The sequence below is a fragment of the Lygodium microphyllum genome, chromosome 22, assembly GCF_053477565.2.
Source record: "Lygodium microphyllum isolate KBCC chromosome 22, Lygodium_microphyllum_v1.1.10, whole genome shotgun sequence".
Taxonomy (NCBI): Eukaryota; Viridiplantae; Streptophyta; class Polypodiopsida; order Schizaeales; family Lygodiaceae; genus Lygodium; species Lygodium microphyllum.
This window is the reverse complement of record NC_141156.1, coordinates 46,783,648-46,855,736: the sequence shown is the minus strand read 5'-3', so window position 1 is coordinate 46,855,736 and position 72,089 is coordinate 46,783,648.

The window sequence follows — 72,089 nt, the reverse complement described above, 5'->3', positions numbered from 1 at the left end:
CAGAGTGGACAAAGGCAATAAAAGATATCTCATATGAAGAAGATACATGATACCAAAGGTCCACCTTTGCTCGATGGAAGTCATAAGAATGAGGCCATCTAGTTATAACAATAAGCCCGCATTGAGTCCATTAGACCAATGTGGCAAATCAAGAATGTATAAGCATATAAATAGAAATGTAAGATGGGTTTGGAGGTCAAAACCCCTAAAAATACTATTGATGTGTTAGTTGGAAGGCCAAGCATTCCATGTGGTTATGCTTTGATGAATTTCGAGGAGGAGACCAAAGGCCATATTGATACATCTGACAATATGCACCGGCCTAAGATGCATCTATGTGATGGGCCTAGGATTGAAGCTCTACCTAGTTTGGGGGTTGTACCATTGATGCATGTAATGATCTAAATAAGGAATGGTTGAATGATCATTAATCTATGATTCTCCTTGTAGGCAGAGTTTCTGGAAAGTTGGGATGATTGATCCATTTGAATAATAACCAAGGAGATGAGATAGATAAGCCCAAGGAGGTCACCCATTCAGCTCATAGTACCCAACAAGGGATGGCCCTTATTGGTGAGATATTAGTAGAAAGGCTTGGGCTAGTGGATCTACAAAAGCCCAAGATCAAGCCTTGAGCTATGTAGCATAAGTATCATGGGGCTAGCCCTTACATCTCATGACATATTTGGTTCATCTTGGCTAGCCAGATAAGATGCAATGTATATGCCAAGAAAACCATGTATTTGGTTGATTAAAATGTTATATTTCTTTGGGCCAAGAGGGCCATGTGTCTATTTAGTGTAATTGCAATTAATAGTTTTCCTTTTTAGTCTTGTGCTAGATAGATTTAGTAGAACTTGGGGGGAGCCTTTGCTACGTCGAAGCTTCTTGTGGCCCAATCTAGGTGATCTCTTTCCTTTTACAAGTACCTTGTTTTTATGTGTCCATGTACATGTGGGAAATTTTTTCTTGTTGGGGACTGGCAATCAAGGCATGAAGTCCTAGGTTTAGGTTAGGTCTGTGCAAGGGAGGTCTGAGTAGTCATTGCCTCTTGTCAAAGGCATTGTCATGCATTAAAAGACCTGTTTTAGAGGGTAGTTCTAGTGACCCTATTCTACTAGCTTGCTCGGCAGCCATTCTAGGAGTTTCTATTAGTTGTGAGCAGTTAGAAAAGCCTATCAGAAAAAAATATACATAGAAGGAAAAACCTTGCATATCTAAAAGATAAAAAAAGATACAGAGGTTTGTAAAAAGGGGTTCTAACCCCTATAAAAATAAAATTAAATAAAGGAAAAATGTTATGAGTTGTTGCTCATTGCCTTGCGAAGGCCTAGTAGGTTCCTAGGGATGAGTCAGACCTAGTGCCGTTGCCTTGTCTTCCTAAGGATGGAATTTAGTCAGAAAATAAGGAAAATAAGGAAGGTTGGATCAAAAATAAAAGTGAGCGTTAGAAAAGGATTAAGTGTCGCATTGCAAGGGCTTGGTAGACTCTTGGGTACTGAGACAATACCTGAGGCCGATGCATTGTTCTTCTTAGGTCACTATGTTCAGCTCCCTCCTTTTTACACACTCAAGTATGGAAACAATAAAATCCTGAAAGAAAAATCTATTAAACAAAAATGTTCAGCTTGAGGGATTCGATGGGCTGAGTTGCCCTATCCCATGGTTGTCAATGAGAGGTGAATGTTGAGACCCGTTTTTGAAGCATTGGATCCCATTTTTGGAGCAGAAAAGTGACCGAGGGGCGTCAAAGACCAAATTTTCATGCAAAATTGAATGGTAACGAATGGTTGAGAGCTGGAGTTTTCCTAAGTGGGCTTCGATGCTAGGAATCCAATGCAAGTCTTCATTCGTCAATCGGAGTCCGTTTGACCCCCCATTTAATCCCTACAAGGTTTAGCGCTCTAAAGCAGCTATGTGATTCGGGAGCCGAAAAGTGTGCAATGGGGCCCAGCTTTATAGATTTTGATGTCAAGAGCCATTCGTCTAGTTGGATCACAATTCTGAGTCCGTTTGCCCCTCCAAACGGGTTGAAACCACTTGGTTTGTGCAGTGTGAACATGGAGGTTTTGAGCTAGATAATTTATAAATGAAATGAAACTCAAATGAAACTTTGAAAAAACATGCAAAATTCATGTCGAGAAGGTGGGGGGGGCATTTTTTATTTGTGCCCCAAAATTTGGGGATTTTTGTGCCTTTTCATGCCTCAACAATCATGAAAGATGATGATGGATCTCTAATCTATGAAAGAGGACTAGGATTTTGGCTGTAATCTTATGAAATATGATGAAGGGAATGAAATTCTGAAAACCTATAGCATGCTAAGATTAGCTTACCCCTTGCAAGCTCGGATGGATCTCTCAAAAAGTTGTGATGCTAGTTGAGGGTGGATTTGGTGGTTTATTTTGGCCTTCGAGCAGAGTCTAGATACAGACAATAATAGTTATTAGGATAAAGATAATACAAATTTAAATAAATGTTTTTTGAAAATATTATTTTCTTTGTATTGGTGTTTATGTCCAAATTACATGAATGAATATTTTTAAAAAGGAGTAATTAATGAAGCTGATTTATATATGTCTAGCTAGGTTGTGCTAGAATAATTTAAAAACTAAAGAAACTCTTGAGGGAAGTGGGTAGTCCTATGGTAGGGTAGTCTTGATTAGTTGAGAGGCTTCCATCATAACTCAAATGCTAGATCAGGCAAAGCTAAGAAGAGTTGAATGATGACTTCCCTAGTGTGTTGCTCACAAGGGGTCACTTATAGAAGTCCTCTATATAACATGCATTCAAAGGATAGTTTAAAAACCCCTTTTTAAAATTTTTGCACCATTTTATATACCCCTTTCGTGAATTTTGGAGGAAAAAGCTATATCCCTTTTGTAAACCTAAAATTCAAGGAGTGCATTTCATGGCCCCTTCTATACAATTCAAATTAAAACATGATGCTCCAAGATCCCCATGTCCAAAGCATGTTTTCAACCTCTTGTCTGTATCACTCGACCAAGATCTTTGCACTTTATACCCACTATTGTAGGTAATTTGAAAATAATCACTCGACTCAAGATGCGTATCCTAAGAGAGCCTTGCTAGGCTTAAGGCACTAAGGTCATGGAAATTCACAGCACCGAGCAATATCTCTATGATAGTTCTTGAAAATAATTGACCAAACCTTCAATCTTCAACTTGCCTCTATTTATAGGATGTTGGAATCATTCACTCTAATATGCCTCTATTTAGATAATGAGGGATTTTGCTTTTGCAAGCTTCAGTCTTTGAGCTTTAAAATCCAAAATTGTTTTTTAGAACACAGATTGGTTATAATGATTCATCTTTCTTAGGTTTTTGAAGTGGTTTTGCATGGATGGTCTTAATTGACACATCCCAACAAGAGCCAATAATCACAAGTTGAAGTCTCATTTTCATTTAATGATTTTGTTTCAAAGGCATAAGCCTTATCACTTATTCAATCATTGACCTAATCTTTGAGTTATCCACTTTTCCATTTTTTTAAAAATCCTTTCACACCTGAACCAATTTCATCCACTTTACTCTTAAGGTCAGTTCACATAGACAAAGGCACAAATACTTGAAATACCCCTTGTTCTCACTATCAAGGTTCCAAACACTTTGACCAATTTCTTTACGCCAACTTTGACATTGTGAGTAAGTATATGCATAGTTCTGCCATCCTCAGTAAAGTCCCAAGATACATATGAAAAACACAAACACATACTTTGACAAACTAAAGTACTGTCAAGCGATAGGTCTCCCAAGATTTATGCATGTGGATGTGCATTGCCATGACATCCATCCCCTCTAAACTTGCACACCTCCAGCATGTGCTAGGTATCATAGGCCACTTGGATAAAAAATCTTTATACGTATTTCCCAAGGTGTCATGTTCTCAATTATTCTTCCACCCAGATTGAAAAACCTAACAAGTGCAAGCTCAATTGTGATCACATACTCCTCTTCCTCTTCCTCACTATCAAACTTCTCATCTTCCACTAGATTCTCCTTTGCATCTATCTCTTCTATATCTCTTTTCTCACATATATAGATCCTTATCTCTACCTTGGGTATCCTCCAATCATCCTCAATCAACTTTGTCAAAGCATATGTCATATATAATAATTTACATCCATTGGACTCAGTCTCATCTTGCCCTCAACGATAATCACTTAACTCAAGATGGGCATCCCAAGAGAGCCTTGCTGGGCTTAAGGCACTAAGGTCACAATAATTCACAACATCAAGTAATATCTCTATGATACCCAGACCTTCAATCGTCAACTTGCCTCTATTTATAAGTTGCTAGAATCATCCACTCTAATCTGCATCTATTTAGATAATGAGGGCTTTTTCTTTTGCAATCTTCAACCTTTGAGCTTTAAAAGCCAAAAAAAAAAACATGGGCTGGTTATAATGATTCATCTTTCTCCTTGTTGATAAATATGACATATCCTAAGTCATATCCTATGGTTGTATGTATCTAAAGTACAAGCGTATGTAAAGTGTCCTTAAGTTTGGGGTATCTATCACTTTGAGGATACCACTTGTGTGTGTCTGTGAGAGGGGAAGAATGAAGAAGAAGAAGAAGATCAACATGAAGAGAGCTGAGCCTCCATATCCCATGACATCCACTCTCCGTTGTGGATCTCTCCCCCTCTCTTTTCAGTTGGTATCAGAGCACGAGTACGGGAGCTCAAGATTGGAGTGAGGAGCGCATCGAATCGAGGTCTACATTCCCCCCCCAAGCCCAATTCACGCACGGGCTCCCTTTTTGTGCCTTTGGGAGTATATCATCATCATCAGGATATGCTCAGGTGGCATTGGAGTGCTAGAGTTGTGCAATCCCTACACAAGAAGACGCATCCCATTAAAGCTCTCTACCGAAGTTTATGTATGAGATACACGGCTCCCAATAGGCGCTCCCCATTCGTACATTGTCTCTTGGCCAAGGTTCTTACGGACTTTCTCTCCACGAATCAGAGAGTCTCATAATTGAGGATGGCCCCGAAGCGGAGATCTTTCCAAGTGAATGGGAATCCCATAACCATGGACGGAGATTCGGGTCAAGATGCCACCACCCATGCAAACACACTGCCAAGGGTAAACACTAAAGTTTCTCCCCACAATCAGGTACTGCTTCGATGTCTTGCTTATCTCATGAGGATAGGGGATCATAATAAAATTCATATTGCATGGTTTGATAGGTAAAGAACCTAGGCATGAATCTAGTTACGACAGTTGTAATAATCATAGGATATTTCATGTTTATGGTCAATGAAATGATAGGTAAAATTGATTAAGGAAAACACATTATAAGATGCCGAAATGCCTGACATAAACACTTGCATGAAGAACATTCTACTGATTAATAATAGAAGATATTTTTGTATTATACACTGAATGGATTACCTTAGTTTGTATTTAGAAAGAGCTAGAATCTTGCATTATTTTCATGGAAAGGATTGGAGCCTCGCATTGAAAGGGATAAAAATACTCCCTTATCAAAAAAATGCAATAACATCCTAAGATTGCAAACCGGTTTTTCATGCGCAAGGATGATTAAGTACATTAAAGTAACAGTTAGATCATGCACATGTCAATATATGTTAACTTGCACACACAATGGGATTGCACGATAAACATTGTTAGAACGGTAGTTCTAAAAGAAATTCCGTTTAGAGATCCTTGTCCGAACTCTAGCCGATAGATGAAGATTGGATAACCTATGGCTAATCAGGTTGGAATCTCATTAATGTACTCTTGATAGGTTAGCACTTGGTGACCTGTGATATTAGATAACTACTCTAGGAATTGGATTGATCTTCTACCCTAAATAGGTATCCAGGATTAATAAAGGTCAAGATGAAATCACTTAGCTCATTTAAAGGATCTAGAAGGAACTTGTTAAATCGACCTTGCGAATCCCTAACTCAAGGGGGAGAGCAAACTTTAGGATAGTTGATTCATGCTAAGCATGTTGCTTGGAACTGTTGAAATGGTTTTAACAAAGGTTGATCTTGTTAAAGATGGATTGTTGACCCAAGTTACACTTGGTTGTTTGAAAGTAAAAGTGTTTTAATATATCCAAGTTAAATTATGGTTGTGCATGCAATGGGATTGCGATGCCTTGAAGCAAGAGGTTGTGCATTCAACTATTTGTTAATGTGGTTTTGGATGTTAACCCAAGTGGGGTGTGATTGATGATTGCATGGCCGGGTCTGAGATGACTGATTGCCATGGAAACAAAAGGCATGTTTTCCCTAGTAATTGTTTTTAAGCTGGTTGCTTCAGCTGTGGTTGATTTCCTAAAGGGATAATTAAGGAAGGATGGCACTAGCTACCCCCCGCAAACCACCAAACCCTAACCAAGGGGGTTATGAATCTGCGCCGAGAATGTGGACCAAACCCACCGCGAGAGGTCTCTTTGTGAAAATTACTTGGCGTAGGAGGACGCTTGGGTTGCTAGTGGGGGCTCTGGCTATAAATCCCAATGCCTCTGGACCCTACACAAGTATTCTACATTACTCGAGATGGGATCTCGAGGCCTTGATACTAGTTACAAGGCGGAATCTTGGTAGGATAAACCTTCAGGTTTTATTGCCAGAAGACGGAAGGATTTTTCTGGGGAGGCAGAAAGGAACACTTAATTCTCCTATATGGGCAGGAGACAAACATTAATCTAAAGATAAGTTAAGTGTTTGATCTTTTTTTATCTTGTCTTTGTTTCTGTGCCCTAAATTACGTAAAGGAACCTGTGATTAATGGGTTAATTAAGAAAGCTGCTTTTATGTGTCAAACATAATGTGGTAGGTAATTAGATAACTAAAACAACCCCCGAGGGAAGCATGGTGGATGTGACTGTCGGGTCCATCCTATGATAGGGTGGTCTCGATTAGCCGAGAGCTTTCCTCAATGGAAGTTATTTGATGCGAACATTAGATAGACAAGGACCTTAGAACTTGTAAGTTAAAAACCTGATTCATACCGTTTTAGGGGACCAGAATGGGACTATGCCCTATGGGCAGAGAGGTCGAGTGATGCATCCCTCTCGTTTCCCATTCTCTTTGAACCAAGTGCGGTATGAGTCTACTTTGGCCCAATTGTGTCTGCGCAAAGTGGAGCAGTTATAGACCGACGCTAGAAGGCTGTTAGGAAGACCCGACTACAAGGAACCCGGACTCGATCCTAGTGGGAACGGCCGGATAAGTTCCATTGCAGGGCAGACTCGAGAGACCCTAGTTGGCAAACCCATGTCATTCCTTGGGAGTGCCAGGTGACATCTTCTAGATATATCTCTCGATGGACTGCTAAGACGTGTCCCACGATTTGAGGAGCGGGCACATTACATGATGGCAAGAACAACTCAAGGTTTTTGTGAGAGTATTAAGAGTAATTGGAGTTTGCAAACGTCTAAATAATGAGATGTTTAGATATTTCAGCAAAAGTAGTGTCTTATGAGCTACAATCATGCATCTAGACTCTATACAGGAAACATGGTTTGACATGGGTTAGTTTCAAGAAGGCTTTAAAAGATTAGTTATTTCTTGAGGATGCGGATTGAGTAATCAAGTGCTCTTTCCTAGAATGGGTCATGAATCCTAGCAAGGGCTTTTCTATTACCAAGTTGCATAGGGAGTTTGAGCAAAGATATGAGCAATTGAGCAATGCTGAGTAGCTTTGTCTTCTTCTAGAGAAGGCTTTACTTTTTCTACCGACTGTGGATCCTCCACTATAAATATAGTTAGAAGAGCTTCTAGAAGATAATTCTATAGAGAATGGGTTGAAAGGAATTGGGAAGGTGTCTAGGATGTAGTATTTAAATTGATAAAGAGGCAAAGATGGCATGAGAAAATGATGGAATCATGGACTACAACAAATCCATCATTGCATGAGCCTCTGCTTAAGCCACAGAAGCCTTCAGATTCTATTCCAATATTAGGGGAGGAGGATGCCATAAAAGATTTGGTGAAGAACATGAGAGACTTGCTGACTAAAGTGGCTAAGATTGATGAACTTGGACGAGCTGGTCCTTCACAAGCTCCACCTAGTAAAGATTATGTGAAAAGATACATTTGGTGTGATAGCCCTAAGCTGAGTGCAAAGATTGTGAGTCATTCAAAGATATTAAAAGAAAGAATTTGGTTTTCTGGGGTCAAGATGGAAATATTTGTGCAAGGGAGACAAGTATGCCTATAGCTTTGAATTTTGGTAAGGGTGGAATGAAGAAGATACTTGAGGATATGCTTGCAGCATGATCAACTTTTGTTGTTAAGGACAATTCAACTTATGGTTTGAAAATAGAGAAAAAGTCAAAGGAAAAGAAGGTTATAGAGGAAAGGAAAAAGAGAGATAATGATAATACATGTACTTTGAAAATATTGGCTAGAGGGGGTGAGCAAATTTTTTCTCCTACTAGACCTAGCTTTGAGCAGATTATGAGAGATGTGTAGAAGAAAAGGGTGATCCAGGATTATGTAGGCATTACAAATTCAAAAATTCTTGCAAATATTGCAAACATGCTGAAAATTGAGATATAGGATGATACTAATTGGGAAAAGCGGTTGGATGCTGATTTATTTCAGCAAACAAAGTAGAGGGCTGACAATCTGAGTTACGATCCAAAAGATATGAGCAATTTTTTGCAAGGTGGACTTGTAGGAGAGTTGTTTGGGCAAGATGAGACTGAGTCCAATGGATGTAAATTATTATATATGACACATGATTCAAAAAAGTTCATTGAGGATGATTGGAGGACACCCAAGGTAGAGAGAAGGATCTATATATGTGAGAAAATAGATACATATAAAAGACAGACACAAAGGAGAATCTAGTGGAAGATGGGCAGTTTGATAGTGAGGAAGACAAAGAGGGGTATGTGTTCACAATTGAGCTTGCACTTGTTAGGTTTTTTGATTCGGGTGGAAGACTGATTGAGAACATGACACCTTGGGAAATACATATAAAGATTTTTTATCCCAGTGCCCTATGATATCTAGTGCATGTTGGAGGTGTGCAAGTTTAGAGGGGATGGATGTCGTGGCACTGCACATCCACATGCATAAATCTTGGGAGACCTATCATCTGACAGTACTTTAGTTTGTCAAAGTATGTGTTTGTGTTTTTCATATGTATGTTGGGACTTTAGTGAGGATGGCAGAACTATGCATAGACTTCTTATGATGTAAAAGTTGGGGTAAAGAAATTAGTCCAAGTGTTTGGAACTTTGATAGTGAGCACAAGGGGTATTTCGAGTGTTTGTGCCTTTGTCTATGTGAAGTGACCTTAAGAGTCAAGTGGATGAAACTGGTTTAGGTGTGAAAGGATTTTTTAAAAAATGGATAAGTGGATAACTCAAAGATTAGGTCAATGATTGAAGAAGTGATAAGGCTTATCCCTTTGAAATAAAAGCATGAAATGAAAGTTCTAGAACCTTCTCTCTCTCTCTCTCTCTCTCTCTCTCTCTCTCTCTCTCTCTCTCTCTCTCTCTCTCTCTCTCTCTCTCTCTCTCTCTCTCTCTCTCTCTCTCTCTCTCTCTCTCTCTCTCTCTCTCTCTCTCTCTCTCTCTCTCTTGTCGGCCTGTCAAAATCAAAAAGGGTTGGGGTTTTGATGGGGTCGCGGACTGCAGAGCCGGAGGGGGGGCGCTCATGCTTGGCAAGGTTGGAGGGGGGCGCTCATGCCTAGCAAGGCTGGAGGGGGGGAAGCGCCGTCTGTCCGCAAGGAGGGGGGAGCCTCCCCTTTTATAGGAGGGGGAGAGGAGGGTGGCATGGCCGCCACCCCTCCCACTTGGGGGGATGCATGCCCCCCATTTACTTCACTCCCTCTCTCTCTCTCTCTCTCTCTCTCTCTCTCTCTCTCTCTCTCTCTCTCTCTCTCTCTCTCTCTCTCTCTCTCTCTCCCCCTGTTAGAAATCAAGCTCATCGTCAGTGTGTCTTCATCTATGACCGACATCTATGACAGCTACTGTGTACAGCTGTCTACATGTGACTACATTAAATAAGTCGGGTTAGTAGTCAGTCAGTGACCTGACTAGAGTTAGTCAGTCTAGTCTACATTTACACTAGGTCACTTTATCTTGTGTGTGTGTGTGCTTTTCAGTTAAGTGTGTGGAAATGAAGGAATGAGCTTGAGAGCCTGAAGGCTCATGGATATGGAGTCTTTTCCTTTCTCTCTCTCTCTCTACTCTTTGAACATGGTATCAGAGCTTCATCCATGAGGCTGTGGGAGAATGGGCATGACAACTTGCAGTGCAAAGGAGATGGAAGTAAGGAATGAGGAAGAAGCTGGACACTTGCAAATGAAGCTATAGTCAAAGGAAGGAATCAGGATGGACTGCCTTCTGAAAATCGTGGACTGCCTCCTAAAAATCAGCAACTTGGGTCTGAAAATCGTGGACTGCCTCCTGAAAAACAGCAACCTGTATCTGAAAATCTGCGCCTACTGATCTGAATGGACAGCAACCTGTATCTGAAAATCTATGCTTGCTGATCTGAGTGGACAGCAACCTGTCAATCTTCAGTGGGGCACCTGGACAAGGTTCATAGAGCATGTATGCTCACTATTGAAGGTATTTGAAGTGTGCAAGGAGTAAATGCTTGTGTGGGAGCTCTATTATGAGCTGGAGTGACAGACATAGACCTGTAATCATTTCTGAACTACTGTAAACATGAATGGACAGCATGCATTCAATCATTACTGACACACAGGAGCCTTGTACTACACTTAGAAGGCATCTTTGGAGCACAAGAATGTGTCAAAGCATGTATACATTGGATCAAATGTCTTGGAGCTGAGATCTCTTGCTCAGAATACTCAGATCTAAAAATCAATGACAGGCTGACAACTGTCATACACAGTCAATGACAGAATACTCAGATCTGAAAATCAATGACAGGCTGAAAACTATCATACACAGTCAATGACAGAATACTCAGATCTGAAAATCAATGATAGGCTGAAAACTGTCATACACAGTCAATGACAGAATACTCAGATCCGAAAATCAATGACAGGCTGAAAACTGTCATACACAGTCAATGACAAGTACTGTGCATTACTGAAGCAATACAGGTCATCTTGGGGGTTCCATCATCTATATGAATTGGCCTATACATGTTGAATGCATGGAGAATTGAAGCAAGCAATGAGCATCATTGAAAACTGAATTTTGAAGCTGAAGTAAATGCAATTACACTGTCCTGGTTAATTACAAACAACTCATGAGGTTTATGCCATTGGTCAATGAAGACAGGTTGTCTATGCCTACTCAGATGCTCATGTATTGAACTTGCCACTACAAAGTAAATGTATGACATGGTCAAAAGACATTTTGGAGCTGCTTGGAGCTTGGTATGCTGAATTCTGGTTGACTGCAACTTGAAACTGAATTTGTTGACACACTCAGTTTTGGACTTGAAATTGCTGCTGGTTACTCACAGTTTACAGTTTTCAGACTGCATGTATGTACCCTGGCAGTGAGGTTACATAAGCTTAAGCTGAAGCAAACACATAGCTTATGTATTGACAGTTATATCTACAGTTGAGACCACTTGTTTATGGGTTGTTTTGGGGTGTCAATGGGCTGAAATACCCTGGTTTTTTTCTGCAATTTAGTGCAGAAAACTGTCATAAACTGTTACGAACTGAACTTAGTCAGTCATATTTATTGGACTGCAGGGAGTCAGGCACTTGATAGACAGTCTATTGCATCATGGCTAATGCACATGGGACTGACAATATCACTCAGATAGTTGGAGAGAAGTTGGATAATAAGAACTTTACATTATGGAAATTCAGAATGAAAAACTTTCTGGTTGGCAGAGGTTATTGGGATTTATGTACAGGAGATGAAGTTGCTCCTGACTTGCCTGCACACAATTCAACAAATGAACAGAAAAGATCCTACAGGCTATGGAATGAAAGAGCATGCAAGGTGCTGCATTGGTTTTCCTTATGTATATCTGATGCTATGGTAATTCAAATCACTGGATGTGAGACTCCGAAGGATGCTTGGGACATACTGATGAAAAATTATGGAACCATGACACATGCAAGAAAGATCCAGTTGAAACAACATTTCAACAACATGTCTAGGAATGGCAAGAGCATCCAGACGTATACTACGGAGATTAAGACCATAGCTGATCAACTTGCTACTATTGGCTCAAGTGTATCAGAAGATGATATGATTGTTGTTGCTTTGAATGGCTTAGGCAAAGAGTACAAAGCTTTTGACACTTCCATTTCTGTCAGAGAAGAGCCCCCTAGCTGGAAAGAGCTAGTTACTTTGTTGCTGCATGAGGAAGTCAAACTTGGTTTGAATATAGGTTCTAGTGCATCTCAGAGTAGAGACACTGTGTTGTACTCTAGCCAGCGTGGCAGAGGATCTAGAGGTCGTGGTTCATTTCGAGGTCGTGGTGACACTCGTAATACTTATGGACAGCAATAGTAGCAGAGTAATTGGCATGGTGCAAATACACAAGGCCAACGTGGATCTGGTGGGTTTAGAGGCAGGGGGAGATCACCCCGAGGTAGAGGTGGTGGTTCTGGTTCATGGCAGTCGTTTGATCAGTCCAATAGGGACAAGGACTGCCATTATTGTGGCCGGTATGGGCATATTGCAAAGGATTGTTACAAGAAGCAAGGAGATATGAAGGCAAAGGGCAGACAGCATGGGCACTATGCATCTTCTAGTGGTGCTCATGATGAGTCAGTAGATAGACTCTTTGCCATGCAGCATGTATCTAAAAATGCATCGAGACATGATAGAGATGACAGATGGTACATTGACTCTAGAGCATCAAACCACATGACCCCGCATGGAGAGTGGTTTGATGAGATGGTTGCAGGTACACATGGTCATGTATGTACTGGGGATGATACCCAACATGACATAAAGCATAAAGGGATTGTTCCATTGATGATGCCTGATGGCAATAAGAAAGGCTTGCATGATGTCTTACATGTACCGACCATAACAAAGAATTTGTTGTCTGTGGGTCAAATGGCAGAACAGAATCTGCAAGTGAGGTTTAACAAGGATGGATGTTTCATTGAGGAGTATGGAAATGGATGCAAGCTAATTGCCAAGGGCAGAAGGGATGGCAGGATGTTTACTTTGGAAGCGACCATTCCTGAACTTAAAGCAGCCATGTTTGCTCATGATGAGAGTGCCATCAGAGATGTAGAGATCTGGCACAAGAGAATCGGACATGTCAATGTACAAAAGCTGAAATCTATGCAGCAGAAAGAAGTAGTACTTGGATTACCTAAATTCAAGTATAATGATTTTGGTCATGTATGCCCTGCATGTCAGTTTGGGAAGCAAGCATGGTTTCCTTTCATGAGACATGTAAAAAACAGCACTAGGCCTTTACAATTGGTGCACTCTGATGTCTGGGGTCCTTCACATAATGCTTCTTTTGGCGGTGCACGATATTATGTCTCATTTATTGATGATTTCAATAGGTACACTTGGCTTTATATCTTGAAACATAAGGATGATGTGTTTGATGCATTCAAAGACTTCAAGAAACATGTTGAAAATGAATTGGGCTGTTACATATCATGTTTGAGATCAGATGGAGGAGGTGAATATGTCTCAAACTACTTTGACAGGTATCTTGCTAAACATGGGATCAGAAGACAGCTCACATGCAGTTATACACCGCAGCAAAACGGTGTTGCAGAGAGGAAAAACAAGGATTTGATGGAGTCAACTAGAGCTATGCTGAATGAAAAATGTCTGCCAAATAGTTATTGGGTTGAAGCAGTGGTGACTGCTGTATATGTGCTGAATCGAACCCCTACAACAGGGATTCATGATGTCACTCCGTATGAACGACTGTATGGTCATAAACCTGATATTTCACACTTGAAGGTATTTGGCAGCATTGCATATGTGCATATACCGGATGAGAAGAGGAAGAAACTGGATCCTAAGGCAGTGAAAAGTGTGTTTATTGGATATGCACAGGAACGGAAAGCTTATAAGTGTTATGTACCTTCTACGCATGAGACACTCATAAGCAGAGATGTGGTATTTGATGAGTTAGCATCTTGGTATGGGAATCCTGTTGCAGTGCCTATTGATGGCTCACCCAGTATGAGTCATGCTGAAAATACTCCTGCAGAGAGTACTTCCATGACTGGTCAGACAGGTGATGTATCATCTACAGTGAGTCCTTGGACAGGACGATTACGGAGTCGCACTATTGCATCCACTGACACGGATATGTCAGTGGAGGGGGAGAACAGATAAGGGAAAAGAAAAGGTTTTTGAAGATGTAACAGGTCCACTCACTGCAGGTTATGATTCATCTAGCAGTGACAGCTTAGATAGTGAATTGAGGATTCCATCTGTTATGATGCCAGGTGCTAGACAGAGCCGTTATGTGCTGCCTCATGAGAGGCAAGCTCACAGTGAGCCACAGCTCAGGAGATCAGAGAGGGTCAGACGACCTATTGACAGGTATACTTACACTGGATATTCAGCCCGTCATTATGCTTATATGACGAAAGTAACAGGTTTTAGAGAACCAAGTAAGTTTGATGAGGCAGTTTCAGATGAGAATTGGCGTGCTGCTATGGATGAGGAATATTCAGCTTTGGCTGAAAATTGTACATGGGATTTGGTACAGTTGCCTGAGGGCAAAACACCTATTGGATGCAAGTGGGTGTATAAGGTAAAATGTAAATCAGATGGATCATTGGAAAGATATAAGGCCAGGCTGGTTGCAAAAGGGTATGTGCAGCAGTATGGTCTTGATTATGAGGAGACTTTCAGCCCTGTAGCAAAGATGGCTACAGTTAGAACTGTGATTGCTTTGGAAGCAGCTAGAGGCTAGAAACTATGGAAGATGGATGTAAAGAATGCATTTCTCAATGGAGAATTACAGGAAGAGGTTTACATGGAACAGCCTGAAGGCTATGTACATCGAGAATTTCCAGCACATGTATGTCGGCTGAAAAAGGCATTATATGGGTTGAAACAAGCACCCAGAGCATGGAACGCTCGCATCAGCAGTTATTTACAGAAACATGGTTTCCAATTGGGAGATGCTGATCATAGTCTGTTTGCGAAGAAGACCGATAGTGGCTATGTTTTTCTAGTTGTCTATGTTGATGACTTAATCATTACACGAGATGATGAAAATGGGATTGCAGAAATAAAGACATGTTTACAGTCTGAGTTTAAGGTCAAGGACCTTGGAGAGTTGAAATACTTTTTGGGGATTGAGGTTGTCTCTACACCTCAAGGCATATGGCTGCTACAGAAGCAGTATGCTCATGACATGTTACAGAAATATGGTATGGCTGATTGCAAGCCTATGGATACGCCTTTGGAGCAGAATGTCAAGCTGCAAATTGATGTTGGGACAGAGATTGAGAATGTTACTATGTACAGACAGATGGTAGGCAGCTTGATCTATCTCACGATCACTAGACCTGACTTGAGTTATGCTGTGGGGCTGATCAGTCAGTTCATGCAGAAGCCTCGCAAACCACACTTGGAAGCAGTCAGAAGAATTCTAAGATATGTAAAGGGTACCACAGATCATGGGCTGTTTTATGCATATGGGAAAACCCTTGACTTGATGGGGTACACTGATGCTGACTGGGCTGGTTGCACATATGACAGGAGGTCACCAGTGGCTATGCATTTGGATTGGGTAGTAGCATGATCAATTGGCAGAGTAAGAAACAGCCTACAGTTGCATTGTCCAGTACGAAAGCAGAGTATCGTGGTGCGGCCTTAGCGGCCTGTGAAGTTAAGTGGTTACAGAAGTTACTGAATGACTTGGGAGTACACTTGAACAGCAAAGTCAAGCTGTAACTGTGACAATTTGAGCAGTGTTATGTTAGCAAGCAACCCTGTTTATTATGCAAGATCAAAACACATTGAGGTTCACTACCATTTCATCAGGGAAATGGTTTTAGCAGATCAGATTGACTTAGAGCATGTGAAGACTGAAGACCAGGTAGTACTTGAGGGGGAGTGTTAGAAATCAAGCTCACCGTCAGTGTGTCTTCATCTATGACCGACATCTATGATAGCTAGTGTGTACAGCTGTCTACATGTGACTACATTAAATAAGTCGGGTTAGTAGTCAGTCAGTGACCTGACTAGAGTTAGTCAGTCTAGTCTACATTTACACTAGGTCACTTTATCTTGTAGTGGGTGTGTGCTTTTCAGTAGAGTGTGTGGAAATAAAGGAATGAGCTTGAGAGCCTGAAGGCTCATGGATATGGAGTCTTTCCTTTTCTTTCTCTCTCTCTACTCTTTGAACACCCCCCGCCATGCACACGGCAGGGGGAGAGAGAGGGAGAGATAAAAAATTTTGCAGTAAACTTAATAAAAAAAATTTCCCATTAAGGGGGGGGGTTCCTATGGGGGGGCACGAGGGTCACGGGGGGGGATATTACACATCAAACCTCTTCATCTTGAAAACAATATCCTATAAGGCCCTAGACACAGCCTCCTCGTGCTTTATCAGCTCATATCTCCATGTGAAGTCATGGATCTCATGATTTTCTCCAATCCTTGTGCCATACACTCTGTTATAAAATAATCTCTATTTCATGGTCATTGTGGTCTCCCATCTTGCAATCTAGTTGTGTTGGTTCATGTTGGGTTCACCAAAGATGTTGGGGAGGTAGTGTTTAGCCACAATCCACAGGGGATCTGAGAAAAAGGCTGCAACATGAGAGGGAAAGTGTAGAGACCAAAGAGAACCCTTTTGTATTCAATGAAAACCATAGGAAAGTACAATATACACTCTCTAAGAAAGATCTTAGACCTCAATGAAGATATAAGAACCCTTCAATACAATGAAAGCACTCAAAGAAAATCTTGCTATCCTCTTGATACCATGAAGAAGAAGATTCAAACATCCTCTTTTTGATAAAAAAAATCCCACACACTAATATGTAGTATCCAAAATACATCCAAAAATCATGAAAACTCTATCAATAAGGAACTCCCCAAAGTCATCCAAGATCTCTACTTGTTACACCCATTGCTATAAATAATTCAAAGATAATCACTTGACTCAAGATACGCATCCCAAGAGAGCCTTGTTGGGCTTGAGGCACTACAGTCACAACAATTCACGACATCAAGTAATATCTCTATGATGAATCCTGAGAATAACTACCTAGACCTTCAATCTTCAATCTTGCCTCTATTTATAAGCTACTAGAATCATCCACTCTAATATGCATCTATTTAGATAATGAGGGCTCTTTTTTTTTGCAAGCTTCAACCTTTGAGCTTTAAAAGCCAAAAATGTTTTTTTAGAAAATAGCTTGGCTAAAATGATTCATCTTCCTTAGGTTTCCAAAGTGGTTTTGCGTCGACGGTCCCAGCTGAGACGTCCCCACAGGAACCAAGAATCACAAGTTGAAGTCTTTTTTTCATTTCACGCTTTTGTTTCAAAGGAATAAGCCTTATTACTTCTTCAATCATTGGGCTAATCTTTGAGTTATCCACTTTTCCATTTTTAAAAATCCCTTCATATATGTAAACCAATTACATCCACTTTAGTCTCAAGGTTAATTCATGTAGATAAAGGCATAAGCACTTGAAACACCCCTTCTTCCCATTTTCAAGGTTCCAAACACTTGGACTAGCTTCTTTACCCCAACTTTGACATCTCGATGTTAGAAAGATGAGAGAGAGAGAGATAGGAACAATAGAGATCAGACAACTCTCAATGTTCTTCTTCTTCATTATTCATCACACTTTTCTCTAACTGAGTAACACAAAGTACAATGTAATACAACCTAAGTTAAGTAGTATAAAGAGACTTAGTCCAATTGTAGCTGCTAAGTCTAATCGACTTTATTACACACACATGTCATCCAGCTAATCTATTGCTCGATAGAGTTAGTAGGTGTTACATAGGGTGAGTTTGCATGTCTCAACACTCCCCCTCAAGCTCAAGTCACTTCCTATATCACAAATAGCGATCTAAAATGAGTGAACTTATCTCTACTAATGGATTTGGTAAAGATATATGCCACTTGGTCTTCAATCTTCACATGGATGAGGTCTATCCAAGCACCATTTCTTTAATGAAATGGTAATGTATCTCTCTATGCTTTGACCTGGCATGATAAACTAGATTGCTTGCTAGAAGCACACTGCTCATGTTATCACAATATAGCTTGACTAGTTTATCCTCCACACGAATCCCCAAGTCATCCATCAACTTAACCAGTCATGCACCCTCACATGTAGCAAATGTTGCACCCTTGTATTCTGCTTCTATACTTGAGAGAGCTGTAGTAGGTTGTTTTTTACTACTCCAACTAACCATGCTACTTCCAAGACCAAATGCATATCCACTAGTCAATCTCTTGTCATACATACAACTAGCCCAATCTGTATCACAATAATGTGTAAGCTCAATAGGATTACCTTGCTCATAGAATATCCATAAGATAATGTACTTATCACATATTTCGAAATCCTTCTCATAGCATCTAAGTGAGATTTACTTGGCTATTGCATAAACTAGCTTATCAAACCAACTGCATAACTCAAGTTAATGATAGTGAGATAGATTAGACTACCAACCATCTATCTATATATAGTCACGTTCTCTATCACATTTCCTATTTCAATAGCAAACTTGACATTTTTCTCCAATGTTTTGTCCATGGGTTTTCATTTTAGCATGCCAAACTTCTCCAACATATTTTGTGCATACTATTTTTGTATCATACTTATCCCATGAGGTGTAGGCATAACTTCAATGCCTAAGAAAAATATAAGTTCTCCCAAGTCTGTAATCTAAAATTCTTTCTGCAACATAGCTTTTATGTCATCAATGCCCTATATGTCATCACCTGTGATCACCAAATCATCTACATAGAGCACCAAAATCACATATCATGTCTTTGTTTTCCTCATAAAAATGTTGCCTAGTTGATGTTGGAAGAGAGGGAGAGAGACAAAGTGGAGCAGAAGATGGGCCTCAACTCATTGTTGTTGTTATTCCATTATTCTTCCGGAGTCCCTTACACATTGCCTAATGGCACGAAGCACAGACATAGGGGGTCCTCCAACGGCTGAGTGCCGCCACCCCTCTGCGACTCTCCTACACCTTGGGGATTGGCCCCTCGATGCGTCGCTCAACATATAAACATGTCGCACAAAATCCACTCAAGGTACCATTTAATCGTATACAAGAATGTACCATTGTCCTTACTTCTCTTTCCCTTAGATCCCACGACTAGCCTATAGCTTAGGGTATCCTGTCTCTCACTCAACGTGGGTCAAGGTCCTAATGAAAACAATTGTTGTGCATCCAGGATTTCTGATACCTTTAAACATTTCCATGATTTATGCATATTGTGGATGCCAGGTGCTCAAACAATTGTAAAATCAATATTGTGCACATGTGGAAAACATCCTTTCAATGGTTTTCAACTGCCGTTCTTATGCGGCGTTGCACGAACCTAGCACCGAGGAAACCCTCGTGCTACTAGGCCCTTATTTTATAATTATTCACCGACCTATATGGCATGCAAACAAAAAACAACAATCTCTTCATCATTTGACTCCACATTTAGACACATTCTAACCACTCTACCCTCCCATCGACAAATGTTGTATTGTTGTATAGATTTATAAGGCATTTTGCCATCATTTTATGTATAAAGAGGGGAAAAAGACACACTAGAACAAGAAGGTGGGGTTGAACTGAGGCAAATCCTCATGCTTCAGTCCCCACAAACATTCACAAACATTGTTCTTAATTTTCATTAATTTTCCGCACCCAAAATACATTTTTTCCCTATTTTTAGTGATTTTTCTCTATTTTCCTTGTATTTTCCCTATTTTTTGCATTATTTAATTACTAAAAATTCAAAATAGGTTATGGGTTGTGGCCCTTAGTTCCTTCTTGCAACAAAAATGAAAATTTAGTTGGTGTTCCTATTCATTTTTCCATTTTTATGCCCAAAAATATCATTTTCCCTTGATTTTCCATATTTTACGTGTTTTAGTGTATTATTTTGAGTCACAAGATGCATATTTTTCTAATTTTCTGATTATGATCAGCAAGTACTCATGGAAAACAGCAACATAAACAATTTTTAGCCCACATGAACAACATTTTATCAATCAAAAGCCATGAAATCTCAAATTTTCTTTGAAAAAATTGAATTACCGCTTATTTGCGTGTTTCGGATTTCATGTCCATGGCTGCAAATCTGAAAATCAGCAGCACTTCATGCTCATGACGATCACAAATCACCATTTCCAGCCCATGGAGCAATCCGATCAATGCCGGACAAGCCTCCATCATTCTTTCTTCTTCCTTCCTCTTCCCACATGAACTTGCCTTTAGAAGAGAGAGAGGGAGGAGAGAGAAATAGTAGATTTCCATCTCAACATTCAGGCCATTAATTGAGGAGCGAAGGACGGCGATAGAGTCAGCATTTAGGAGGGAAGCAAGGGCCAATGTCTGATGGGGGGTTATGTGCAGGCAGCCATGATGATCATCCACCATGAAGGCGCATTTTTCGGTGTGATGCAAGCGTGGGCTTCTTCTCTCTCTCTCCACGATTTCTCATCTTCATCCTCCACCTTTCTTTCATGTGACATTTAAAATTGGGCTCCCAAAGGTCATGCCCACTTTGGCCACTCTAATGTCCACCTCTTCAAATCTTGCCCAACTTCTTGGCCATTTCCCCGTCCAGACTCGGAATTGAGCTCTGAAAAATCCTGGGCGTCTGGCTTAGCATCCTGCATTGGCCAGTAGCTCGTGTCAACCTGCACGACTGTCTGAAAAATTATGAAAAATCAACAAGTGTCGCTCGAGCATCTTTAAAGCACTTTGACGCTTAAAATCGTCCTAGGTCGAGCCGCCGCCTTTGATGTTGAATATTTTTCCCTTGATATTCATAATTTTTAGCTATTTTTAAGCAATTCCTAGCACCAAATTTCCGCTCTCATTGGCGACCACGGGATAGGGCGACTCAGCCCGTCGAATCCACGAACATATCTGCACATAAACAACCAAAGAAGCATCAAGCTGATACAAAACAAATATGTAATAAAACTCAGCACAATGCTCACCCTACCCCCTGGACAGAACCAAGGCATGACATCCACAAGGAGTAGGCCTAGCATCATCTAATAGAAGATCTGAAGCGAGTCACTAACCAGCTGCTCCAACACAGCCAAACTAAAAAACCTATCAAAGAGGTTGCCCTAAGTGGTAGTCTGAACTAGTTACCAACTAAGACAACACAACTAGGAGCTCCTACAAGGCGAGGACTCCTATAGCCTGATCAAGGAGTATTTTCTTTCAGTACAGTTCTTCTTTTAGGGTTTTTATTTTAGTAACATACTTGGGCATGTAAAAAGGAGGGAGCTGAGCGTAGTGACCCAAGGAGAACAGGGCATCGGTCTCAAGACCTGTCTCGGCACCCAAGAACCTACCAAGCCCTCACAAGGCGACACTTAATCCTTTTCTAGCGCTCACTTTTATTTTCGCTCCAACCTTCCTTGTTTTGATATTTTTTTTTTTCCAGCAAGAAGCCACCCCTAGGAAGACAAGGTATCGGCCCCAGGTCTGACTCATCCCCAGGAACCTACCAGGCCTTCGCAAGGCAATGATCAACTGCCTATACATTTTCATTTCTTTTCTTTTCTTTGATAGGGGTTAGAACCCCTTTTTACACACCTTCGTATTTATATTCATCTTTTGGGATGTTCAGGGTTTCTTGGCATCATTATTGTTATCTTCTGGCAGGCTTCTCTAACTGCCTCACTACTAATAAGAACTCCTAGAACGGCTGCCTAGCAGGCTAGCAGAACAGGGCCACTAGGACTTCCTTCTAAAACAGGTCTTTCGATGCCTGACAATGTCTTTACAGGAGGCAATGACTACTCCGACCTCCCTCAAACATACTTAGCCTAAACCTGGGACTTCATGCCTTAGTTGCCAGTCCCCAACAAAAATATATCCCCTTGACAAGTACAAATACACATATAACAGGAAGAAAGAAAGGTACTCGTAAAGGAGAGGTATCACCTGGATTGGCCACAAGAAGCTTCCATCGCAGCAAAGGCTCCTCCAGGCTCCACCAAATTCCACGAACCACAAAACCTGTCCAGCACAACACTTAAAACAAAAACCCAATTAAACGCACCCGCACTAGACAGGGAAATGGCCCTCTTGGCCTAATGAAATCAAACATGATTTCGCTACAAAACTGAATCCGCCCTCTTGGCCTAATGAAATAAAACATGACTTTGCATAACATCCTCCTGGAAACAACTATGATAGACCTCAAAGCATACCATTCCCAGGGGAACAGAGGCTCGTAGCCCTAAACTAGGTGCATTAAATTATGACCCATCCCTCCTGCGTATATCGCAAGAGGTGTTCGCATCACATGTCGTCTAATCAGTCTGTGGGTCCAAGATAATAAAGGCAGATGAGTCTCGCTTACCCTCTGCATCACCCAGATCAACCATCGTCTGCCAAAGAGGGCATGTTCAGAAAGCATACCCCACAAACGACCAGGGCCTGTCTCACCATCAATAGATATATCGGGACAAGGGCCACAATTAAAGAAGAGGTCTTCTTCATACGCAAAATTAGCCAATGAATCGGCAAACTGATTCCAGTTTCGTGGAATCAGCTGAAAAGACACTCTATCGAATTCGTCTAGCAGGGCTATGGCAGTATGATGGTACATGCAAAGGATGGGGTTTCGTACCATGTACGTCCCATTGAGTTGATTTAAAACCAACTGAGAGTCCCCTTTCACCAATAACTGGCGGATACCACCCTTCTTTGCAATATTCAAACCCATAATCAGGGCTTTGTATTCTGCCATATTATTGGTAAAATTCACCCCGAGATAAGCGGCTAACTTCATGACAATGCGTCGTCGAGGGTCTCGGATGACAACTCCTACACTTCCTTTTTTGCATGCACCCCTGGATGCCCCATCAAAGTACAAGGTGTACGTCCATAAAGGGTTTACATATCCCACCATCCGGAACTCTACTCGTAATTATAATAATCGAAATTCAGCATATTCAACGGGTGGACTGTAGGCTCCATCCCTCCATCATCATTGAATTCAACAGGGATGCTCGTCAAAATTTGTAGGCAGTGATGGCAGAAGACCTTGATCTCCCAAATAAATGTCTCGCCTTCTTGCTCAGTCACCTCATCTCCTTTGCTCCACCAAATGAGCTTTCCTTGATGATACCTCTGTTCTAAATATGGGTGTTCTAAATAAGGGATCAGACGACCCATCAACCTCTATCACGATCTCCTTTGCAGACGTTTGATCGATCCCGCCTAGACTTGCAAGGCAGTCGTAGTATTAGTGCAATCAGAAATAATAAGGTTTAATCTTATTAAGATTAACCTTATTTTTAAATTCTATCCCCTCAAGGTCAGTTAACAAGACTGTGGATTTATTCTTGCCTATTCTAACGATCCTATACGGCCCGTCCCATTTGGGCTCTAGCTTGCCTGGAAATAATTCACGTCGTGCGTCATAATACAGAACAAGCTGTCCTTTCTTGAAGGTGTATTTCTTGGCTTTAAGGTCGTGTAGCTGCTTCATTCGGCGCTTCACCACTTCTTGGTGCAATAAGCTCTGCAGCTTAAGCTCATCTAAATGTGCCAGTGTCGTCAAGCGCTCAAAAAGTGCGTCTTCATCACTCAAAGAATGATTGATGGCAAACCGAATAGTCGGCAGCTCAATCTCTAAAGGCAAGACACACTCCTCCCCGTATACTAACTTGAACGGGGTATGGCCAGTGGCTCGTTTAAAAGTCGTATTATAGGCCCACACTGCCACGTATAACTTTTTATCCCAATCCCATTTCTTTTCCGACACAATTTTGGACAGGATGCCCACAAGCTGCTTGTTGGTGCTTTCAACTTGCCCATTGGCTTGCGGGTTATATGGGGTTGTCTTGTTATGCTTGATTTGCCAAGTCTCTGTCAAGCTTTTGATCACCTTATTTAGGAAATGGGTTCCGCGGTCCGACACTAATTCTTTCGGCGGACCAAAACAGCATATTATCTGCTCTAGAAGGAAACTAGCAGTTTCTTTAGCATCATCTTTCCTTATTGCACGTGCTTCTGACCACTTTGTGAAGTAGTCAGTTGCTACAATGATGTACCTCTTTTGGGCAGTCGACGACGGAGTAATAGGACCCACAAAGTCTATTCCCCACTTCTCAAATGGAAGTATCGCCATAATAGGGGTGAGTGGTCGTTTCCTATTCTCTCGACTATCATGTCGTTGACAAATATCGCATCTCTTAACATACGCAAACGCATCCTGGAAGATGGTAGGCCACCAATAACCTACTCTTAACACCTTTTGTGCTGTAAGCCATCCAGCAAAATGGCCACCGTAAGCAGAATCATGGCACTCTTCCAAAATGAATGGCACCTCGTCAAGCATCACACATCGGCGATAGATGTCATCAACCCCTTGCCGATATAATGTACCTGCGATCAAGGAAAACTTTAACGCTTGCTGCTAAATTTTCCTTCTCTCGGCTTTAGATAATTTGGATCCCGCCTCTCCCGTCGATAAATAATGTGTTATTGCAGCGTACTAGGAGGGAATAGATGCTGTATCTATTTTAAATAACAACTCCATATCACTACCTTCAGCCACAGATTCTTTCAGCTCCCCAAAGTCCACAAGACATTCCATGATGCCTTGCAACCTTGGTGGCTTACTCCTGATTTCATAATCAAATTCCTACAAAGTGATCAACCACTTTGCTAGACAATTAGGCGGCTGTAGCTTATTCATCAATAGTCGAAGTCCCTCCGCCTTCGTATAAAGCACGACTTTCTCATAGAGAATATAATGCCTGAATTTCTTGGTCCCAAAGACCATCGCTAAACACAACTTCTCCATGTAGGTATAATTGATTTCGGATACCCCCAGCTTTCGGCTAGCAAAAGCAATCGGGTGGTACCACTTCTCTTCCCAAATTTGGGCTAAACAGCAGCTGATACTATACATGGTGGCTACTGAGAATATATAGAACACCTCACCTCTTTTAGGTGCTTTTAAAATGGGAGCTCTTGCTAGCTCCTGTTTCACATCCTCGAATGCTACCTTACAAGGGTCACCCCATTCAAACAAACAGCTAAAGGACAATAAATTTGTAAGCGGCAACGTTCTTTCTGCCAAGGCATTTATGAATCTACGGTAATAACCAACCGAAGACAGAAAGCTATGAACTTCTTTCGGTGCAAAGCAATCCATAAATGAATATATTTCCCTACCCGCCAATTGATCCAAAATCTGGTCAATAAATGGCAACGGGTAGTAGTCCTTAACTGTCTGCTTATTCAGCTCTCTAAAGTCTACACATAATCGGATTTGATTATTTTTCTTCTTTCTGATCACAACCGGCGAACACCATTCCGTGTGTTGCACAGGAAAAATCAAACCCGCTTTTCGAAGCTTCTGTAATTCTTCAAACAGCCCGTCCCTCAGTTCGAAAGGCATACGCCTTACTTTCTGCCATACAGGACGACTGCCCTCTTTCAACGGAATTGTATGGACAGCAAGACTAGGAGGAATGCCCCTCAACTCATCATAACTCCAGGCAAAGATATCACGGAATTCCTGAATCAAGGCCACATAGTCCTCCTTTTCTGCTGTGCTGAGCATAGAACCTAATTTGATTGGCCGTGAATCATCAGGCGTACCAAGGTCTAGCTCGATAACATCTGCATCTCTTATACGATCTTGGCCCTCTATCGGCTCGTTCAAAGTAATCTGATAGATGTCTTCCGTGGTGAATCCCTCTTTCGACTCATCACTCGATGATGTCTCACTGGCAGATAAATCTTCTAATGTCTCCAATTCTGTAGAAGATAGAGGAGCTCTCTCACTCTGCGGGGACTCAGGATAAGCATCAACCACCACACACTGGGCACCTCTACCGAATATCAGCCGACCGGCGGGTATATCTACTTGGCAGTCCGCTTGCAAGATCCAATCCAAGGTCGTCCGAGTAATACTTGGTAACTTGGCCGGCCTGCAAAACGAATCACCCTAAAGTCCAACAGGCATTCTACATTTGCAACAGTGACATGGACCTTAGTAATGCAGCCTTCCGGCTGTCTCAAACTATCATCTGCCATTCTGAGAATTGTGGAGGTATCTTTCTGGATCGCAAGACCCAACCTTTCCATCAATTTAGAACTCATAATGTTAACAGATGATCCCATGTCGACAATGGCATAATCTACTAATATCCCATCGACATAGGCTGCAACCCTTGGGCAATGCTTCTCAGCATGCTCGAACCAGTCATCACCAACTCGCGCAATACCCAAAGGTTCTACGATATACCCGGTACGTAGGATTTTTCTAAATTCCTTGCGTACTCCAGGGGAAAGCTTAATCAGCTGCAGAAGATTCACATCCGGCTTGACTTCGCAAAGAGAGCTCGCCAAATCGAATTCATGATAGTTCGATAGAGCTTGCTTTTCATGCCAAACCATCCGCTCTTTAGGTCGCTAAACCGGCTTTATTGCCTCTTTTTTAACTTTCACCTTCTTCTTTGGTGGTTCCTTATCGGATTTACTTTCTACGGGCTTCAAAGGTCCCCCTTCCATGGCAGGATCCAAAACTTGAGTTCCTTTGTCACCTTGTTTAGGGTTTCCGTCGACAGGCTTATCCTTGTCGGCCTCTCTACCCTTTTGAGCTCTTGTAAGAACAACTCGCAGATTAGAGGTTTTAGCATCATTAACGCGTACAGCCTCAATCAAACTAACCCCACTACCACTTGGTAGCTCCTCCACAGTAGTCTTTGGTCATTGAAGTATTTGTTTAGGCCCGTCTTCTCGCTGGGAATCATTTCCTTGGGTACGATGATTAACAGGCCCTGGCTGCCGACTACCGCGCTGGAGGGAACTGATCTTACTCCAGCAAGTAGCTGCTAAATGGCCGGATTTTCCACAAATGTCGCACTTAACATTTGGGCAATTTCTTGGATAGTGCTGCCCACCACACCATTTGCAACTAAACCTCGAAGGTGCACCCTCATCTGGGTATCTACTTCCTATCAAGTTTTGTTGTTTTTTAAGGAAGTTGACATCAACGGCTATTTGCCGATACTGCTCCGTAATCATGTCGGTATAATGCTTCATCATGTCCTTAACCTCGCCAAGAACATTGGAAGCACTCGACTCATAGCCTCGGTCATTACCATGTCGTTCCATCGGCCTAACAATTCGATTAGGCACTAGTTGTTGAGCCACAGGCATGGTATTAGAATTGACCGCCTGGCCTCCACCATTTGGAGCCATTTGACTGCCCGTAGGCATCGACATGCTAGGGGGAGCTGGTAATAAAGGCACATTCTGCATCATGTTCCCCCTCCCATTAGGGTTAGCCATCGCTATCCCTTGGCCACTACTGCCATTGGCCATCGCCACATTGTTTCCCAATACTAAACCCATATTTGAATTGCCTCGAGAAGCATAGGCTGCTTGTAGTCGGGATTCCACCTCTTGTGCTCGTGTAATGGCAGTATCTATATCCCCCAAGGGGACACTACTCAACTGCAATTGGATGTTAAAGTCCAAACCATGTAGGAAATATTGCAATTGGGCAGCTGCGGGGATAGGAATAGAGGTGTCCAACTTATGAAAAACCTCTTTTATTTTCTTCGCATAAGCACGAATATCCTCGTGTGGTTCTTGGCGGGTCACGTTGAGTACACGCAACCAATATTGCCCACCCCTTTCAGGGGCAAACTCCCTTCAAAAAGCTCCATAAAATGAATCAATATTCAATGTGGTTCTGGCTTCTAAACCATGATACCATATAGCGGCTCTTCCTTTGAGAGTCATATTGAAGAACATCATTAAATGTCCTTCTTCTTGGATACGACAGTTAAACATCAGCTTTTGAAACTCCCTAATGTGGAGTTCCGCATCTTCCTCAACTAGCCCATTAAAAATGGGTAGCGGGTAACCTAGAGCCGGCAAATCCGTCGTTCCTGTTGGAATTGCAATGGGCTGCGCCATGACGAGGATTGGATTTGCACTAGGAATAGGGGACGGTGGGGTTACACCTCCCGCACTTGATATAGATTGGCTTTTGGAAGGAAGGGGAGCACTAGAGCTTCCACCTTCTCCTAACTTACTGCTTGTGGCCCCAAGATTGCTAGATCCACTCCCTCGTAAGGGTTCAGCACCACTACGCTTAAGGGAATATCTCCTAAAAATTTCAGCACGTCGCCTAGCTCTTTCGTCTCTTTCTTGCTTTTGGATTTCTGCTAAACGATGCTTATCGATAAATAACGGATCAATCACAGTGTCCTTTGGCATAAACTACTAGTTGGTCCCTAGACAACCAGGATTCGAGGACCGCCACTTTTAAGCGGCTCCTTGGCAGACGCACCACTGATGGAACCTAGAATGGGCCGGCACTGGCTCGTGCACTAGCCGGACCTCTATCACACGCGCTCAACAACCCCACGGCCTCGCGGCCAGGAGCGTTGATGACACATACATTGCCTTCCTAGACATCTTGCATTTGTATTACGTCCTTTGTAGTCCACTCTTCTCTCACCCACTACTCCTCAGAGGGAGTCCCTTACACATTGCCTAATGGCACGAAGCACAGACATAGGGGGTCCTCCAACGGCTGAGTGCCGCCACCCCTCTGCGACTCTCCTACACCTTGGGGATTGGCCCCTCGATGCGTCGCTCAACATATAAACATGTCGCACAAAATCCACTCAAGGTACCATTTAATCGTATACAGGAATGTACCATTGTCCTTACTTCTCTTTCCCTTAGACCCCACGACTAGCCTATGGCTTAGGGTATCCTGTCTCTCACTCAACGTGGGTCAAGGTCCTAATGAAAACAATTGCTGTGCATCCAGGATTTCTGATACCTTTAAACATTTCCATGATTTATGCATATTGTGGATGCCAGGTGCTCAAACAATTGTAAAATCAATATTGTGCACATGTGGAAAACATCCTTTCAATGGTTTTCAACTACCGTTCTTATGCGGCGTTGCACGAACCTAGCACCGAGGAAACCCTCGTGCTATTAGGCCCTTATTTTATAATTATTCACCGACCTATATGGCATGCAAACAAAAAACAGCAATCTCTTCATCATTTGACTCCACATTTAGACACATTCTAACTACTCTACCCTCCCATCGATCAAATGTTGTATTGTTGTATAGATTTATAAGACATTTTGCCATCATTTTATGTGTAAAGAGGGGAAAAAGACACACTAGAACAAGAAGGTGGGGTTGAACTGAGGTAAATCCTCATGTTTCAGTCCCCACAAACATTCACAAACATTGTTCTTAATTTTCATTAATTTTCCGCACCCAAAATATATTTCCCTCCTATTTTTAGTGATTTTCCTCTATTTTCCTTGTATTTTCCCTATTTTCTACATTATTTAATTACTAAAAATTCAAAATAGGTTATGGGCTGTGGCCCTTAGTTCCTTCTTGCAACAAAAATGAAAATTTAGTTGGTGTTCCTATTCATTTTTCCATTTTTATGCCCAAAAATATCATTTTCCCTTGATTTTCCATATTTTACGTGTTTTAGTGTATTATTTTGAGTCACAAGATGCATATTTTTCTGATTTTCTGATTATGATCAACAAGTACTCGTGGAAAACAGTAACATAAACAATTTTTAGCCCACATGAACAACATTTTATCAATCAAAAGCCATGAAATCTCAAATTTCCTTTGAAAAATTTGAATTACTGCTTATTTGCGTGTTTCGGGTTTCATGTCCATGGCTGTAAGTCTGAAAATCAGCAGTACTTCATGCTCATGAGAATCACAAATCACCATTTCCAGCCCGTGGAGCAATCCGATCAATGCCGGACAAGCCTCCATCATTCTTTCTTCTTCCTTCCTCTTCCCACATGAACTTGCCTTTAGAAGAGAGAGAGGGAGGAGAGAGAAAGACTAGATTTCCATCTCAGCATTCAGGCCATCAATTGAGGAGCGAAGGACAGCGATAGAGTCAGCATTTAGGAGGGAAGCAAGGGCCAATGTCTGATGGGGGGATTATGTGCAGGCAGCCATGATGATCATCCACCATGAAGGCGCATTTTTCGGCGTGATGCAGGCGTGGGCTTCTTCTCTCTCTCTCCACGATTTCTCATCTTCATCCTCCACCTTTCTTTCATGTGACATTTAAAATTGGTCTCCCAAAGGTCATGCCCACTTTGGCCACTCTAATGTCTACCTCTTCAAATCTTGCCCAACTTCTTGGCCATTTCCCCATCCGGACTCGGAATTGAGCTCTGAAAAATCCTGGGCATCCAGCTTAGAATCCCGCATTGGCCAGTAGCTCATGTCAACCCGCACGACTGTCTGAAAAATTATGAAAAATCAACAAGTGTCGCTCGGGCACCTTTAAAGCACTTTGACGCTTAAAATCGTCCTAGGTCGAGCCGCCGCCTTTGACATTGAATATTTTTCTCTTGATATTCATAATTTTTAGCTATTTTTAAGCAATTCCCGGCACCAAAATTCTGCTCTCAAAGAACCATTTCTCTTATGAAATGGTAGTGAACTTCAATATGTTTGGACCTAGCATGGTAGACAGGATTGCTAGCCAACATAACTACTGAGGTTATCACAATGCAATCTCACTCTACTTTCTAGCTATATTCCCAAGTCTTTCAACAGTTTCATCAACCAAACTGCTTCACAAGCCACTAAGGCAGCTCCTCTGTACTTAGCTTCTGTACTAGACAATGCAATAGTAGGCTGTTTCTTACTCTGCCAACTAATCATACTATTTCCCAATCCAAATGCATAACCACTGGTTGACCTCCTATCATAGGCATAACCAACCCAATTAGCATTACTAAACCTTGTTAAAAGGCAAGAGATTTTCCATATGCATAAAACAGCCCATAATCTAGAGTACCCTTTACATATCTCATGATCCTCTTGACTGCATCTAAATGTGGTTTGCAAGGCTTCTGCATGAACTGACTAATAAACCCCAGTGCATAACATAAGTCAAGATGGGTAATTGTAAGGGGCATAGGAACCCTCCCCTTAAATATTAAAAGAAAATGAAAATTTTTTCTTTCATTAAACTCAAAATTTTTTTCTCCCCTCCCCTCTCTCCTTGCCAACAGTAGTCGGGGGGAGGAGAGAGAGTGGGAGTGGTGGTTTGGCAAGGGAGGCATGCAACCTCCAGGTGGAGGGTGGCCATGCCAACTATCCCTTCCCCTCCCCTGGGAGGGATTCTCCCCTCCCCCAAAAAAAGGAAGATAGAGGCTATGCCCATCTCACGCCGTTACGCCTCGCCATCTTGCTGCACAAGCCTTGGGGCCTCGTCTGTAGCCACCCCCATCGCCTGGACAATAGGCGTTGTGCCATCTCCATGCGCGTCGTCCGAATGAGGTCTCTTCCCCCCTGCAATTGACTACGCCAACCCCCCTGAGGCCTCGTCAGTAGCCACCCCCATCGCCTGGACTACAAGTGCTCACCACCTCCCTGGGCCCTTCCGAACGGGGTCTCTTTTCCCCCTGTGCTTGATTGCAATAGCAGCTCTGCTGGCAGCCGCTCCGCCACCCAGTTCCCCACGTGTCATCTCCCCCCCCCCCCCCCCCCCCATCAACTCTACGCAGGCCATCTAGGGCCTTTGATCCTAGTCAACCCCCCCCATTAACGTGACGTCGCAGGACCCTCCTTGGGCCCTCCAAAAATTATACGGCCTCCCTCCTTGGTTGTTGGACTGTGAAGAGAAAAAGTAGAGAGAGAGGATAAGACGAAGAGGGTGGGAGAAGAGAAAGAAGGTGAGAGAGAGAAGAGGAGGAAGAGGAAGAGAGAAGGAGAAGGTGAGAAGAAGGAGTGGAAGGAAGAAGAGAGAAAAGAAGGAGGATGTGGAAGAGCAAGAAGGAGGGAGAGAGAGAAGAGAAGGAGAAGGAGTGAAGGAGTAGGAGTGAAGGAGAAGGAGTGAATAGAGAGTAGAAGGAGCAGAGGATAGGAAGTAGAAGAAGGAGAGGATCAGAAGTAGAAGGAGGAGAGGAGTAGAAGGAGGAGAGGATAAGAAGTAGAAGGAGGGAAGAAAAAGGAGGGAGAGAAGAGGAAAGAAGAAGTGGGTGGAGAAGAAGAAGGAGGTAGAAGAGCAAGAAGGAGGGAGAGAGAGAAGAGAAGGAGAAGGAGTGAAGGAGAAGGAGGGAGGAAAAGAAGGTAGAGGAAGAGGGAAGTAGAGGGAGAGTAGCAGAAGAAGAGGAGTAGGAGAGAGGTAGAGGAAGAGAAAGAAGAGGGAGAGAAAGAGGAGAGGTGAAGAAGAAAGGAAAGAAGAGAGGTAGAGGAAGAAGAAGAAGGGGTAGAGGAAGGAAAAGAGGAAGGAGCCGAAGGAGAAGTGGGAGAAGGAAAAGAAGAGAGGTAGAGGCAGAAGAGAGAGAAAGGGGGCAACTGCTATGAGTCACCCAAAACAGTCTCCTCGCAACGAACCACATCCGATGGTCTTCCCAACCGATCGTGTCTAACCGAAACCGTTAAGGTCCGGACTGCCCAATCTTTGCAAGGCGAATGGCTCCCAAGAAGAAAGTCGTGGGAAGCATAGGCACCCAAGCCACCGATAATGCTGGAGGGACAAGCATAACGACCCATGCAGCACACACGAAACAAGCCCAGGTTCCAAGCATTAAAAAAGTTAATTTAGGACTTAGTTCTCAGGGAAGGATTAATGTCGTACATAAGGTTTTGTTCATACTAAAAAATAAGTTGCATGCAACGGTAGGGTTGAATTCGCATAAGTTTTTACTCACCTAAAATGATAAGGTTATCACCTTACCTCACATGAGATGATAGATTCTACACACATAAAATGATAGGGTTATCGCCTTATTTCACATAAAATGATAGCTTTTTAACCAGTTCAGTGCATGAATAGTCATGTAGAATTCACGTTGTGCAATCATGGTTAAAAGAAACACATGAAATGTTAATTTTTGTTCATAAGATACATTTTCTTCATTAGGAACAAAACCCTAGGACTTTCATAGACGCAAGTCACATGTGATTTGGTGCATTAGAAATAAGTACTCATTACCAGGAATAAAGAGAGATAAAATCTATTTAGGGGTACAACTATACTAAACGCACAACGTGCATGATGGTTGGGAAATCCTGCATAGAACCTCACTAAGAGAATTGGAAGGGTCGCTTGCATCTAAACCGCATCTTGGAAGTTTAAATGAGGAATCATGTGTTGCCATGTGTGTTAAATGAAATTGGCTAGAATTAGAGATTAAAAGACCCTTGGTTGGGTTGCGAATAAGGCATGTCTGTTGCCTTGACTGACTAGCTAGTGCTCGAGTTAGGGACTAAGATACCCTAAGAAAGTATAAGTCAACTTACCAAGTCCATTTGCTCTTGTTGAAATTATTGGGATTTCACCAAGTCGCAAAAAGACCCAAGATCGGGTGCTGGGCATCCGGGAAAAAGGAGTCACACCTTAGCAGTCAATCGCACAAACGACCTTCGAAATGTTCGTGCTTGTACTTAGATACATTATTTGATTTCTTTTCTCAAGGAACCAATTCAAGGAAATCACTTAATGCTTTAGGTTGAAAGCCTAGAGGGAGAGGCAAGAACAGTTAGCTCCGACTATCTGCCTGGCCCTATCCAAGGGGGTTGTTAGCCGCGTCGGGTATATGGATCTAAACCGTCACGAGAGGTCTTTCCGTGGGTACTGCTTAGAGTGGCAGGACGCTTGGGTGCCAGGGGAGGCTCTGGCTGTAAATCCCTTGCCTTCGAACCCCGTACAAGAGGCCAACATGACTCGAGATGGGATCTCGAGGCCCCTGTAATAGTCTACGGGCAGAACTTGGAACAATGATCTTGTAGATTGCTAGGATGGCCTTCGGGCATGATGTTGGATGTAATCCGAAATTATGATAAATAAAGAACAGATGGAAAAAGGAACTTGCTTGACATTATTTTTGTGTCAGTGCCTAAGTTATGTGAAGGAACCCGTGATTAATTTTTTTAATTAAGGGAGCTGATTTTGCATGTCAAAACGTAATGTGTTAGGTAATTAGATAACTAAAGCAAACTGAGGAAAGTGTGGTGGATGTGACTTAGGTCCGTCCTACAAAAGGGTGGTCTCGATTAGGGGGAACTTTTCTAAAGTGTTGAGATAATAAAGACCTAGTATCAGTGGATGTAGAATCTTTGATTTATTCTGTTTTAGGGCAAAGGATTGGGTCTATGCCATTCGGCAGAAAGGTTGAGACTTTGCTGGTAGGAAAGGAACCCTGACCTCAAGTCGATCCCAAGTCGAGACGGCTGGACACTTCCGCTCGGAGCAGACTCGGAAAGACCTAGATCGCAAACCCTGTGTCATTCCTTGCGAGTGCCAGGCGGAGCCTTCTAGACCCTCTTCTTGATGGGCTGCTAAGACGTGTCCCGCAAGCGGACAAACGGGCACGTTACAGTTGGTATCAGAGCAATCAGAGCAAACCAATGGAATGTAAGATTTACAAAGGAACTTAATGGAGGAAAGTAAAGGGATTAAGGGGTCAGCCAGAGGAAGGTGAGGGTAATAGAGGAATATTTGCTATTGAAAACATTTCCTTACTCACTTATGGATGTTGGGCTGTAGAGTCATGAAGCATGGAACAAATTCTTGGTGTTCCAGGTTATGTTTATAAGTGCAATGCATGCTTCGGATTATCAACGGAGGCTAGGCATGATGAATATTCTAGACAGCATCTACAATCCTTCACCCCTGTACGTGGAACGGAGATGGACGGGAGAATTAGGAATACATTACATAGCAGCCCACCAACTTGCGTACCTTCAGACCAGCTTGAAGAGAATCAAGTGGATGGAGGATTTAAAGATCGTGAAGCTGTTCATCTTTGTCGAAACTCACGCAAACGCAACCCTGCATGTTGACGGTCAGCAAGTCAAATAAAACAAGTATGTGTATGAAGAAGTGACTCGGGTAATCCCTGCTAACAGAATCAAAGTGCTGGGGCATTATGAGAAGAATGGGTATCAAAGGAAGGGATACCCCAAGCTTCCTATAACTTATCAATTCCTGAAAATCCATGACCCCTCTCCATATTATTACTCAATCCCTGTAGCCGAATGTAACACAATCCTATTTTCCCTAAACTGATGTGCCAATCAACTTGTTCTACTTTCCCAAAATAAATGTACTTAAAAGGGCTATGTCCTCATGAATGAATAATATTTTTATTACTATCTATCTGACCATAAACGTTGGCAAAGGAGTTAAGTGATTAGGTCACTTGGCTAAAAGTTGTGCTGGTCATATTAATGTAATGTGAGAAATGTTTGGTAAGTTTTTAACATAAAGAATCTTATTGCCCAGGTGCAACCCCAAGTGCAGGTTCCAAGTCCGACCCTGCACTAAGTACAACTATGATTCAAGAGAAGAAGTTCCTTCTCAAACAAATCAAGCCACCTGAATTCGTCGATAGTAAGGGAAGGACTGTTCAAACTGATGCCGAGATCTGGATCGAGTCCATGGAGGACTATTTTGAGACAGCAGGAACTGCACCTGCTAACTAAGCTATGCTTGCCAAACTTAAGCTTATAGGCGAAGCAAGTCTTTGGTGGAAACAGTAGTGTAGAGACCAAGGGATCTCGAAAGGGACAGTCACTTGGGAGAAGCTTAAGGAAGCTGTGCGAGGGAGGTACCTGCCCCCTGCCTACCGCACACAGAAGATGAATGAATTTTATGAATTGAAGCAACTTGGACTATCCCTTGATGCATATTATTCAAAGTTTGTCTCTCTCTTAAAGTATATGCCACAAATGGATATGACACAACAGGTGTCAAAGTTTTGTGCTGGGTTAAATCCACCCATAAACACCCGCTTGGAATCAATGCGCCCAACGGACCTACAAGACGCACTCATTTGAGCTACAACAATAATATAGGAGGCGCAGAACAAGCCAAGGAACAACAGGACTTGGCCTTATATACAGGGATCAGAACAAGGGGATGTATAGGGCTCAGTCTAAGAGAGCGCAAGGTCAGAATCAGGGACAAAGAAATAAAGCTAGGACCAATGCTGTCAACAACTTTGTTCCTACACAAGGTAATGGTTGAATATCCGTTGCTTCCATTGCAACGAGCCTAGACACTTCAAGAGGCAGTGTCCCAAGCTTAACAGAGGACAACGCCAAGGGCCATTCCAAGGAGCCACCGTCATGGCTAGAGGGAGAACCTCCAAACTCCATAAAATTATGAAGGTAAAAGCTTCAAAACCTTAATTGATTGTGGTAGTACACATTCCTTCATTTCACCGATCTGTGCAAAAAGACTAGGGATAGCCACAATAGAAGCACCTACTTTACTTGTGGAATTGGCAAATGGTCATGAGGTCTCTTGTACCAGGCAAACTGCCAAGGTGAAATTCCTACTGGGTGGGAAGCCAACTTCGGTGAGATTCAGGGTAATGAACCTAGGTGTCCACGAATGTTTGCTCAGAATGGATTGGCTAATACCCAATGATGCCCACATCCACTATGGAAAGGGCCAAGTCTCCTTTCAAAATTCTGAAGGGGAACTAGTTACAACTCAAGGAGAGGCTGGTAAGCCAAAAATTTAGCTGGAAAAACCAACACGGATAATAAAAGGAGTTAGAAAGGGTCTACATGTCTATCTAATTAAACTAAATAAGCTAGATCAGAATCAGGAATCTGGGGAAGAACCCTCATGGTTAAAGGAATACGCAGATGTATTTCCTGAGGAGCTGATAGAACTTCCTCCTCAAAGGGAAGTTGACCACGAAATCAAGTTGGCGCGAGGAGCTGCACCAGTCTCACAAATAGACCATATAGGATATCCATCCCGGAAGCGATTGAACTAAAATAGCAACTTAAGCAACTGTTAGACCAAGGCTACATCCATCCTAGCAGTTTTCCATGGGGAGCTCTAGTGCTGTTCCAAAAGAAGAAAGATGGAACGCTTCAACTATGCATTGACTACAGAGGGTTGAACCAATCGACCATTAAAAACAAATATCCCATTCCGAACTACTTGACCGTCTTCAAGGTGTGAAGATCTTCTCTAAGATAGATCTCAGGTCTGGATATTATCAAATAAGGATCAAGGAAGAAGATATCCCAAAAGCTGCATTCAGTACAAGGTATGGACACTTTGAATTCCTAATGATGTCATTCGGGCTGACAAATACTCCTGCTACCTTCAACATGTTAATGTAGGATATCTTTAGGCCATATCTTGATGACTTCGTACTCATCTTCTTTGACGATACCCTAGTCTACTCTAAATAGGAAAAAGATCATGAACCCTAGGTTCACATTGTTCTTGAAACAATGAGAGCACACAAGCTTTATGCCAAGAAGAAGAAGTGTGCATTTTTCAAGTGACAGATTGAATATTTGGGATTCATTATATCAGCGGAAGCAATTTCAATGGATCCGGCCAAGGTCAGAGACGTTCTAGAATGGCCAACACCAACTTCTGTCAAAGAAATACGTAGTTTTCTTGGATTGACAGGATGGTAAAGGATCATTATCAAAAACTATGCTTTGATTGCAACGCCTCTAACTGATCTACTAAAGAAGCAAGTAGCAAAAGTATAGTCACCTCTGCTGAACATACCAGCTTTGACAAACTAAAGCAAAGCTTGGTATCAGCACCCATCCTGAAACTTCCTGATGATCTTAGTAAGGAGTTTGAAGTGGTAACTGATGCTAGCGCACTTACCTTAGGATGTGTGCTTATACACGAAGGTCATCCTGTAGCATACTCTTCAAGGAAACTGAAGAGCCATGAAAAGAATTATGCTACCCACGATCTGGAGCTGTTGGCTGTCATCCATGCTCTCAAAATTTGGAGACATTACTTGCTGGGTAACAAATTTTCCTTAGTGACGGACCACAAGAGACTTAAATGGATCTTCACCCAGAATGAGCTCAATATGAGGCAACGTCGATGGATCGAAGTGCTAGAAGAATATGATTTTGAAATCAAATAGCAGCCTAGAAAGGAGAATGTAGTTGCTGATGCACTCAGTCTCGCAAGGCATTTCTGAATTCTCTGATTTTGCAAGATCCATCAATAGCAAGATCTCTAGCCACAAAGGTATCAATGCCAAACAACCTAAATCTTGAGCTAGCTAGAGAAGAGCCATGCCATGACCCAATCTACCGGAAATTGCTAAGGGAGATCCCCATCAAAGATCAAGACCCGAAGCTTAAGACGAAGTATCAAGAATTCTCTATCTGTAGTGGACTTGTCTACTTTAGGACAAGATTATGTATCCCCGCAAGCCAATCTCTCAAGCAGAAGATACTTTGGGAAGCCCATGACTCCCCTTTCTCAGGACATCCTGGCTATGCCAAGACCCTTAATGCGGTTAAGAAGAGCTATTATTGGGATAGGCTCAAAGGTGATGTTCTCAAATATGTCACGGAATGTTTGCCTTGTCAACGCATTAAGGCAGAACATGTCAAAATGCCAAGGAAATTACAACCACTTGACATTGCCCAAATGAAATGGGAATTCATTAGTATGGACTGTGTTGTTGGCCTACCCCAAGTTCAGGGAGGATACAATTCTATTATGGTTGTAGTAGATATGCTCAGCAAGGTTGCACATCTCATCCCTGCCAAGACAAACTATAAAGCCTCAGACATTGCAAGATTATTCATCAAGAAAATATTCAAACTGCATGGGTTACCCAGAAGAATCATTAGTGATCGTGACTCTCTCTTCACATCACACTTCTGGAGGGCTATCTTCGAGGCCATTGGGACTCAACTCTATTTTAGTACAGCTTACCATCCCCAAACTAATGGTCAAATGGAACAAGTCAACCAAGTCATTGAAGATATGCTTAGGGCATACTGCTGTCGCGAATCCAAAAGGTGGATTCAATATTTGCCACTTGTTGAGTTTGCCTAAAATGCTTCCTACCAACAAAGTATTCAGATGACCCCATTTCAAGCATTGTATGGGCACAATTGTCGTACTCCTTTGAGCTTCTCAGATCTAACCATGAGGGTAGAAGCTTCAAGCCAGATGCTGGAAGACATGGATAATCAAATCAAATCAATAAGACAAGACATCCAAGCCACCAAGGATAGATAGAAGGCTTACGCGGACTTGAAAAGGCAAGATGAATCCTTCGTTGAAGGTGATATGGTCTTCATCCGCATACATCCAAAAAAGAGTTCATTATCCTTGGGAGAGTACAAGAAGCTGAGTCCAAGGTATTGCGGACCTTATAAGATCACTAAGTTCCTAGGACCTAATGCTTACAGACTATAGCTGCCCGCAACCCTAAAGGTTCATAATGTATCCCACGTTAGCTTATTGAAAAATTATCTACCTAATCCAAATCATGTACTTGATGATCAGCAAGTTGTAATGCCTAGCCAAGGAGTCCTTGAGCTACGGCCTGATAGAGTCCTGGATGTCAGGGAAAGGCATTTGAGATCAAGGACCTTGAAAGAATACCTCGTCAAGTGGAAAGATTATCCCGAAGAGGATGCCACCTGGATGAACAAAGATACTCTCAACCAACAATACCCCCAGGTCCTGTTGACTTGAGGACATCTCGATTCCTCTAAGGGGGAGAGAATGTAAGGGGCATAGGAACCCTCCCGTTAAATATTAAAATAAATTGAATTTTTTTTCTTTCATTAAACTCAATTTTTTTTCTCCCCTCCCCTCTCTCCCTACCAACAGCAGTCGAGGGGGAGGAGAGAGTGGGAGTGGTGGATTGGCAGGGGAGTGCAACCTCCAGGTGGAGGGTGGCCATGCCAACTATCCCCTCCCCTCCCCTTCTTCTCCCCTCCCCAGAAAAAAGGAAGACGGAGGCTACGCCCATCTCATGTCGTTACCACCCCGCCATCCTGCTGCACAAGCCCTAGGGCCTTGTCCATAGCCACCCCCATCACTTGGACAACAGGCTTTGCGCCACCTCCCTGCGCGCCATCTGAACGAGGTCTCTTCCCCCCCTGCGATTGACTACACCAACCCCCCCCTTGGGGCCTCGTCCGTAGCCACCCCCATCGCCTGGACTACAGGCGCTCGCCACCTCCTTGGGCCCTTCCAAACGGGGTCTCTTGCCCCCCCTATGATTGACTGCAACAGCAGCTCTGTCAGTGGCCACTCCGCCACCCAATTCCCCACGTGTCATCTTCCCCCTCGTCAACTTTGCGCAGGCAATCTAGGGCCTTTGATCCTAGTCAAACCCCCCCCCCAATTACGTGACATCGTGGGACCCTCCCTAGGCCCTCCAAAAATTAAGCGGCCTCCCTCCCTGGTTGTTGGGCCATGAAGAGAAAAAGTAGAGGGAGAGGATAAGAAGAAGAGGGTGGGAGAAGAGAAAGAAGGTGAGAGAGAGAGAGAAGAGGAGGAAGAGGAAGAGAGAAGGAGAAGGTGAGAAGAAGGAGTGGAAGGAAGAAGAGAGAAAAGAAGGAGGAGGTGGAAGAGCAAGAAGGATGGAGAGAGAGAAGAGAAGGAGAAGCAGTGAAGGAGTAGGAGTGAAGGAGGAGTGAATAGAGAGTAGAAGAAGAAGAGGATAGGAAGTAGAAGAAGGAGAGGATAACAAGTAGAAGGAGGGAAGAAAAAGGAGGGAGAGAAGAGGAAAGAAGAAGTGGGTGGAGAAGAAGGAGGTAGAAGAGCAAGAAGGAGGGAGAGAGAGAAGAGAAGGAGAAGGAGTTAAGGAGAAGGAGGGAGGAAAAGAAGGTAGAGGAAGAAGGTGTGAGAAATGTGGGATCTAGAGCATGGCAAAATCGGAAGCTATGGAGGATGAAATGAGAAGTGTGGACTCATGATGGAGAAGACAAGGACACTGTTTGTTACACAAGTGAATTAGGTTCCAAGATTGAGACTTGGACTCATAAACACAATCTTGTGTATGTGGACAATGACATTGACACTTCACTGAAAAGAAAAGAGTACTATCATTGCATTAAGAAAGGAAGCAAGTACAATGCTTTATAGGAAAGTAGGAAACTGTAGTAGGCACCATTGTGCATATGGGATAAGTTAGCCTGCATATCCTTGACCCTGAGGCTCCATACAAAGAGGCTGTTTTGTTGAGTGTGATTGCTAATTCTCAACATCCCTCCTCAATCACAACTAGAAAAGGCACAAAGTGTGTAGAGGCTGTAATGAGAACCACCTGCAAAGTGTGGGCATACTACAGACATGGCAAAACACCAGAGGCTGTCGCAGAAAAAGCTAAGTGTGGGTACCATAAACATAGTGGACATCCAAAGGCTGTAACAGGGGCCTCAGAAAGTGTACAGGGACTGTAATGCCAAGTTACATAAGGAGTTTACAAAGCTTATGGCAGGAAGCATTAGGGCAAGGAAAATACAAGGCTATTAAAACAGTCTATCAGAATTATGAGAGTACAAGGACTGATGAGTCTTGTCCTTCCGATCCTGGTGGTCTTCATCTTCATCTTCTTCTTCCTTTGCTCCATTTTCTTCTTCTTCTTTGACTACGACTAGATAGGCCTTTTGGGATCTCTTTCTTGCGTGGCAGAACTTCTCGGTGTGTCCGGTCCTTTTGCAAAAGTCACAAAAGAGCTGATCCTTTTTGCCTTTGTACCTATTGCCAACATATAATGCATGCTCATCTCTAGAGGTACTTGGTTCTTCTTTAGTTTTTAGCTTCTTTTCTTCTTCTAACAGTGATGCTTGGATATCAACAAGTTCAGGATTTGGCATGTTGATTAAAGTTGTTGATACATTATTATATTCAGGAGGCAAGCTCTTAAGTAGAACACCGATGCAAACATCTTCATCCATTTTAATGTTGATTCCTGCAAGTTGGGTTAGGAGTCCTTCCATGTAATTAAGATGTGTGGCAAGTGATGTGCTGGACTTCATTTCAAGCCTGAAGAACTCAATTAGGAGACCATACTTTGATGATTTAGATTGTGCACCGAACAGGGTGTCAAGTCTTTTCCATGTATCCTGTGAGGTCTCACAGTTATCCACATGGTGGATATAACTATCGTCTAGCTCCAGTTTGATAATGGCCTGAGCTCTGTCATCATTCTTTTGCCAAGTAGTTGCAAGGTCCGCGTCCCGAGGTTTCTTCTCTTTGCCATTTGTGATGGCCCAGAGACCCTTCTTCATCAGGATGAGCTTGATGCGGGTTTGCCAAGTGTGGAACCCGACTCCTTTGAATCGAGCATTTGGAGAGTCTTTGCCCATGTTAGATTTACGGGAACAGTAGCAAATCAACTTCAGACTTATTAGATTTGACCAACAGAAGAATTGGTTGAGAGACACAAGTGCTAAAAAACACTAACTGAGTGTCAATGAATACCAGATCTGCAAAAGTCTTTTACTCTTTTAAAATCCAAGTGATCTTCCCCTTCTTGATTTGATGCTGATGCCTTCAGATCTGATTGACAGTACTTTAATGAACTTCAGAGAGTATTGCTCAGTGATTAAAATCACTGTTGATAACTTCAGTGAGAGAAACAGTGAAAAATGTCAGAATTTTGAAGCTTTGGCTATGGTGGAATTAGGGTTTCTGAGACAGGGCCCTGGTTTTTTGCTGATTGCAGGAGCTACAGTGGATCATTTTCAAAATTTTTTATATGCCTAGGAAGCTGACTTCATGGGCTACCAAAGCCCTATCATAATCGTCAAGATTGTGGCCTGTATGAAGCACGCAGACACGTCGAACAGAAGCAGGCGCAGTTCTGACAGGATTCCGCGATTTCCGCAATGTTGGAGCCAGGGCACAGTAATGCAGTCGATTTTTGTGCCAGGATGAAGCGCCTTGAGCAGAGGAACAACTCCCTAGAAGAAATCGTGGGCTGAAATGGCCTGGTTGAAGAGTTATGGAAGCTCCAAGTAAGGTAGGTCCTGTCTGGCTATGGCAGACACAGAGCAGAGATTGAGGATTTTCACAATGCTGAGCTCCAGATGGTCCAATGTCCTGGGTTGACGTGATATAGGGAAGCTTTGTGAGTTGGGGAATACTTTTCCAGAAGGAAGCTCCAAGATATTTGACCTGTGGAGTGAGATATAAGCAGCTCAATCTGACAGGGTGCTGCTGGCTATGGCTGCCATGGAAGCTTCAGTGAGAGTAGAGTTGGGAGATGAAGTCATGAGCTGACATTGAGCTAGACTGAGGTTGAAAAGAGTACTATCATTGCATTAAGAAAGGAAGCAAGTACAATGCTTTATAGGAAAGTAGGAAACTGTAGTAGGCACCATTATGCATATGGGATAAGTTAGCCTGCATATCCTTGACCCTGAGGCTCCATACAAAGAGGCTGTTTTGTTGAGTGTGATTGCTAATTCTCAATAGAAGGAAGTAGAGGGAGAGTAGTAGAAGAAGAGAAGGAGTAGGAGAGAGGTAGAGGAAGAGAAAGAAGAGGGAGAGAAGGAGGAGAGGTGAAGAAGAAAGGAAAGAAGAGAGGTAGAGGAAGAAGAAGGGGTAGAGGAAGGAAAAGAGGAAGAAGCAGAAGGAGAAGTGGGAGAAGGACGAGAAGAGAGGTAGAAGTAGAAGAGAGAGAAAGGGGGTAACTGCTACAAGTCACCCAAACCAGTGTCCTCGCAACGAACCACATCCAGTGATCTTCCCAACCGATCGTGTCTAACCGAAAGACTGCCCAATCTCCGCGAGGTGAATGGCTCCCAAGAAGAAATTCGTGGGAAGCATAGGCGCCCAAGCCACCGATAATGCTGGAGGGACGAGCAGAATGACCAACGCTGTACACATGAATCAAGCCCGAGTTCCAAGCATTAAAAAAGTTAATTTCGGACTTAGTTCTCAGGGAAGGATTAATGTCATGCATAAGGTTTTGTTCATGCTAAAAACTAAGTTGCATGCAATGATAGGGTTGAATTCACATAAGTTTTTACTCACCTAAAATGATAAGGTTATCACCTTACCTCACATGAGATGATAGCTTCTACACACATAAAATGATAGGGTTATCACCTTATTTCACATAAATTTATGTTCATAAGATACATTTACTTCATTAGGAACAAAACCCTAGGACTTTCATAGACACAAGTCACATGTGATCCGGTGCATTAGAAATAAGCACTCATTGCCAAGAATAAAGAGAGATAAAAGTTGTTTAGGGGTACGACTATACTAAATGCACAACGTGCATGATGGTTGGGAAATCCTGCATAGAACCGCACTAAGAGAATTGGAAGGGTCACTTGCATCTAAACCGCATCTTTGGAAGTTTAAGTGAGGAATCATGTGTTGCCATGTGTGTTAACTAAACTTGGCTGGAATTAGAGATTAAAAGACCCTTGGTTAGGTTGCGAATAAGGCATGTCCGTTGCCTTGACTGACTAGCTAGTGCTTGAGTTAGGGACTAAGATACCCTAAGAAAGTATAAGTCAACTTACCAAGTCCATTTGCTATTGTTGAAAATATTGGGATTTTGCCAAGTTGCAGAAAGACCCAAGATCAGGTGTTGGGCATCCGGGAAAAAGGAGTCACACCTTAGCAGTCGGTCACACAAACGACCTCCGAAATGTTCGTGCTTGTACTTAGATACATTATTTGATTTCTTTGCTCAAGGAACTAATTCAATGAAAGCACTTTTTGCTTCAGGTTGAAAGCCTGGAGGGAGAGGTAGGAACAGTTACCTCCGATTGTTTGCTTGGCCCTATCCAAGAGGGTTGTTAGCCGTGCCGGGTATATGGACCTAACCTGCCGTGAGAGGTCTCTCCGTGGGTACTGCTTGGAGCCGGAGGACGCTTGGGTGCCAAGGGAGGCTTTGGCTGTAAATCCCTTGCCTCTGGACCCTATACAAGAGGCCGATGTGACTCAAGATGGCATCTCGAAGCCCATGTACTAGTCTATGGGTGGAACTTGGAACAACGATCCTGTAGATTGCTAGGATGGCCTTCGGGCATGATGTTGGATGTAATTCGGAATTATGATAAATAAAGAACAAATGCTCGAGAAAATGGAACTTGCTTAACATTGTTTTTGTGTCAATGCCTAAGTTACATGAAGGGATCCATGATTAATTTGTTTAATTAAGGGAGCTAATTTTGCATGTCAAAACATAATATGTTAGGTAATTAGATAACTAAAGAAAACTGAGGAAAGTGCGGTGGACATGACTTAGGTCCGTCCTACAAAAGGGTGGTCCCGGTTAGGTGGGAACTTTTCTCAAGTGTTGAGATAATAAAGACCTAGTATCAGTGGATGTAGAATCTTTAGTTTATTCTGTTTTAGGGCAAAGGATTGGGTCTATGCCATTCAGCAGAAAGATTGAGACTTTGCTGGTAGGAATGGAACCTTGACCTCAGGTCGATCCCAAGTCGAAACGACTGGACACTTCGGCTCGGGGCAGACTCGAAAAGACCTAGATCGCAAACCCTGTGTCATTCCTTGCGAGTGCCAAGCGGAGCCTTCTAGACCCTCTTCCTGATGGGCTACTAAGACGTGTCCCGCAAGCAGACAAACATGAATGTTAGAGTAATAGTCAAGTATATCAATTTGCCCACTATTTGTTGATACATCGTCACATTCTCTATGTCATTCCCAACATCAATATGTAGCTTGACATTTTGATCAAGAGGTATCTCCATAAGCTTGCATTCAGCCATACTATAATTTTGTAACATGTCATGAGCATACTGCTTTTGTAGCAGCCATATACCTTGAGACATAGAGACTACCTCAATCCCAAGAAAATACTTCAGCTCACCAAGGTCTTTGACTCTAAATTCAGCCTATAAATATGATTTAATTTTAGCAATACCTTCTTCATCATCTCCAATGATGATAAGATCATCTACATAAACCCCTAGAAACACATATCCATGATCTGTCTTCTACGTGAGCAAACTGTGATTTGCATCACCCAATCTAAATCCATGTTCTTGTAAATAATTGTTGATCTGAGCATTCCATGCTCTAGGTTTCTATTTCAGTCCATATAAAACCTTTTTCAGCTTACATACATGTGCAGGAAAGTTCAAGTGAACATAGCCTTCAGGCTGCTCCATATATACTTCCTCAACCAAATCACCATTCAAGAAAGAATTCTTAACGTCCATTTGCCATAATTTCTAGCCTTTGCATGCTGCCAAAGCAATGACAGTTCTAACTGCTACCATTTTAGCCACCGGTCTGAAAGTCTCCTTATAGTCAAGGCCATATTGATGTGCGTACCCTTTTGCAACCAGCCTAGCTTTATAGCATTCTAACGAACCATCTGACTTACACTTAACCTTGTACACCCATTTGCAACCAGTGGGGACTTTGCCTTTTGGCAACTCAATCAATTCCCATGTCTCATTTTCAACCAAGGCTGCATACTCCTCATCCATGGTAGCACACCAGTTATCATCTATAACTGCATCATCAAACTTTGTAGGTTCTTTGTAGCTTGTCACACTAGCCATATATGCATAATGGCGAGTTGAATAACTAGTTTATGTAAACCTATCAATTGGTTTTCTCACTCTCTCAAGTCTACATAACTGTGGCTCACTCTGAGCTTGCCTCTCATGAGGCGGTACATAACAACTCTCCCTTGCTCCAGGCATCATAATAGATGGAATGCCCAACTCACTATCCAAACTGTCACTGTTAGATGACACATAACTTGCTGTAAGTGGACCTGTCACATCCTCAAGCATCTTTTCTTTTCCCTTATCCAATCTCCCCCTCATTAACATATCTGTGTCAGTGCACGTAGGAGTACGACTCCGCAAGTGTCTTGACCAAGGACTTACTGTAGGTGACCCATCACCTATAGGACCACTCATAGATGTACTCACTGTAGGTGTATTTTTAGCATTAGTAGTGCTAACTGATCCATTAGTAGCCACTGCAACTGGACTACCATACCATGATGCCAGCTCATCAAAAACAACATCTCTGCTAATCAATGTCTCATGTGTAGACAGTACAGAACAATTGTAAGCTATCTGGTCTTGTGCATAACCAAGGAACACACTCTTGACAGCTTTAGGATCCAATTTCTTCCTCTTTTCATTAGTAACATGCACTTATGAAATGCTGCCAAATACCTTCAAGTGTGAAATGTTAGGCTTATGGCCATACAACTTCTCATATGGAGTTACATCATGAATCCCTGCTGTAGGGGTTCTATTCAGCACATAGACAGTAGTCAGTCACTACTGCTTCAACCCAATAACCATTTGGCAAACTCTTCTCATTCAGCATAGCTCTTGCTGATTCCATCAGTACCCTATTTTTCCTTTTTGCTACACCATTTTGCTATGATGTATAGCTACAAGTTAATTATCTTTCTGATCCCATATTTAGCAAGGTACCTATCAAAGTAATTAGAGATATATTCTCCACCTCCATCTGATCTAAGACATGAAATTTTACAAAACTCATTTTTAGCATGCTTCTTGAAGTCCTTGAATGCATCAAACACATCATCCTTATGTTTCAGTATGTAAGGCCAAGTGTACTGCTAAAATCATTAGTGAAAGATACATAGTAACGAGCACCACCAAACGAAGCATTATGAGACGGACCCCATACTTCTGAATGTACCAACTGTAAGGGTCATGAGCTATTCCATACATGCCTCATAAATAGAAACCTTGTCTGGTTTCCAAACTGACTTGCATCACGTACATGTCCAAAGAACTTAGGCAATCCAAGCACAATCTCCTTTTGTTGCATAGATTTTAGCTTTTGTACATTCACATGGCCAATCCACTTATGCCATATCTCAACATCTCATATAGCACCATCATCATATGTAAACATGGCTACTTTCAATTCTGGAATTGGCACATCAAGAATAAACATTCTGCCATCTCTTCAGCGCTCTAGTAATCAATTTGCAACCATTATCATATTCTTCAACAAAGCATCCATCTCTATTAAATCTCACATGCAGGTTCTATTTTGCCATCTATCCAACTGACAAAAGATTCTTGGTTATTGTAGGTATATGTAGTACATCATGCAGGCTCTTTTTCTTGCCATCAGGCATCAACAACGGAACAATTCCTGTGTAACACAATATTAGTGAGTTTGGGAATCTCCCAATCCCCATTTTTTGAATACTAAAAAGGTGGCACCCGAATAACATGCCCATAAGTTTCTCAAAACCATATGATGTGACCTATCATTGGAAAGCGCTTGAAAAATGAAATCTATTTGTAATGGAGGGAAATACCTAGTGTCACGCTGACCTAGATATAAAAGGTGTGAAGGACATTGGCATGGGACCAATTTATGAATATACATCTGTCCTTTCACCTTCTCTCTTGTCCTTCCATGGTGGCTGCTAGCCATTTTTCTCTCCTCTTCCCTTCTTTCTCTCTCTACTCCTAGTCTTTCTCTCTCCTTGTCACCCTCTTTCCCTCTCCTTCTCTCCTCTCTATAGTCTTTCTCTCTCTTCCTGCACCTCTTCTCTCTCTTCTGCAGTCCCTCTCTCTCTTCTTTCTCTCTCTCCTGTGTCCTCTCTCTTACAGTGGTATCAAAGCTCTAGTTCTGATCCATTTAGTTACTTTACATGCTCAGTTACCATCATTTTCAGTTTTAAAATCCAAGAAGCTTCAGGTACACAGTGACAGGCACAAAAATGGAGGAGCACTAAAAAGCCACAGATTAAGGACAAAGAGGACAACAGTCAGGAGCATTAATGGAGTTCTTGGACCAAGATTGGAGGCTGGAACACCACATTTAGCAGGTCATGGGTCATTTTTGGCCAATTTTGAAGGTATTTTCCTAAAAGATAGTGCTAAATGGAGTAGAAGATGGTAAATTTCAGGTTACTTTTCAGCAGGAAGAGTCTTCTCTCTCTTCATTTTCAAGCTTCAGCCAAGATTCCATGGAGAAAAACCAGTCAAGATCTCTTCTTTCCCACCTCCATTGATCAGATAGCTTCTAGAGAGCTTCCCAGGGACCTTGAGATTCATTCTAAGCAGTTATTTGGTTATTTTCACTTTGCCTTTGCTCTTGATCTTCTACATCTGGTCTTGCCACTTCTATCCTCATCTTCTTCTTTGACAGATTGCTTTTGCCATGATCTACCCATGCATGAACTGCCTTCTCATTATGCTCAGCCTACACAAGTTAGTTGAATGAGGCACGAGCACTGTAAACAAGCTCGAGGAAGAAGATCTCCGAACCTACTCCTGTCGCTTGTCTCATTTGCTAGAAGACAAAGCCCACACTTTCACACTAGTGGAGAGCCTTCTATTGACGTTCCAACAAGTCTGTGATCTGCCCATTACAGATCTCTAACAAGGAACATCGGCATTGATACTGCAGCTGCTCGTCAATGGATGGATCCGTTGAAGCTGTTGGAGGAGAGATCAAGCTACTGCAGGAGAGGCCAAGCGGAGAAGTCCGAAGAGCTCGTCCGAACCAGACTCAGAATACTTTTCCCTGTCTCATTGTCTGCAATTGCAGACCTGTGCAAAGTTTTCTTGGCCAAGCTAATTAAATGATCACACTCCTTGTCCGTCAAGAAACCCTTGTAAAGAAAGGCTCTGGGTTTCCGTGAAAGGTTGATGACCTTGGTAGGATCGACCACAAAATCGTGAGCAAAGGTGGATTTTCTGTGCGGTATCGACTCGATTTTCTACTCCCCCAAGAATCAACTGCAGAGCAGAGCCATTGTTGTTGTTGTTCTGGTTAGAGATTTGTCGGATTTGACTGAAATTGTGCTTCATAGTTGAAGGTCATCAGTAATTTATGCAAGCTACAAAGCGCCTGCTAAAGACAATATGGATGCTGTGTGTTTGGCTATTGATGTTAGAGAGCATCTTTCTCCTCGTCCTAGGCAGTTATAGTTGGGGTGATCATTGCAAAACCTGGACCACGGGCACCAAAACTACCAGAGCCTGAAGGCACCACTGCATGAGGTGCATTGCCAATAGATGTGCCTAGTTTAAACTAAGGAGGGTACTTCATTGATCCAGCAAGAGGATAAGGAGGGGCATCCACGTTTGTTGCTGCTGATCCATGCTGAGTGAGGAATGAGCAAGCTCTCCAGTGTTAAACAAATGTAGCTGGCATTCACTGGCACTATGGCTCAAGGTCTCATCCAACTGAGCTGACTGCAGGGTACCACAACATGCATCCACTTTGTAAAGTGTGCTCCTCTCTGACATAATTAGGCCTTGAGTTCAGTGAGGACATGCAAATGGTTGTTGTTGATCCATGTTGAGTGAGGAATGAGAGGAAAAGTAAATATCTTGATGATATTGCCATTTTGACTGGGGGGACTATTGCCAGCATAGCAATTGTATTTGGATCATATGTTGCACCAAGCTACTTGATGTGTCTCATCATGCATCGAATCTGCATGTGCAAGAAAATGGCACTGGATGACTGTAACATCAGTGATGCCAATGAGGTAGCTCCTGTCTTGGTATTGAGCTTTTTGCAATTACTCTGATGTGTTGTCTTGCTTTATATGCTAGAGTAAATGATGATGAAGATGAAGCGGATGATGCAAGAGGAACCATGGCATCAAGATGCAATAGCAAGGGGGTCCTAATCTATTGAGGAGTGGATAACTGGTTTTGCCATAGGTCTACCTACAGATTGGCCGTAATGACACAGTGTTAAACGTACTGTTGGAGTTTTTTTTAAATTATAATTCTTATTGCAAAGCAAGAATTTTTCTATCAATTTCAATCAATGCTGGATTGATCCCAATGATAATCTCTGAGAGACAATTTTACTGAAATTGGTTTCATACTGCATGTTCTAATTTGAAATCCCAACTATTTGGTTTCCAAAGGTTGTAGCTAAGTTTTCACTTTGAGCCAACACTTGTGGTTTTTATTTTGTAACATTTGCAGACATGGTACAACTCTATCGGCTTTGATTTTGTTCTAGAGAACAGTTGAAGGGGAATCATTCAACAAAACTTCATCAGACATATCTTTTGAAGACTGCATGCCGCTGCCACTGTCAACTACAACCACAGTCCTGTCACTACTACGATCATATGTCCCTTTTTGCAAGCAACTCTGTTTGTCCTGCGACTCTTTTGTCTTTAAATCTACAGCAGCCCGACCAAATGCTAAATTCTATCCTTGTCGAAGTACAAGCATACGCACATCCATTGCCCTGAGTAGCTCCACCTTGGATGCTTCAACTCCATGATCAAGATTATCAGGTGGACATCTTGTTGACTATTTTAAGGTTCCATCCTTCTCCTCAATTCCAAAGGTTTCCCCATCAGGATTCCGAGATTAGATCACACAGTGAAGAGAAGCACCCCAGGACCAACTTGGCTTAATGCTGGAGTAGATACAAGATATGGAGAATCATGGGCAGAAGCATGTATGCTGGAGTAGTGGCTGTAATAGCCAGGCTGCCTTTGTGTAGAAAGGAATGTCATATATAGGTAGGAATATGCTGCCAGATGGATTGGAAATGCATGTAGGGTATCTAGACCATTATGGCTATTACAATGCTCCAGGAGCACCTTGTTACAGCAATATGGTTATGTCAGGTGTGAATGACAACCATGCATCACTTATTGCTGGTAATTTTGGATTGTATGGAATGCATGCAGAGAGCACAGGGCCCCCATATGGGCTTCAATCCATGCACGAACAGCAGCCATCATCCGGTTTTGGGTAGCACCATGCCTATATGTATGATGTTCATGCTTACTCTCATGGGCACCAATGTGCATATGGAAAGGTCATCAAAAGTACCATAGAGAAAATTATGTTCAGCAAGCTTGATGCTGGAATGGTTGATATGATGGTTGCATTGGCACATGCGCTCATGATATTTGATGATACAATGATGGCTCTGCAGAAATAGTAGATGTTATTTTGGCTGAGCATGTACTTGTACAACAGTCAACACTTAATACCCCTCAGTGGGTACAACAATGTATTGTGGAGGCTCTTGTAAACCTCTATGACAATATTGTTTTGCGAGAAGTCCTAGATCACGTACAACACAAGAACATGCTGATTGATCTAATTGCCAGGACTAATGCAGAAGTTCAAGGGGACTTTATGCAATCATTTATCGAATTGTGCAGGAGTGAGTGTGGACAGCCACCCTATTACGAGCAGTGTGGTGCATATGATCACAAGCAGCATGCATATGATGTTGGGGGGTAGCATGATGTTACTCGAGGAAAGATTCTCACCCATGCTGACATAAGAAGATTGCATGCTCAAGGGCTATGCTACCGTTGTGCTGAGCCTATGTCCTCCAATCACAAGGATACATGCAGGAAAAGGAATGCTAAACTAGCAATTGTTTTAGAGTTTCTGGATGACGAGAACAATGAAGAGGAAGACGAACAAGCGGATGACATAGTGGATCATCAAGATCATGACCAACATGAGGAAGATCGTCAACATGAGGAAGGTCATGCATATCATGTAGTATTTGGTTCAGTTGCTTATGATTTGGTGGCCCAAGGAGCACATACATATGATTTGATGGATGATGACATCTATGTCTTGGAGGACAATGATTCGATGCAAGGAGCACATACATATGATTTGATGGATGATGACATCTATGTCTTGGAGGACAATGATTCGATGCAAGGAGCACATACATATGATTTTATGGATGATGATATCTATGTCTTGGAGGACAATGATTTGATGCATGGCAATGATGTCACTTTTCCCTTTGATCCAGGTGGACAAAAGGGTGTTAAAAACTCTATGTAGGTTAGTAAGAATCTATGGCTAATCCTCATATCTTCATGATGATCTTTCAAATGCAAAGGATGCAAGTTAAGTGCCCTATTTCACTACAGTTTGCTTCCTGCCATCTCTCTATTTTGAGCTCTTTAAAATTCTAAATTGCTTATAGAGATGTATCACTTGCATGAGTTGATAGTACACTAGAAGAGATTTCTAAAGAGCTATTAAACGCTTGGTTTGGTTCAACCTACCCAGACTTATGGAAGTTTTTGTACAGCAGGGTCTACACGGACAACATGGTTATTCTATCAAGTTGTAGTTCATGATTGAAGAAGAATTCATCAAGGCATCATCCTATGGCTCCACATTGTTGTATGCATCTGATAGTGTGCTTGCAACCATATACATAACCTCCCATATGAAGATTTGGAGATTGTAATATCTTTTTACACCTACACAGAGTCTCATAACCTCTCCATTACAATTTTCTAACCCATGTTATAAGTTCCTCATTTCTTTGTTTTTGGGGACAAAAACATCCAATCAAGGATGGATTGTAATGGAGGGAAATACCTAGTGTCACATTGACCTAGGTATAAAAGGTGTGAAGGACATTGGCATGGGACTAATTTATGAATATACATTTGTCCTTTCACCTTCTCTCCTGTCCTTCCATGGTGGCTGCCACCCATTTTTCTCTCCTCTTTCCTTCTTTCTCTCTCTACTCCTAGTCTTTCTCTCTCCTTGTCACCCTCTTTCCCTCTCCTTCTCTCCTCTCTATAGTCTTTCTCTCTCTTTCTGCACCTCTTCTCTCTCTTCTGCAATCCCTCTCTCTCTTCTTTCTCTCTCTCTTGTCCTCTCTCTTACACTATTGAGCTATAGAGTGCTCGATTTGGAGTCATATTGTTCAAGTTATGACAAATCCAAAGATTTGACCACGTGTCCCAAACTTATGGGAAATTCCCATGTTCTCCAATATGGTTTTGTGTGTTGAATGTCATGTTGGGTGTCATCCCAAAACACACATAACCATATGAACCTCCAACCATCTCACCAAAACATTCTCCATGGGGTGTCATATGATTTAAAGCTCCTGAATCAATATACCATCTCTCATCTCTGTTCTGCCTAGATACATTCTTAGACACATGCTACATGGCAAACAATCAGTCAACCTACTCATCATGAGCACCGCTAGAAGATGCGTAGTGCCCATGTTGTTTGCCCTTTGCCTTCATATCTCCCTACTTCTTGTAACAATCCTTTGTAATGTGTCCATATCTGCCACAGTAGTGACAGTTGTTATCTCTGTTTGACTAATCATTTGACTGCCATGAATCAAATTCACCAGCTCTACCATGGGATGATCTCCCCCTACCTCTAAAGCCGCTAGATCCATGTTGGCCCTATGTATTTGTGCCATGCCAGGCATTCTATTGATGCTATCCATAAGCATTTCGAGTGTCTCCTCGACCTCGAAAAGAGCCACGGCCTCTGCCGCCTCTACCATGTTGGCTAGAGTAAAGAACAATGTCTTTGCTTTGAGATGTACTAGAGCCTGTAACTCATAGAAATAGATGTATCAAATGCTTTATACTCTTTGCCAAGTCCATTCAATGTCACTGCAATCATATCATCCTCAGACACTGAAGATCCAATGGTGGCAAGCTGATTCGCTATGTTCTTGATCTTTGTAGTGTAGGCCTGAATGCTTTTGTCATTCCTAGACATGTTATTGAACTATTGCTTCAGCAGAATCTTTCTTGCATGTGTTACATTTCCATAATTCTTCATGAGTATGTCCCATGCATCCTTTGGAGAACTACATCCAATAATCTGTATAACCATAGCATTTGATATACATAAGGAAAACCAATGTAACACCTTGCATGCTCTCTTAGTCCATAGCTTATGAGCCCTTTTTTGATCATTTGTTAGATTCCTTTGATGTATTTTAGGTTCAGCCTCATCACCTATACATAAGTCCCAATAACCTCTGCCAACGAAAAAATTCTTCATCTGCTGTTTACTGCAGTAAACACCCAGTCTGCATAGGTTTGTGCTAAATATCTCAAAATCTATGAGGAATTTGAAAAAATGTTCGTTCACAAAGTTGTAGACCATGTTGAAACGGTCAAGAATCACATGCCATTTCTCCAAAAACCATTTTTTTTAGCAAGATATAGCTTTTGCAAAAAGACGAGTTGCAGGCACAGTCTCCTTTGATGACATTTCCTTTAAATTTGATGTCTTGATGTCAAATAACCACTGCCAAGCCTTCAGGCTTCAGGCGTTCAAGCTTTGATAACATGTTGGAAGAGAGGGAGAGACACAGTGGAGCGGAAGATGAGCCTCAGCTCATTGTTATTCTTCTTCCATTATTCTTTTATCATACTAACTAAAAGAGACTTACACACATAGGTATGACTAACCAAGACTAACCATGATTAAGTCGCTGACTACACTGACTTATTGAATGCCACACACATGTATAGTTGTATTCAGCTAGCGTCGGTCACACACATAAAGATAGACTAACTGAAGAGTAACGGGAGCTTGATATTCTAGCAGTTGAAATCCAAGTGTTTGCAAGTAGGAAGTAATCCTAGCATTCCAGGCTCGTAGAGCTTGTTTTAAGCCATGCAATGCTTTCTTCAGTCTACATACATACACAAATAGTTGAGATATACACAACCCTCTAGTTGATCCATATAAACCTCTTCTTCTGAATCACCATTTAAGAAAGTATTTTGAACGTCCATTTGATAAAGATTCCAACCTTTGGTTGCAATCAATACTATAACAGTCTCCATACAGTTGCCATCTTAGCAACTAGACTAAAGGTTTCCTCATAATTGATCCCATGCTACTGGGCATATCCTTTCACTACCAATTTGGCTTTGTACCTCTCTAGTGAATCTGACTTATATTTTACTTTATATACCCACTTGCATCCAATAGGCACATTTCCCTCAGGCAACTCAACCAAATCCCATGTTCTATTTTTCAGCAAGGCCTCATATTCATCATCCATAGGCTTGCACTCAATTCTCATCCTTATAACTACTTTTGCAAAAAATGTAGGCTCTTTGTATTTCAACACTCCTGTCATGTTTTCATAATGTCTCACTAAGTATCCATTGTAGGTAAGCCTATCCATAGTCTTCCTTTCTCTCTACGATCTCTACAATGAAGGTGAAAAAGATTGTGCTCTCTCATGAGGTGGTACATATCTCCGTTCAACTCTAGGTATAACCATTACAGGTATATCAAACTCGCTACAAGACACACTAGAGTCATATCCTGAAGTCAATGGACCTGTAACAATATCAAAAACCTTCTCTTTTCTTGTATCTCTCCCCCTCACTGATGTGTCCATGTCAATGGGATGGAGACCCATGGCTGCATAGACTACCTGTGATCTAGTCCAAGGACTTACACTTCTAGATGCGTATTAAATAGGTCCACTGATAGAAGAAGTGTCTTGCTATCCTATTTCAGCATACGTGCCCTCTGAAGTGTCATCATATACTTCAGCCAACTTAGCACCATACCAAGATGCTAGCTCATTAAATATGACATCATGATGGTTGAGAAATATCTATCATGTAGTCAGAACAATGCACTTATATGCCTTTCTTTCTTGTGAGTATCTAATGAAAACACACTTCATTGCTTTAGGGTAAAGTTTCTTCCATTTGTCATCAAGAATATGAACATAGGCAATACTTGTTGAGTGTTGAAATGACTTGTTTTTTTTGGCTGATTTTTGTTTTTTTTGAGAGCTGAATGGTTGATTTTATGAGATGATTGATTGGTTTGGAAGTGGTTTGAGAGTGTTTTGAATGATATTGATTGTGTTTTGGAAGTTTATGATGTTTATCAGTGGAGATATGAGGTCCTGTGATGTTCTGATAGGTTCTGATTGGTTCTGTATACCTTCTGTATAGCTTCTGTTTTGTTCTGTTTTGTTCTGATTGTCTTCTGTAAGGAGGGATGGAGTATTGATTGGTAAATATTGAGATCTTGTGAAAGCTTATTGAATGGTTTGTGAGAGTTTGTAATGGTTTGAGTATGAGTTATGAGGTTTTGATGCCCTTCTGTAACCTTCTGTAGGTCTTCTGTAGAGCTTCTGTCTCTGTTCTGTTCTGTACTGTAGCTGTTCTGGTACTGTTCTGTAGACTGTTCTGTATGCTTCTGTATGTGTTCTGTAGAATGTATGTGTAGCTTGGGAAAGTTTTCTAGCCTTGGAAAGAGGTGAACACAAGTGCAAAAGAGCTGAAAGAAGTAAAAGAAGTAGCTGCTGAAGACTCAAGTGAAGACTGGAGTGAAGTGACAGTAGTGAGCTATGAAAGAACACTATAGTGGCTCTGGTGACTCTTCATATCAGACATACCTCTTGGGAGGGGTATCCACGACCTAAGAATGATTATTGAGAGTGATTTTTGAGAGATTGTAGTGAGGAAATGATGTATTATTGATGGAGAGAGAGAGAGAGAGAGTCAAAGATAGCCAATTCTACAAAAACAGAGTGATTGTATATGAGAGATTGAGAGAGAAGACTATGAAGATATTGAAGATGAATACTATGTGATTTATTTCCATTCAAAGATGGTGTATTCCTTTGCTTTCTTTGTTCTATTGATGGATTTTGTGAAGATATTGAAGAATATGGTTGATTCTATCAAATCCGTGGGAGATTTACATGATGCTGTATGAAGATTTGTTGTGCATGGTGTTCTTTTCTTCATTGTGATAATATGAAACATAATAAACAAGCTTGTTGATGTTACAAGATAGATTTTCTTGCAAGAGAATTCCCTTTTCCTTAGTGTTCCTCTTGGGGCTCCATGTTTTTGGTGCGCAGCCGGGAAAGCTTGCCATCAACAAGCACCAGAAGAGGCTGAAAATGAAGGAAATGGCATTGCCAAGAAGAGAAGAATTCAATGGATGTTTGTAAAGTTCCTTCTTCCATTGAAGAGTTGGAATTTCTCATAATCAGAGCCACTTTCCACAAGAAGTTCATCCCACAATGGTGGAAACACATCACGATCATGATGCATGCTCTATGTGGTGGACAGTTTCCTCTTCCTGTTGAAGCAACAGAAACTTGCATCTTGGTGGCAAACTGTTTGGGGACAAACTGAAGAGCAGAAACAGAGAGAATGACCATACATGGAAGATTTGGCATTCATTGAGAAGTTTCCAGACATCATCAAGTGGGAGATTGTGAAGAAGCTTCAGGAGTCTTGGTCTGTGGAGGTTCACAGAGACAAGAAGGAAAAGAGTTGGAATTTGTTCGTGGATGCTCAACAGCAAGATACATGGGATGCTTGGTGTATTGATAATCTTCTGTTTGTTCAATTAGCAACCCACTGGAAGTTGGTATACAGAGTGTTTTTCACAACCTACACTGTTGAAACCATCAGAAGCTGGCATTACTATGATGATGGCACCACCACAATGCTCAGACGTATGCATTTTGACACCTTCAGAACCGAATACCTTCCTCTGTGTAGTGGCATGAAAGCAGAATTCAGAGACATTGAAAAGGAAGAAGTAGAAGAAATGTTGGCAAGAGAGTCCTCCAGAGACTGAAGCCTTCTGTTAACCCTCTGTGGAGCACTAACAACTTAGTGGAGCCAACCCCCTGATGAATGACACAATAAAGAGGCAAGTATTAGAACGAGTCCAGAGGTACGTGAGAAGAGAGAAAGCAAAAATCAAAGCTGAGAATGAGCTCGCAGCAGAAGCCGCCTTTGACGCCCTTGCGGAACTCTTTACAGAAGTCCCAATGGCACATCAAGCCCTTCCTCCTCCTGCTGGAGGTCCACTAGCCAGATCCGTCCTGGAAATATTGATGATAGGCCAGTGAATGTAGTTCCATTGCCAGTTTTTAAGGGAGAGTACAATGAAGACCCCGATCTTCATGTAGTAGAGTTTATGGTAGCATGTGTGGCTAACAATTCCAGAACCCCTGAGCATTGGTTAGCAATATTCCCCGCCACTTTCAAGGGCGCGGTTTTTAAGTGGTATGAGAGACAAGCAGCAGGAACTTTTGGCACATGGGATGACCTGAAGTTGGCCTTCCTCACTAAATTCAGGCGTGAAGGTTTTGAAGAGCAGATGTGAGAGGAATTTCTGAACCTAAGTCAGTCCTCTGGAGAAAGAGTGGAAGCTTATGTGTCACGAATGGAATCCATCCTGAAGAGATGGACTAACCATAATCTAGATGATGGCATTCAGAAGGGGGTGTTTCTCAGAGGATTACAACCAGAAGTCCGTAAGTTTGTGGAGCTGCAAAGACCAGCCACTCTGCAAGCTGCAACAGAAGGTGCAAGACTGTACAATGAAGTGGAAGCTAGATTGGCGATGAATCCAGGAAGAGGAGTCCTACCTCCTCTGATGCCAGGAATGATGTACCCACCAAATGCAGTCCCAGGGACTGTCCCCTACCCCTACCAACAGATGCCCCCAGTATCACAGTACAATGCATCAAATCCACAGTGGCCACAATCAATGCCTCAAATGATAGTTCAACCACAACAACAATGGTCCCAACCAATTTCCCCAATTCCAAATCAGCAACAGTGGAACCCTACCAACTGGAGCCAATAGCCAACAGTTCAAACAGGAGCTCTGAATCAGAATCAGAACAGAGATCCCTCTGCACCAGCCCAACCTGTTTATGCAATGATTACAGAGACTCCTCAAAACCCTACTACCAGTACCTCCGGAGGAGAAAGCTTGAAGGATTACTTATCCAACTCAGTTGCAAACATCAAAAAGGAGTTGATGGATGTGATTACAGAGCAGCTACAGACGCTGAAAGTGAATACCGCTAGCATAGCCAATGTGGCAGGAGCAGGAAGAGATGTGATGCAGTCAAATACTTGGTGTGGTAAGTGTCATCAAGCAGGCCATTTAGCCACTGAATGTACACGAAAACCAACTATTCCTGGGGCCTTCTGTTCCTACTGTTTGCGGAAGAACCATATAGAGGACATTTGCTCTTTGAAGGAGATGCATGATAGGAGAAGGAAGGAAGAAGACGCAAGATTCAACTTGCTGGAATCCAAAATGACAACACAGGATATTGCACCCAAGCCTAGAGAGTTTGGTCCTAATTTCGGACCCAGAAGATTTCCCTCTCAAAGTTACAGAGGAAGACAGTCTGGCGGTGGTCAGAGATCAAAAGTGGAGTGTTACAGATGTGGAGAAAAAGGACACATCTCACCAAATTGTCCAAATCCCAGAAGGTCAGTGGATTATAAGCCCTTATGCAGTCGATGCAAAGGAGAAGGCCACACTGTAAAAGACTGTCCAAGTCCAGCCCTAGTGAAAAACAGTGTTACTGATAGTCCGGCAAGGGCCCAAGAGCCTACCTCCAATTTAGTGGAATTGGAAGTTGCTGCCATCACACGTGCAAAGAAGAAGGAACCACCTATCCAGAAAGAAAATAATCCTCCTGCCAGAACAGTGAAGTTCAATCTTCCACCAGAAGAACAGAACAGAACAGAGCCTGACAGTGCCATACAGAGCACTACAGTGCCACAGAGAGTTACAGAGACAGTTCCAGAGACAGGACTAGAGGTCCAGGAGATAGAAGAGGAGGAAGTGCCACAAGTGGCAGACGAAGTTCCCATGATACCTTTGTTGGAAGAAAGAGGGAAAATGAAAATGGGTGTTGCCACATTCCCTAACCGGTTAGAGAAGCTAGTGGATCCTATTAAGGAATACGATCTGGTTAGAGATTTAGATACCTTTAAACCAAACCTTACATTCCGACAATTATTGATGTTGTCTCCCAGTTGCCGAAAACGGTTCAAAAGTATACTGACAAGAAGACGTGGATTAAGGATTGCTCCTTCAACAGCAACAAAGTCTAACAAAGCTCCAGAGCCTGTAAAAGAAGTGGATGTGGCTAACGCCTTCCTAGATCCGGGTACCCCAGAGACTGGCGTGTGGATAGAAGGCTGCTTCATTGCAAATGCAGTGATTGATGGTGGTTCATCAGTGAACATTATGACGGATGTGACAATGAAGGATCTAGGCCTACAAGGTGTGCAACCAACCCACTGGCTCATCAGGCTGGCGGATCAGAGTAGAATCAAGCCTTTGGGCATTCTCCCATATGTGAAGACTACAGTGGCTGGGAAAGATTATTGGCTAACCTATCTGGTGGTGAAGCCAAACTCTTATGGGACATCCTACCCTCTGTTACTGGGCAGACCATGGCTTTTTGAAGCCAGAGCAAGGACGGATTGGTTCAAAGGAACCTTGACCTTGGGTAGAGGACCCAACAAAGTGGTGCTGAAGCTATATGGTTCTCAAAAAGGACATGGATCCACCTCCTTGGAATTATCTTCTGACTCCCCTAATGAGGCTACAGATGGAACATCAGCAGATGAAGATGCTGTCAAACAGATCCTTCCCAAGAAAATAGTGGCACGTTCCTTAACAGTGGATATTGTAAGCTGACTTCCAAAAGATGCAAAGCCATTATCAATGGGAGAATACTTCCTGCCTGAATCAGAAACGATTTTCGAAATCACTTCTGACAGTGAGATAGAAGCATGGATATACTGCTCTCCCTATTACATGGTCATAGCAGAGCCAGAGACAGAGGCAGAAGAGGAAACAAAGAACCTATTCTTCTCTTACAGAGCTCCTACAGAGACAAAAGCAGAGACAAAGACAGAGACAAAAGCAGAGATAGAGATAGAGACAGAAGCAGAGACAGAGACAGAGACAGAAGAGGATGAATATGATATGGAAGAAGAAGGTTATGAAAGTGAGCCAGAAGAATCTATCCCACCTGAAGAGGATATATATGAAGAAGAAGTTCCAGAAGCATCAGAAGCAGACGAGCTCATGCTACGGGACAGAATGGTGATGGTACCATTTGGTCTGGTAAATGGATATTCTCATATGCAAAATCTTTATAAGACATGGGTTAAGAAGAACAAGCCGTCTTTCAGCAGTGGCTCTTGCCGCCCTAACCCATCTTTGCCAAGAAAAGATGATGATGATGCACCGTGCCAACAAGCACCAATCCCACCAACCCAATAGGCATCAGAGGGTCCCTGTTATGTGACGTTCCTGGATGTGTCATCTTCAGAAGAGGAGTCTTCAAGCCAAGAGGTAATTAATCGTGAAACCAAACCCGAAATGGCTCTAATCCCATTTCAACATCTCAAGGAGCAACCTAAGTCTCCATCAAAAGAAGAAGTTGGTTCTAGTGGGACATCAAAAGAGGATACCACTCCTTTGAAGGAGTCGGATCTGTACCCAGAAGCAGTCCGCGGGACCTTCATCCGTGAAGTAGAAGGTGAAAGGCAGTTAACCTTTGTGGATGTAGAAGGCATTGAACGCCACTTGAAGGTGGGTAGCAGCCTCCCAGAAGAGGAGTTATCAACTTTGTACAACTTGTTGAAACAGAATTTGGACGTGTTTGCATGGTCATACAAAGACCTAAAGGGGATTGATCCCACAATATGTCAGCATCATATTGACTTGGAGCCTGATGCCAAGCCAGTACGGCAACAACAGAGGCGAATGAATCCGAATTATTCCACATTGGTGAAAGCAGAGCTGCTGAAGCTTCTGGAAGCCGAGTTCATTTATCCAGTGGCAAATAGTGAATGGGTTTCACCCATCATGGTTGTACCCAAGAAGAATGGCAAATTGCGAATATGTGTTGACTTCCGAAAGCTTAATTCCAAGACGAAGAAGGATCGCTTTCCTATTCCTTTCACAGACCAACTGTTGGACACAGTGGCAGGACATGAGCTTTATTCCCTTCTGGATGGATTTAGTGGATACAACCAAGTCCAAATCGCAGAAGAAGACCAATCCAAAACAACCTTCACCACAGAATGGGGGACCTACGCTTACCGAGTGATGCCATTTGGGCTCTGCAATGCCCCTGCTACTTTCCAGCGAGTCATGATGGCCGCATTTCAAAATCATCTGCACGACTTTATTGAGGTATATTTGGATGACTTCTGTGTCTATAGTTTGATCCGTGAACACTGGGGACATTTGGAACAATGCTTTGACCGATGCCAGGAGTATGGGATTTCCCTCAACCCCGACAAATGCATCTTTGGGGTCTCTCCTGGAGTCCTATTGGGCCACCTTGTCTCTGCACAAGGGATATCAACAGACCCTGCAAAGATTGAAAAGATCGCAGCTCTGACAGCACCCACCAACCTCAAATAGTTGAGGGGATTCCTAGGCCATGTGGGTTACTACAGAAGGTTCATAGCCCATTTTGCAACAAAGGCAACCTCCTTGCACAAGCTTCTGAGGAAAGATGTAGAGTTTACTTGGACGGAAGAATGTGACAAAGCCTTCACCACTCTGAAGCAGTGTCTGATTGAGGCACCCATTCTTCAACCTCCTGATTCGACGAAGGAGTTTCATGTACACACTGATGCATCCATTGAAGGCTTAGGCACAGTTCTCTGCCAGAAGGGCTCCTCAAAGCTGGATCAACCAATCTATTACGCAAGCCGAAAAGTCACTGATAGGGAACGGAACTATATAGTGACAGAGCTGGAGTGCTTGGCAATGGTGTTTGCCCTAGAAAAGTTCTGCCACTACCTCATGTCTACCCACTTTAAATTTTATGTGGATCACGAGGCCCTGTCCTTCCTGATGAACAAAGCTGATGTGAAAGGACGAATGATGAGATGGCTCCTTCTATTTCAGGAGTTCGACTTTGAGGTGATTACTAAGCCTGGTCGTTTCCATGTTCTGGTTGATCATCTGTCGCGTATCCCACAAACTGCAGACAAGGAGCAAGATGATCCAGACCTCCCTGATGCTTCCCTATTCCTGGTAGAAACTGTAACTCCCTGGTATGCAGACATTGCCAATCTACTGGCAACCCAATAGTACCCTCCTGGTATTTCTAGTCGGGAGAGGAAGAAGCTTATGCTAGAATCAACCCCCTACACCCTGTTAGGCGGTGCACTGTACAAGAAAGACAAAGATGAAGTGCTCCGAAGATGTGTTGCAGGAGATGAGATTGGTATTGTTCTGAAGGCTTGCCATGACGAGCCATGTGGAGGCCACTTTGCAGGAGAAGCTATAGCCAGGAAGGCTCTGCTAGCAGGATATTGGTGGCCTACCATTCATAAAGATACCTATGATTATTGTAAAAGATGTGATGCTTGTCAGAGAATGGGGAAACCCACCAAAACAAGTGCCATGCCACTGCAACCTATCCTTCCCTTAAAGCCGTTTGAGAAGTGGGGCATTGAATTCTAGGTCCAATCGATCCTCCCACCAGAAGGAAGCAGAACCGATGCATCCTCGTATGTACGGATTATGTCACAAAGTGGTGTGAAGCTAAAGCCCTAAAGCGGGACGATGGTAACAGCGTGGCCCTATTCATGTACGAGAATATCATCACCCGTTTTGGCAGTCCCTTAGAGCTGGTAAGTGACAGAGGCACTCATTTCCTTAACAAAGTCATGGAAGAGTTGACAAAGTTGTATAAGATCCGCCATTGCAAGTCCACTCCTTATTACCCCAGAGCCAACGGCCAAGTCGAAGTCACGAATCGCATCCTTTGTTCGATTCTGACAAGAACGATTGCCGCACATCGTCGTGATTGGGTTGATCGACTTACAGAGGCCCTCTAGGCGTATAGAACCTCCCATAAAGCAGCAACAGGACAGACACCCTTCCAGTTGGTGTATGGTACAGAAGCTGTTTTCCCTGTTGAACTGGAATTACCCTCTTTGAGAGTGGCTATCAAAGAGCGTTTGGGGGACGATGATTCACTACAACTCCGTCTCTTGCACCTGGAATGTTTGGACGAAATTCGTAGGATGGCTCTACAGTGCATGGAAGCCACGCAAGCTCGACGCAAGGCTTACCATGACAGCTTCATCAAGCACAAGGAGTTTAAAGAAGGTGATTTGGTCCTAGCCTATGATTCTCAATTTGGCAAGTTTCCTGGTAAGCTCCAACAGCGGTGGATGGGCCCATATAAGGTACTTGCCGTCAACCCTAATGGCTCTGTCCAAGTGCAGACCGTTGATGCCTCTGATGATCCCTTCCTGATCAATGGATATCGCCTGAAGAAGTACTTCCCTCCTTGGGGATCTCGACAATCACGGTCACCTGATCCTTTCTCTCGTTGGCGCGGCACTGTACTTCTTATGATGCTACTTCTGATAGCTGTTCTTCAGCCACTCCTGATAAGGTGGACACAACCCTCTGTCCCCTCCACCCTTCCTTCTAGCCATGATCTCTTATCCTCTATTTTCCACCAGCGATAGTGGCGAGGTTGGTTCTGATACATGGTCTTTCTACCATTCCCTTGTTTAATTCAAAGAGAAAAAAAAAAGAGAGAAAAAAAAGAAAAAAATATACATATCGATCATGGGAGAAAAGGACTTAGGTCCCTGTCATGCCGACCTATTCTTCAAGAAAAGGTGGAAACACCCTTGGGAATAGGGGAAAACAAGAAAAAAAAGGGAAAAAAAAAACAAGGAAAAAAAAGGAAAACATGAAAAACAAATCTGTTATGGGAGAAAATGAAGCAATTCCCTGTCATAGCAGGCCTCGTTCCAAGAAAAGGTGATAAACACCCTTAGGCGAGAAGCTGGCTGTGGAAAAGGTGGCAACACCCAGCAGCCCAGAAAGTGGATTCATTAATTGATCTTTCCAGGATCCAATTCTGAAGCTACCTCCCGTGGTGCGCTGTGTCCTGGGTCTCTCTGCAGAGCGTCTAACTGTCCTCTAGCAGATGACATATCCTATCCAACACAATGTTCGATTTGATGGCTACCTCCCTGGGTACACCTCTTCAGCAACTAATGACGCGATCTTCATCGACAAACAATCGAGTGACATGAGCTTTCATCCTAACTGGATGGGGAAGTGAGTATGGGTTGCCCTCTGTAACTATCAACAACGAGTGAGACAGAGGGTGGGGCGAGTGACTAGTCTTTTCCCTTCAAATCAAATGAGAGGTGAGTAGTGTGAATGAAGTGTTGCACCCACAGGATGGGCCTCTCAATGCACAAAGCACAATTTGTTTTTGTGCACTGCACCATAAGGCTTCCTGGCCTTCTCGCACCGTATGCCGGCACATGGCGGGATGCACAGTTGCACCATCAAATGTGCACAAGGCATACAACCTTTGCACAAGTGACTGTGAGGATTACATCAACGAGTTTCAGGAAAAGGCTGCCCTCCTGTATCTATCAACAGAGCGTGAGACAGAGGGTGGGCTGAGTGTGGCTGGAGTTTCTTCAATCAATTACCGAGAGGTGAGATTGAGGGACGTTACGACACTTGGAGTAAGGTATGCTTCCGTTTCCCTATGCACCCACGGGATGGGTCTCTGCCGTTATCACAAGACACATCATCATGTTCTGTACACTGCACTGTAAGGCTCCCTTGCCTTCCTTTTTGCACTTATGCCAGATGGGTTGGACGCACTCATGCACCATCAACTGTGCATCCTGGCGTACTTCCTCTGCACCATTCCCCTGTCGATTTCTAAACCGGGTCCGAGATATGGGTTTCAATCATTCTTCCTTGAGTGATATTAGTCATGGGGCGAGTGACAGTTCTTTCATTCCATTTGAGTGACTGTGAGTTGAGTGTCATATCCCTCATCATCGACGAATTTCCTGCGATTCCTTCAACCAGCTACCTTCCTGGGTGCTGCCGCATGGTCCCTGCCATGACGGACGTGTGCCGAGAATATGCCTTGGTACCTCCAGCAGCCGACAACAGGACGTGCCATCGACACTCAACCTTGATCCCCAATAACATGGGCCAAGTTTTTCTAACCCTACAACTTCTGTTTCTCAGTGACGTTCATGCTTTAAGTGTGGGGACATTAGTGGATGGTTTGTGGCGTGGTCCTAGATCCCTGTTGCTCAGTTAGCCCTATCTGTTAAGGTCTTACGTATGGGGACGCGTCCCTACGCGTCTACATTGCATACCCCTCTGCATATGCCTTAACCTGCTAATGCATCTATGCCATGCCTTGCTGTTACCCTGATGGGGTCCCTTCCCACCCAACAGTTCATGTTCCACCCACCCTTGGGGCTGTTCCCTTGCAGTTTTCCTTTATTCCCTAATTTTGCTGTCCTGCCATGTGAACGTACCCTACGTTCAGCAGACTTTCAATCTAACCTTATAGCCCTGTTCTTCCCTTTGAATTGACAATTTTTCCTTTTAACCTACCCCCGTTCCAGTTCACGGTTTTTGAGTTATTAATTTTTGAAGCATTTTGCGCAAATTAGCCGGTTTTTCATGTGAACACGCTTTTCTTGCTTCGAAACCGTGATCTGACATCATAGCCCTGACAATCACTTTTTCTCTGATATTTTTCATTTTTACTCCGAGTCATTTCGATGCACGGTTTGTCCAATATTAATTTTCCGGTTTTTTAAGACTTTTTCGTGTTTTTTTTAATATTTTTCCATGTGAACCTGCCCTGTTTGCATCGGAATTCCAGTTTGATTTGACAGCCGTGTCCTCTGCGCCTTCCCCCACCTTTTTCCTTTTTCCTCCACCCTTTTTCGACTTTTGGGTTTTTACTTATTAATTTTTAAATGAGTTTTCGGGCGTATTTTTGATGTCTTTTGCATGTGAACCCGTCCTACTTCCACCGGAACTGCGGTTTAACATGACAACCCTGTGCCACCCCTTCCTGCGGATATTTTTCCTTCTTCCTGTATGTCATTCCGGCGAACGGTTTGGCCAATATTAATTTCCGATCCCATTTTCGAGTCTGTTTTTTGGGTTTTTCCCACGTGAACGCATCTTATCTCAGTCGGAACTATGTTTTGATGTGATAGGATTGTCGGGCACGTCTTCCTACACAGTTTTCCTTTTTCTTGCACCTCGTTCCGATGCGCAGATCTTCTGATATTAATTCTTAATTGCGTTTTTTGTCCGTTTTTTGTGTTTTTTGCACGTGACCGCCCTTTACCCCCCCCCGGAACCTCCGTTGCATATTTTCCATGTCTTCCCCTTGTTGTCCTTTCCACTTTTTGTTTTTACGCCATTTGGTTTTGACGTCCCGATTGAGAGTTATTAATTTTTCTTTATTTTTGTGTTTTTGCGCGCCCCGTCCCGCGCGTGAACGCACCCTTTTTCGAATTTACGCATCTTAATGCGCCCCGGTCGCATCTGCGTGCCTCGTCCCCGCATCCGGGCGCCCTTTCAATCCCGTCACGGCAAATTTTTTTTTACCCCCGCCCCGCGCACGCGCGCGGGACGGGGGGTACGCCTCCTTTGTGGGCATCTTGCCCACTAACCCTTACCCCATCCCCCTATGGGCACCCCCCCATGGGCCCTGCCCTTCCGTATGCCCCTCCCTTCCCATGGGCCCCTGCCCATACCACTCCCATCCCCCTATGGGCACCCCCCTATGGGCCCTGCCCCTTCCCCATACCCTTCCCTATCCCCCCCCACCCTTCTCTCTCCCCGACCCCTCCCCACCCGAACTGCCTCCCCTCCCTCTCTCCCTCTCCCGGTCCTGCGTGTCCCCCCTCCCTCCCTCCATCTCCATCTCCCTTCTCCCTCTCTTTCCCTTCTTCTCCCCTCCTCCTCTTCTCCTCCTTCTCTCCTCCTTCCTCCCCGTCATTCTCCCTCCCCTCTTTCTTCTCCCTTCTTCCTCTCCCGCCCTGCCCCTCCCCTCTCCTTCCCCTCCTTCCTCTCCCTCTTCCCCTCGTCCTCCTTGGCGTCGCCCCTTGCAGCGCCGCCCACGCCAGTCACACGGACGCTCCGCCCCTGCCCTCGTCGTCTGCCCCGCCACGACTGCCGCCGAGCCGCCCCCTACTCTAGTCGCAGTGCCGTCGAGCCGCCCCCTGCTCCAGTCGCAGCGCCGCCGAGCCGCCTCGTGCTTCCGTCACAGCGCCTCCTGCCACCGCCCCTGCCCTCATTGCAGCGCCCTACGCCCCGCCCGCCTCCAGCTCTCTGTCCACCCCGCCGACGGCCGCCGTTTTCCTCTCCTCCCACGCTCCCTGCACCCTCCTCTGGCGCCCTACGCCCCTGCTCCACCTCCGCCCTGCCACGTACACACCTCCCCCACCCCCCCAGTTCCCATTCACACCCACCCGCACTACACACAACACCCCACACTAAACCCCCTTCACACCCCACTACACACAACACCCCCACACTAAACCCCCTTCACACCCCAGAACACACAACCTCCCCCACCCCCACACTAATCCCTGTTCCCACCCCCCACTAAGCACACACCTACCTCCAACCTACCCCCCAGTCCCACCACTAACTCACCCTACCTCCACACAAGCCCCCTTTCCCCCCCAAGAAACCCGTGGAACCGCTGCACTGCAGATAACCCCCTGTAAGCCCCCTGTCCCACGCTGCAGCCCCGCTGCCCGGTTGCACCACCGCGATTTCCTCCATCAACCCTCGTCCCGCCTGTCGACACCCTCATGGCATCGACCCACGCGTCGATGTGTACACGTGCGTGGGACCTTGCGGTTGATCGTGTGATTGATCGTGCGCGGGTGCGGGCCTTTGATCGTCGGTTGCTGACATGCAGCTCTACCACGCAGCCTATTTCTAGGTATTTTCCCAGATTTTTAATTCACACACCCGCAAACCCTTTTAATTTTTTTTAAGAAAAAGAAAAATTTAAAAAAAAATTAAAAAACACTTAAAATTTTGAAAAAATTACAAAAAAATCTAGGAAACTTTCCTACTATTTCTGCAACCCATGGCCATATTTTTCTACACCTGTAAATTTCAGAAAAATATTTTTGTCCATTTTAAAATTCCAAAATCTTTTAAAATACCCCACAAAAATGAAAAAATTCATTAAAAATGCTTAAAATTTCCAAATTAATTTCCAAAAAATTCCTAACACTTCCATTAACATTTTTATTTATTTTTGGCATATTCTTCTACGCTGTCACAATATTTTATTTCACACCTAAATTCCTTAAAAATAAAAAAACAAATCAATAAAATAACAAAAAGAACCTTTTTTCATCCAAACACAAACTAAACATCTAGAAAAACATCCAGATATTTTTGGATTGAGGAGAGCGCATTCTTTGCATTTCCATACACCCACTACCAAGTATTTTCCTTTTTATTTGTTTTTTTTTTAAGCTTCCCCAAAACCCATGGTTAATATAACAATAAAAAACAAACAAGAACAAAAACAAACAAACAAACAAATCATTAAAAAAATGAACCCTCAACACCACCATGGCACGCGCGTTCGCGCTAAATACACCATATTTTTTAATAAAAATAAACTCGTCGTTCACTTCGCACGCGCTAAGTGCGCTAAAGAGGCACTTTAATTTTTAATTAAAATGAACCAGCCGTCACAAGAGCACGCGCTGGCAAAAAAGCGCTCCACATCACCTTAATTTGTAATCAATGAACTTGCATTTAGAGACCCAGTCTGGGTATCGAAATCCGGGATTCGAATTAAAGCACCGTTTTCACCTAATAATTGGTAATTAATTTTTTAAGAAGGAACTGCCGTTTTCTTGCTAAGGTTTATCACTTAATAAAACTTCACCAATTTCTTAATAATTTATTAAAATAAACCATTCATTAAATTAATTTCCCCCTCACTGCACTTAATTCTCCTTTTTAACGAACCCGTTTCGTGGGATGGGTATGCGCAGTCATTGGAGTTATTTCCATGGTCAAACACTGGTTTATCTACGATGTGGTCTTGATGTGTGTAGGTTGTGGTGATGTTTTGGTTTAGTGTCTTTGTTACGGTTAAGGGTACGGTGTGTAGTTTTTTCTTTTATTGCCTGATACGGGGTTTTGGGTGTTTGTCTGATGCATAGCATGAAGCTTTCGGTCGATATGTCTAGAGGTCATGTCGAATTTTTTCTAGGTTGTGGTTTAGTTGAGTCACATTTTATTGTTTTGGTTGTTCTCTTATCCTTGGTTTTTTGTCTGTTGCTTTGCAGGCATTCTCCTTGATTGTCTGTGTTTGTGGTGTGTGTGTAACCATCTGAATGGCGCCTTCTCACGCTCCTCCCCCTATCCAGTACGTCCCATTAGTTAGTATGGATTACTCTTCCCTACTCACTTTTGAGCCTCTCACGAAGGCGGGACTCGCTGCTTTTGTGGCTACCTCCTTTCCATTGCTTCCGGAGGATCCATCGTTGTGTGATGAGTTTTTGGCCTCCTACAGCAAGAAGTCGGGACTAGTCCAGGGAATTTCTATGACTTTGACACCTCGAGGCCTAGGGAAGGCTCTGTCTCTTCCCTCCAAAGGTGAACCCTCTTAGATGACAAACTTTCAGCCTTACAGACTGCTAATGACACAGTGGAATCCCAAGCCTCCCAAATCAAGCAGTTGCCAGATCAACTAGCAAAGTCACGGTCTGTTCCTCCAAGCCCTAATGTTCCCTTGATTCCTTCTCTCTCACAGCAGGACTTGGCTGCTCTTCAGAGACAGGCTACCTTGTGTCCTCTATTCCAAGATAAAGTGGAAAGATTGCAATCCAGAATGGATTTGTTATGGTCTACATTTGAGCAGTTTCAGGAATATATTCCACCAGACCATTCTTTCTTTGTCCACTACCAATTACAGAAGTTGGTTTTCTACATGAAGCTTTCCACGATGGATTTACCTCTTCCAGAGGATGGATGGAGTGGGGCTTGGTCTGCTGAGTTACTGACAGAGGTGGTCAGGATGGTATTTGAAGATTCTGTCACGACAGATACCATGTTGATGTCCTACATGTATCTACGAGGCGGTTAATTCCAGATGAGGTGGATATGGCATAGTATGTGGGGGACGTGGTTCTACAAGCTATTTTGTATGTCAACCATTTGGAGTTGCGCATAGCTGACATGTTCCAGGGTTACTCCTCCAAAGTGGCTGATTATCATGATAATTCTTGGCATCCCATGATTGATTCTGTGGTCCTGAATCAAAGACAGAACACAGCTCCTACCTATGCCCAGAGTACTAATCAACTGAGGATGGATCTCTTAGCTTATCTTTCAAAACATAATCCGTTTGATTCTACCTTCTTTGATGCTTCATAGACGATCTCTCTTAGGACCTTCTGTTCCTACCCTCTTGTATTACCAACAAATGGCTCACCGATATGATCTATATCTTTCCCTTTGTCAATCCAATTCCACAACCATTTTACCCCTTCTTTTTCAACCTTCCTCTTTCCCTCAAATTCCCATTTTTACATACTGCTCCTTTATTGAGGATAGAGTATTTTCCCCTTCTCCACCATGTCCTTCTCCATCCATTCATGTACCTTCCACCTTTCCTATTTATCAGTTAACACCCTTTTTAACTGATTCCCTACAAATTTCAGCCACTCCTTCTTTAAACTTTTCTTCCTTTTATGATTTTGCCTATCCCTTACTTCATCCACTTTTTCTTATTC